The 72089-nt window shown below is 31.7% G+C and overlaps 7 protein-coding genes across 10 annotated transcripts in view; 4 read left to right on the forward strand and 3 right to left on the reverse strand.

Annotated features, from left to right (window-relative positions):
* The first annotated feature begins 14421 nt into the window (after positions 1-14421).
* On the forward strand, positions 14422-16621 carry LOC123197296 (40S ribosomal protein S13-like). The gene is made up of 5 exons (XM_044611519.1): positions 14422-14564; positions 14653-14725; positions 14817-14955; positions 15313-15499; positions 16368-16621. Exons 1-5 carry the CDS (start codon positions 14542-14544, stop codon positions 16399-16401), a joined length of 456 nt encoding a protein of 151 aa, XP_044467454.1. The 5' UTR covers positions 14422-14541; the 3' UTR covers positions 16402-16621.
* A 1934-nt stretch (positions 16622-18555) lies between these two features.
* LOC123197254 (chloride conductance regulatory protein ICln) lies at positions 18556-22125 on the forward strand. 2 transcript variants are annotated; one of them, XM_044611459.1, is made up of 7 exons: positions 18556-18810; positions 18960-19083; positions 19172-19292; positions 19424-19483; positions 19610-19669; positions 19769-19863; positions 21631-22125. In XM_044611459.1, exons 1-7 carry the CDS (start codon positions 18644-18646, stop codon positions 21697-21699), a joined length of 696 nt encoding a protein of 231 aa, XP_044467394.1. In that variant the 5' UTR covers positions 18556-18643; the 3' UTR covers positions 21700-22125. The 2 variants fall into 2 exon arrangements, with proteins under 2 accessions (XP_044467394.1, XP_044467395.1); XM_044611460.1 differs by having other exon boundaries at positions 19772-19863.
* Positions 22126-36243: 14118 nt separating this feature from the next.
* On the reverse strand, positions 36244-38046 carry LOC123197281 (40S ribosomal protein S20-2-like). Its single transcript, XM_044611502.1, has 4 exons — positions 37906-38046; positions 37561-37697; positions 37197-37310; positions 36244-36658 (listed from the first exon to the last, which is right to left on the reverse strand). Exons 2-4 carry the CDS (start codon positions 37670-37672, stop codon positions 36516-36518), a joined length of 369 nt encoding a protein of 122 aa, XP_044467437.1. The 5' UTR covers positions 37673-37697; positions 37906-38046; the 3' UTR covers positions 36244-36515.
* A 1747-nt stretch (positions 38047-39793) lies between these two features.
* LOC123197474 (UDP-glucuronate 4-epimerase 2-like) lies at positions 39794-41595 on the reverse strand. Its single transcript, XM_044611795.1, has one exon. The coding sequence runs from the start codon at positions 41402-41404 to the stop codon at positions 40166-40168; it is 1239 nt and encodes a 412-aa protein (XP_044467730.1). The 5' UTR covers positions 41405-41595; the 3' UTR covers positions 39794-40165.
* A 17195-nt stretch (positions 41596-58790) lies between these two features.
* On the forward strand, positions 58791-60111 carry LOC123197245 (protein EXORDIUM-like 3). The gene has a single exon (XM_044611446.1). It carries the CDS (start codon positions 58899-58901, stop codon positions 59913-59915), a length of 1017 nt encoding a protein of 338 aa, XP_044467381.1. The 5' UTR covers positions 58791-58898; the 3' UTR covers positions 59916-60111.
* A 4651-nt stretch (positions 60112-64762) lies between these two features.
* LOC123198238 (protein LPA2) lies at positions 64763-66709 on the reverse strand. Its single transcript, XM_044612907.1, has 2 exons — positions 66209-66709; positions 64763-65113 (listed from the first exon to the last, which is right to left on the reverse strand). Exons 1-2 carry the CDS (start codon positions 66630-66632, stop codon positions 64968-64970), a joined length of 570 nt encoding a protein of 189 aa, XP_044468842.1. The 5' UTR covers positions 66633-66709; the 3' UTR covers positions 64763-64967.
* A 2794-nt stretch (positions 66710-69503) lies between these two features.
* LOC123197778 overlaps positions 69504-72089 on the forward strand; it is a 9358-nt gene continuing 6772 nt past the window's right edge. For 2 of the 3 annotated variants that reach the window (XM_044612163.1, XM_044612162.1), the window contains exons 1-5: positions 69504-69897; positions 70319-70452; positions 70556-70705; positions 70793-70904; positions 71060-71360. In XM_044612163.1, the coding sequence (XP_044468098.1) occupies positions 69657-69897; positions 70319-70452; positions 70556-70705; positions 70793-70904; positions 71060-71360 (938 nt within the window). In that variant the 5' untranslated portion in view covers positions 69504-69656. The remainder of the gene's footprint in view (positions 69898-70318; positions 70453-70555; positions 70706-70792; positions 70905-71059; positions 71361-72089) is intronic. The other variant, XM_044612161.1, reaches the window with a different exon arrangement.

The following is a 72089-nucleotide window of genomic DNA, read 5'->3' on the forward strand; positions in this document are numbered from 1 at the left end:
ATTTACATATAGTTTCATAGATTTGACTAACATCAACTAAAACCAAAGAGAATTTCTATTTGACTCTGAATGACAAAGTGAATACTATAATAAAACCTTAAGATTGATTTAAGTATTTCACGTTATAATAATACAAGGATAGGGAAAATTTGATACCATGATCATGACATTTTTTCTATCCCATTAATCTATAATTGAATTTTGTGTTAATCTATTTTGGGATTAACAATGCTACAGGACAGTGCCATTATTGGATCACTAAAATTATGTGTACAAACAAAAATATATTATCAGATGATTAAGTATTATTTTATTTTTAATTTAAAATTATTCAATCACATAATAATAAAAAAAGTTATATATATAACATTATTTTTATTTTATTTTGGCCATCGTAACGGAAAAATTGATACCAAGTTTACAAGCTTCTAAAAACTTGCAAATAATTTGCCTGTCTTTTTCCTGGGCAGAAGAACATATTCCTCTACTAAGACAAAGTTGAGCTTAGCAGCAATATTGAGCTTCGAATATCTGGGGTTGCTCAACAAGTTTGTTGTAACCCCTAACCTATTTGTGAAAATGCCTTATTTTAACTTTAACCGTCATTGGGTTTAGCTAAAACAGCCTGAATGGCCCAAAAAGAAGGCTTACTGCAACATAAAATCTTGGGCAGTGCTGCTTTTTAGGTACAAATAGATGTCGGTTCTGCTAATGCTGTCCATTGTAGTGGTAGACCTGAGTCGGTCAGTGGCCTCCTCTGACCAGCAGCGATGCCAACAAAGTGGTAATCGATATGAGATTATCTTTTTATATCTGAAGTGCTTTGAAGAATCTGTTCTCTGCTTTGCATGCCTCAAACCTTTTTTTCGAACTTTTCTCAGTTCCTTTGCAGATAGACAAGGCATCTGTTTTGAGAAAATTCCATCACCTTCCTTTCAATACATTCTACTTTGTCAATAAACTGTACCAAACAAGTAAACCCTGAGATACAGTAACTAAATCATTACCCAGGGTTTTACTAGTTAATGAATTAATGCATGTTGAACTAAATCACTTTTGCTAACTTTTGAGATTCTTTTTATTTATTTCTGTTTTACAAATCTAGACTCATTGCTTTCTGATATATATGCATAACTGGATTAATTTCAAGAGTTTAGGTTGGTCTGTTTTTGGCGGTTAGTAGGATAGTTTTTTGTTTCTCTTGGAAGTGCTTGAGCTCCTTTACGAAGTATGGGTTAACATCGAATGGAAGAGCATCTCTTTTGTTAAAAAAGAGAGAGAGAGAGAGAGAGAATATAAGAAATAAGAAAGGTTATAAAGAAGATAATGGGTGGCTAGAATGAATGGTAATATGTTAGCTAAAAAGGAAAAAGGAATTGATAAAAGGGGGGTTCTTAGAGCATAAAGTTGTCAATGATGGATGGATGGCACTGGGAAAAACTATGTACAAAGACCATATATATGTGTTGTGCCCACTCTCTATTGGGACTTGTTTACTTTATTTCACTTCACTCACCAATTTATTGTTTTTCCAGTGTGATCTTGATTTTGATTAGACAATTACTATTTATATGATTAAGTGGTGTACGTAATTCGAAGTTTTATATAAATTACGCTACAAAGATAATGCTGAAATTCGATAATGAACCTAATATTTACCACAAGATAAAATAAATAACATGAAAAAAATAGTAATAAAATTATGCATATTCACTTTGAGTACATATATATGATATGTTACTTAGCTAATATTACAATAAAGAATATTATGAAAAGGTAGTGAATAGAGTATTCATGTGTCTACTTGTCTATGTATACGTTTGTGTGCCTCTTTCCCTTTTTTTCTTTAATGGTTTTTTATATTTATAAGATAACATGAAAAAGTTATATTAAAATAAGAATATATGAGAATTCCTATTCAAACATAAATAAGAAGATTTATTTTTATTCAACTCAAACTAAAACAGAATATTGATAACAATAACATTGCTTGATCGGGAAGGAAGATATAACTTTCTATTTTTGACATGGAAGGAATCAAATAAGAAAATTCTTTTGAGGACATTTACTGTTTACTAAGATATAATTTCTAGCAGATGAATCGTTTAATTTGTCTTGATGACGACGAAAATAAGGTCTTTGTTATTATCCAAATTTAGACGAATGGTGAAGGTGTTGTCATCGTTTGATTCTACTGCTTTCACCATTAGCAGTGGAGATCTAGATAAATTGTGGAGGATTTTGAAACCCTAGAGAAGAAAAGTAAATTTTTTTAAACTTAATCATTGAAGAAAATTCTTAGTTTTCCAAATTAATTGGGGAAAATGATATCAATTTTTAGGATTTAGTGATAAAATAACAATTTTACCTTTATTTTTAATAGAAAACTATAACAGTAATTAGCTCATGGGTGGATGTTTAAGTTTTTAAAATCTCACAGGTGTGTATTTATTTTTGCATTAAAACTTGGATGGAAAATAATTCTTTGGCCATTTTAGAAAGTAATAACATGTTTAATTATGAAAACCATTGATGCCTGATTTCTACTAAGGATGCATTTAGATTAGGTAATGTTTGATTATCAAAATTAAAAAATTACTATATGATATTCTGTGTTTAGTTAAAAGTAATAAAAAAAATACTAGTATATTATTTTACTGAAATGCTCTTGAATATAATTATTTTAAAATATTTTTTATATTACTTATTATATTGATTGACAATAAAGTTATTTTTCTTTTAAAAATTAATAAATAAAAATATAATTATAATAAAATCAAGATTATCTTGGTAATATTATAATATCTAAGGTAGAGGAGATAATCAGATTATCTCTTATATTATTTATCACATCACTATTGATAATAAAAAATTATCAAAATATTTTATTACCTTATAACAAAATAAAATAATATCAGTAATAAAAGATAGATTAGTAAAATAATTTTTTTTATATATTGAAACAAAACAGAGAAGTAGGAGAATTAAGTAGAAAAATTTCTTGAGAATAAAGCTGAAAATTTTCAATACCTCCTATTAAACCAACATGATATCATGAAAAAAAATTAGGTAAAGGTTGAATTTTTTCACACAAAATTTAGTTTGAATCAAATTAATATAATTTGAAATTAAATCAAATTGTATTCGATTGGATTCCAAATTTATTTAAATGTTATTATTGTAAAATTGGTTAGAGGCAAATTGAAATGTTAAAAAATAAGTATCAATAATAGCTAAAATCTTTATATGTGTGTATATAGCGGGATCTTCATATAATTGTAGTTATTTTTATTATTTTTAAAGTCTTATTTATGTTTTATTAGTGAGAATGAGATTTTGTTATGAAAATTATCGATTGTGTTTTAAAGTATTATAAGATTTTAATACGATTTCAATTTAGATTAAATTAAAGTTAAGAATATCGAACCTAAAATTTGAAGTGATATGATGAAAATATGATCTAATAATATAAACAATAAACTACATAAGCATTTTCACGACTTAGTCGACCGATACAGATGTAGGGAGAGGTTTAACGAGAAAATAACCACTTTTATTTCGTTGCCCTATTTTATTATATAAATTTAATGGCATTTCTAATATTTAACTTAAAAGTAATACTATTTGTATTTATTTTGAATATACAAATATATACATATTTGTATATGTCTTCGTATGATTGAATATTATTTTATTTTAAATTTAAAATTATCTAATAATATAATAACATATATGAATATGTACATATTTATGTATAGAAAATTAGTACATAAAACGTATTGTCGTCTTGGGCTGCTTATTCTAGAAGTGGCCCAATGGTGGTGGCCTAAGGGAATTGGACACATTAAATTGAACAAGGACCAGACCCATTAAATTGAATCGGGATTCTTAGTCACGGCCTTCTCTGAATTTTTTTTCTGCAGGCAAGGCATAAGTTACATGCATGGATCAGAAAAAAGAAAGGCAGCCGAAATTTGAGTTTGTGCGTGTAGAGGATGCTTGTGACTGACATGAGTTTGAGTCTGCATGTCATGACTTATCTTCATATATACGGGACACAAGTTTATTTATTTCGTGAGTTCTGCACAGGCCAAGCGAGAGCTTGGGCTGTTGCGATGGTTTTTACGATGGCAGGTAGATGTTGGATCAAGGTTTCCATAATATTAGTTATGTTACCTATCATTGTATCCAAATGTCTATTAGCTTGTGATGTATCGGCTGATTTTCGACTTTATGTTCACCATCATCTGTCTATAAAGGTTGCTCATAGGAGAGAGCAACTTGGGGGCAAGCGATAGCAACTATTTCAGTGTGAACAATAGTTACATCAGTATGGTTGATTGTCGTGTTTCGCTCACTTAACTTGAGCAGATGGAATTTTTTTGAAAGCATTTCTAGTGTGATCCATAAGAAAATGCTTGCTGTGAAAACAAATTTGGAGTCGATTTTATTGAAAATTGAAGAGAGTTTTTCTGGGGTTCTCCTTCAAGTGCCAAAACTGTTGATGTGGGATCTTGATGGATTATCAAAAGACTTTTGAAAAAAAATTGAGAATATCTTTTGTTTTTAGCCGACGAAGATCTTACGAGAATGATATAACCAGAAATCTCGTAATAAGAGCAAAAAAATCTCTTTGTTATGTTTTCTCTTTGGTTTATTTACCTAAGAGGAGAGGATGGAGTCATCATCAAGGGGCACTTGGTGCCTACAAATTTTACTAAGCTTGGATCTCCATTTGATTAAGAAAAATTCTGAACCTTTATGATCATTACATAGTGAAAGAGGTTGGGTGTACTACAATGGAAAGTATTTGATTATTACTCTAATTTTAATTTTCATATCTCACCCTCTTTCAGTCCTCGACTGAAAGCTCTTCTTCTTTAAACACAGCAATCTAGTCAACCACTGGTTCATGCTTTGAAGGTGACTGCAAAAACCTTATTAATGTGATATTTCAAGTAAATCTTTATAAAGAACATTATTATTTTCTCCTCATATAGACTTCCTTTCAATGAGCAAGAGAGAATTCAAATATCACAATCGTTAAAAAAATTAAGCCTCTAAAAGATAGTTTAAATGATAAAAGATATCGAACCCTCAAGAGTGACAGAAGATATCAAATCTCCAATTGTAACCACAAGAGTTTCAAACTTATAAAAGGTATATTAAGATCAAAATCTTAACTTATCTAATACAATTATTGTGGAGTAAATCGATCACTAAATTTGAGATTTTACGTATTTAATGTGGTTCAACTTACGTAAACTTTCCTCCTTGTCAAACAAAATTTAAATAAGCATACGGGAATGCACTCTGATTAATTAGTAGCACGTTTATAAACTTCTATCATTTATTGAAACAGATGAAGATGTCCATGTATAAATTTATCTCCCTGTGATCAACTGTATATACTTGTTTTGTTATTTATTAGAGAAATTCAAAAAATACAAAGCAAAGATAAATCAAATACCTGCAGCTGTGAGGAAAATAACTACCTAATATGCCACAAACGGAATGGTCTTCAACCCTGAAAAATGTGTACTCTTTGCTAGTGATCGTTAGCCCATTTGCTCATACAATCCACTTTAAGCCAAAGCAGTCACAGGGCAGCTCTCCTTTGGCAAATCAATGGGTACTGAAACGCGTTTTGAACCTTTTTAAATTTCTGAAATGGCTCCAAAACGTTTTGTATCCGTTTCGGGGCATTTCAATTTCCGAAATGTTTTGGAAACACATAAACGCACCCCATGGAGCGTTTAAGTGCTTCCTTGTTGGCTAGACTACAACAAGAATTTGAGCCAATAGACACCACTGCTTGCCAAGTTAGAGGTGCCCTGAGACTGGTTTGCTTATCAAACCGCACTTCCTTGCACTGCTTTATGCAATTTTGAGTTTTTCTTGAGCTTCATGGTTCGCCCCTGGACGACCTAAGCTTTATACGCACTTGATCAACACTGGAGCTGCATCAGGCAGACAGAATAAACCATTCAAGAAATGGCATATGCTTGAGGGTTATCATATGCCAGGGATATCCCTAGAAGCTGCTTTTTATATGGGCTGTCTTTTTGGGTCTACTTTCATGCTCTTGCTGTACATACATCACCTCTTTATCTTCCCTATACTAAAATGCAGAAAAATCTTTCCATGCATTGAAGATTCTCCACTTTAGAGGTGTGATAGATGCAGAAAAAAAGTTGGTTGAGACGAGATGCCTCCTCAATATTTCTACATGGCAGCCTTACAAATAACTACAAAACTATATGCACAACTTTCTGTACAATCAATAACATGTTATTATATGATTAAGTATTGTTTTATCTTTAATTTTAAATTATCCAATCATATGATAACATGTCATTAGTTATGTACAAAATTATATAAGTTATTGGTGCATACAGGACTCTACATATAATTATATATTAACATATTTTTCAAGCCATATCTCATATTCCTTCCTCCTTTCTTTTTTTATTTTATGTTGAACTTTTTTCTTTTTCATGTTGAACTTGACTTTGCTGGGATACTTTGTCTGATTTTTATGTACAGAAAAATCTCTCTTTAAAAATAAAAAACAGTCATGGGTAATATAGGTTTTCAATCTCTTCCACTAGTTTCGGCTTTTTAGCTTTGAAAATTTATACTTCATTAGCATAAGATTAAAAATAAAATAAAAAAAGGTGCTTTGCAATTTATAGACTTTTCCTTGGCAAGATACACTAAGATTGTACTTAGACAAAATCTACCTATAACATAAGTGAAAAACTAGTTAGATAGATTGACTCAAAGTTTGGTTAAGAGTTCGGTTCAAAAACAACAAGGATCGATGAATCTTAATAGTTTCATGATTTGCTCAATGACATCCCATCTCTATTTTCAATTTCAATGGGATAGCAATCATCTTCAATTTTTCTAGGTAGCTCATACAATCAACAAACTTTCTTGGAAACATACTTCATTAGACATTTAGGATTTAGATGTATCTTCTTATTAATTCTACAATTATCTCTACCATTTTCACCTAGAAATATAAAACTATATAGGAACAAATAGATAACATCTTTGTATCTCATAGTGTTGCTTTGATGAATTTTTTTGATAACAGTAATAACATAACAATAGATGTAGGTTTTCAAGTAGAAAGCCAAATTATTTTGAAATCTTCATTGTGTTTTTTATTGCTTGCATAGAATTATACCTCTAATTCTATATATTTCTCGTTAATTGAATTTTTACCATTAACAATTCGATGCTAGAATAAGGGGTCTCGAAAAGCTCAACTTAATTTTTTAGCAATCACATTTCGTTTTTTCAAATCTCTATCAAAGCATACTTCCCATGACTCCTTGTGAAAGAAGATTAGAGATTGTCTTAAGTGGTCAAACTATTGAAGTTAGTTAGATTGTTCTTCCTGAAGAACACACCACACTTGTTGTTTAGAACCAATATGTCCCAACAGTTGAAGTACAACCAGTGGCATTTGATATGGAGGCAAGATTGAATGATATCATTGGAGGCTTTACATGTTTCCCAACAATACCACCAAGGACTTAAGTCCTTACCCAATAGTCAATTGGTATAAGATTTTAAATTTATCATAATGTGACATCTTCTTTTTATCAACAAAGACAATAATTAGGTGCTTCTTAATAGAGGAGTCAAAACCCTTTCCAATGCACATCACGTTTTGGACTTGCTGCTCTCATTCATAACATTACCTTGACAACACTATTAGGGACTCAGGTCCTTACCCCACGACTAACTGCTATGAGGTTGCAAACTCCTAATGTTGTTATCTCCTGTCTCTGCCAATAGAGATAAAATTTTGTCTTGAAAAATCTATCAGAGACTCAAGTTTCCACCCAATGACCAATTGTTATGAGGTAGCAATCTCCTAGCATTGCCACCTCCCATCTTAGCCAACAAAGATATCATATTGCCTTGGCAACACTATTAAAGGCCTAGATCGCCCCTTAGTGACCAACCGCTACAAAGTTGCAATTTCCCAGCTAACACTGCTACCTCTTGTCTTCACCAATACAGACATAATGTTTTCTTGACAACACTATTAAGAATCCATGTTCCTTCATAACAACTAACTATTATGAGAACACAACTTCTCACATGAATACTTCTTATTTTTGTCAGTAGAGACAACAGTAGGATGCTTTCGCATGAGAACCTAAAATCCTTTATTTACTCTGGGCATTATATCTGATATTGATGGAAGAAGAACATTATATGCATATATTTTTTAGTATACAACTAGATACACAAATAATATATCATTATATGATTAAGTGTTATCTTATCTTTTGTTTAAAATAATTCAATTATATGATATTATATCATCTGTGTATAGTACACGGACGTGCACAAACATTTGGGTACTTTAATACATCATTTATGTACAGTACACATACGTGCATAAATATAGTGTACTTAATTATATATTCAAAAATATATATATATATATAATTTGATCGTTGATGTAAATATATAATAAAATTATATGCACAAATATTTGGGGACTTTAATATATGTATTGATTTAATGTAGCTTTGAAATGGTGGGCTAAATTTCACTTTTAGCATAACCAGTCTAAGAGTGGGATCTTCAAATTTGCCCATTAATTTTTTACATGAAATTTAATTTGAATCAAATTAATATAACTTGAAATTAAATCAAATTGTGTTCGATTGGATTCCAAATTTATTTAAATGTTTAGATAAATGTTATTATTGTAAAATTAGTTAGAGGCAAATTGAAGAAATGTTAAAAAATTAGTATCAATAATAACTAAAATCTTTATATGTGTGTATATAGTGGGATCTCCATATAATTGTAGCTATTTTTATTATTTTTTAATTTTTTTAAAGTCTTATTTATGTTTTATTTGTGAGAATGAGATTTTGTTATGAAAATTATCGATTGTGTTTTAAAGTGTTATAAGATTTTAATACGATTTCAATTTAGGTTAAATTAAAGTTGAGAATATCCAACCTAAAATTTGAAGTGATACGATGAAAATACGATCCAATAATATAAACAATAAACTACGTAAGCATTTCCATGACTTAGTCGACTGATCAAGATGTAGGGAGAGGTTTAACGAGAAAATAATTGCTTTTATTTCATTGTCGTATTTTATTATATAAATTTAATGGCATTTCTAATATTTAACTTAAAGTAATACTATTTGTATTTATTTTGAATATACAAATATGTACATATTTGTATATGTCTTTGATGATTGAATGTTATTTTATTTTAAATTTTAAATGATCTAATCATATAATAATATATATAAATATATATATATTTATGTATATAAAATAGGTGCATAAAACGTATTGTCGCATTGGGCTGCTTATTCTAGAAGTGGCCCAATGGTGGTGGCTTAGGGGAATTGGACACAAATGTTTATTAAAAACCAGTAATGGACATGGACCAGACCCATTAAATTGAATCGGGATTCTTAGTCACGGCCTTCTCTGAATTTTTTTTCTGCAGGCAAGGCATAAGTTACATGCATGGATCAGAAAAAAGAAAGGCAGCCGAAATTTGAGTTTGTGCGTGTAGAGGATGCTTGTGACTGACATGAGTTTGAGTCTGCATGTCGATGGGGGCATGAGTTATCTTCATATACGTGACACAAGTTTTGACATGAGCTATTTACATGTTATTTGTTTGGTGAGTTCTGCACAGGCCAAGCGAGAGCTTGGGCTGTTGCGATGGGTTTTAGGATGGCAGGTAGATGTTGGATCAAGGTTTCCATAATATTAGTTATGTTACCTATCATTGCATCCAAATGTCTATTAGCTTGTGATGTATCGGCTGATTTTCAACTTCATGTTCACCATCATCTGTCTATAAAGGTTGCTCATTGGAGAGAGCAACTTGGGGGCAAGCGATAGCAACTATTTCAGTGTGAACAATAGTTACATCAGTATGGTTGATTGTCCTGTTTCGCTTAACTTGAGCAGATGGAATGTTTTTGAAAGCATTTCTAGTGTGATCCATAAGAAAATGCTTGCTGTGAAAACAAATTTGGAGTCGATTTTATTGAAAATTGAAGAGAGCTTTTCCGGGGTTCTCCTTCAAGTACCAAAACTGTTGATGTGGGATCTTGATGGATTATCAAAAGACTTTTGAAAAAAAATTGAGAATATCTTTTGTTTTTAGCTGACGAAGATCTTACGAGAATGATATAACAAGAAATCTCGCAATAAAAGCAAAAAAATCTCTTTGTTATGTTTTCTCTTTGGTTTATATACCTAAGAGGAGAGGATGGAGTCATCATCAAGGGGCACATGGTGCCTACAAATTTTACTAAGCTTGGATCTCCATTTGATTAAGAAAAATTCTGAACCTTTATGATCATTACATAGTGAAAGAGGTTGGGTGTACTACAATGGAAAGTATTTGATCATTACTCTAATTTTAATTTTCATATTTCACCCTCTTTCAGTCCTCGACTGAAAGCTCTTCTTCTTTAAACACAGCAATCTAGTCAACCATTGGTTCATGCTTCGAAGGTGACTGCAAAAACCTTGTTAATGTGATATTTCAAGTAAATCTTTATAAAGAACACTATTATTTTCTCCTCATAGACTGTACTTTCAATGAGCAAGAGAGAATTCCAATATCATAATTGCTAAGAAAATTAAGTTTTAAAAAAGTAGTTTGAGTGACAAAAGATATCAAATCTCCAATTGTGATAACATGAGTTTTAGACCTATAAAAAATATATTAAGATCAAACTTTTAACTTACCTAGTACAATAATTATGAAATTAATCGATCATTAGATCTGAGATTTTATATGTTTAATGTGGTTCAACTTAAGTAAACTTTCTTCTTTGTCAAACAAAATTTAAATAAGCATATGGGAATGCACTCTCATTAATTAGTAGCACATCTATAAACTTCCATATGCAATTATATATGTACCATTTATTGAAACAGATGAAGATGACCATGTATAAATTTATGTCCCTGTGATCAAGTGTATATACTTGTTTTGTTATTTATTAGAGAAATTTGAAAAATACAAAGCAAAGATAAATCAAATACCTGCAGCTGTGAGGAAAATAACTACCTAATATGCCACAAACGGAATGGTCTTCAACCTTGAAAAATATGTACTCTTTGCCAGTGATTGTTAGCCCATTTGCTCATACAATCTACTTTAAGCCAAAGCAGTCAGAGGGCAACTCTCCTTTGGCAAATCTATGGGTACTGAAACTCGTTTTGAACTTTTTTTAAATTTCCGAAATGGCTCCGAAACGTTTTGTACCCATTTCGGGGCATTTCAATTTCCGAAATGTTTTGGAAACACATAAACGCACCCCATGGAGCGTTTATGTGCTTCCTTGTTGGCTAGACTACAACAAGAATTTGAGCCAACAGACACCACTGCTTGCCAAGTTAGAGGTGCCCTGAGACTGGTTTGCTTATCAAACCGCACTTCCTTGCACTGATTTATGCAATTTTGAGTTTTTCTTGAGCTTCATGGTTCGCCCCTGGACGACCTAAGCCTTTTAAGCACTTGATCAGCACTAGAGCTGCATCAGGCAGACAGAATAAACCATTCAAGAAATGGCATATGCTTGAGGGTCATCATATGCCAGGGATATCCTTCGAAGCTGCTTTTTATATAGGCTGTCTTTTGGGTCTACTTTCATGCTCTTGCTATACGTACATCACCTCTTTATCTTCCCTATACTAAAATGCAGACAAATCTTTCCATGCATTGAAGATTCTCTCACTTTAGAGGTGTGACAGATGCAGAAAAAGTTGGTTGAGACGAGATGCCTTTTCAATATTTCTAAATGCAGCCTTACAAATAACTACAAAAGTATGTGCACAACTTTCTGTACAATCAAAATATGTCATTATATGATTGGATATTATTTTATCTTTAATTTTAAACTATTCAATCATATGGTGACATGTCATTAGTTGTGCACAAAATTGTATAAGTTGTTGGTACATATAGGATTACACTACATATAATTATATATTAACATATTTTTCAAGCCATATCTCATATTCCTTCCTCCTTTCTTTTTTTATTTTATGTTGAACTTGACTTTGCTGGGATACTTTGTCTGATTTTTATGTACAGAAAAATCTCTCTTTAAAAATAAAAAGCAGTCATGGCTAATATAGGTTTTCAATCTCTTCCACTAGTTTTGGCTTTTTAGCTTTGAAAATTCATACTTTGTTAGCATAAGATTAAAAAATAAGAAAAAAAAAAGGGTGCTTTGCAATTAATAGACTTTTCCTTGGCAAGATACACGAGGATTGTACTCAAAAAGCATCTACCTATTATACTCAGAAAACATCTATCTATAACATAAGTGAAAAACTAGCCAGATAGGTTGACTCAAAGTTTGGTTAAGAGTTCGGTTGAGAAATAACAAGAAGGATCGATGAATCTTAATAGTTTCATGATTTGCTCAATGACATCCCATCTCTATTTTTAATTTCAATGGGATAGCAATCATCTTCAATTTTTCTAGGTAGCTCATACAATCAACAAATTTTCTTGGAAACATATTTCATTAGACATATAAGGTTTAGGTGTATCTTCTTATTAATTTTACAATTACCTCTTCCATTTTCACCTAGAAATACAAAACTATATAGAAACAAATGGATAGCATTTTTGTATCTCATAGTGTTGCTTTGCCGAATTTTTTTTAGAATAGTAATAACATAATAATAGATGCAAGTTTTCGAATAGTAAGCCAAATCACCTTGAAATTTTCACTGAGTTTTTTATTACTTGCATAAGATTATACCTTTAATTCTACATATTTCTCGTTAATTGAATTTTTACTATTAACAATTTGATGCTAGAATAAGAGGTCTCGAAAAACTCGAGTTAATTTTTTAGCAATCACATTTCATTTTTTCAAATCTCTATCAAAGCACACTTCCCATGACTCCTTGTGAAAAAAGATTAGAGATTGTCTTAAGTGGTCAAGCTATTGAAGTTAGTTAGATTGTTCTTCTCAAAGAACACACCACACTTGTTGTTTAGAACCAATATGTCCCAACAGTTGAAGTACAACCGGTGGCATTTGATATGGAGGCACGATTGAATGATATTATTGAAGGCTTTACATGTTTCCCAACAATACCACCAAAGACTTAAGTCCTTACCCAATAGTGAATCGGTATAAGATTTTAAATTTATCATAATGTGACATTTCCTTTTTACCAGAAATACATCAATTAGGTGCTTTTTAATAGAGGAGTCCTAACCCTTTCCAATGCACATCACGTTCTGGACTTGCTGCTCTCATTCATAACATTACCCTGACAACACTATTAGGGACTCATGTCCTTACCCCACAACTAGTTGCTATGAGGTTGCAAACTCCTAACGTTGCTATCTCTTATCTCTGCTAGTAGAGATATAATGTCGTCTTGAAAAATCTATCAGAGACTCAAGTTTCCACCCAATGACCAATTGCTATGAGGTAGCAATCTCCTAGCATTGCCACCTCCCATCTTAGCCAACAAAGATACCATATTACCTTGACAACACTATTAAAGGCCTAGGTCGCCCCCTAGTGACCAACCGCTACAAAGTTGTAATTTCCCAACTAACACTGCTACCTCTTGTCTTCACCAATACAAACATAATGTTTTCTTGACAACACTATTAAGAACCCATGTCCCTTCATAACAACTAACTATTATGAGATCACAGCTTCTCACATGAATACTTTTTATTTTTGTCAGTAGAGACAATAGTAGGATGTTTTCGCATGAGAACCTGAAATCTTTTATTTACTCTTGGCATTATATCTGATATTGATGGAAGAAGAATATTATGTGCCTATACTTTTGAGTATACAACTAGATACACAAATAATATGTCATTATATAGTTAAATGTTATCTTATCTTTTGTTTAAAATCATTCAATCACATGATAATATATCATCTGTATACAGTACACAGACGTGCACAAATATTTGGGTACTTTAATACATCATTTATGTACAGTACACATACGTGCATAAACATAGTATACATAAAGTTGATGTAAATCTTATTTCAATATATAATAAAATTATATACACAAATAATTTACACAAATTTATACAGAGACGAACACAAATATTTGGGTACTTTAATATATTGATTGATTTAATGTAGCTTTGAAATGGTGGGCTAAATTTCACTTTTAGCATATCCAGTCTAAGAGTGGGATCTTGCTTCAGAATAACTGGCCTTATGGCCCAAGATGTAATGGATCTTATTAAAGCTGCCAAGGCTTTGTTCGGGAATTTGAATGACGGAGGAAGGAAGAATTGGGCTTTGATAAGTGTCCCTGTAGCCCATATTAGCGAGGACATGTTTGTCATTTAAAGAATTGAAAAGGGGTAAACCGCATATTCAAGTGTCAAGCACTATATAAACCCTAATTATATCATCACCAAAAGGACGCTAGGGTTTGCTGCGGCTTGTGAACAGGGGTATAATACACAACACAGAGCTCCAGTTTCACCTCCGTCTCCGTCACCATGGGTCGTATGCACAGTCGCGGGTATGCCGCTTCCTCTTATCTGTCTATGATCTTGTGAATGTGTGCGTTTGTTGATTTTCACACTGGTTCTCTGTGTTTTTGGTTGCAGTAAGGGTATTTCATCCTCAGCTTTGCCTTACAAGAGAACTCCACCAAGTTGGCTGAAGATTTCTGGCCAAGATGTGAGTCAAATAATATAATACGCATGTAGTTACTCTGTTTTTTGTTTTGTCTGGAAAAATTTTAAAAAAATGTTGGGATTTTGTGCGTTAGGTGGAGGATAACATTTGCAAATTTGCAAAGAAGGGTCTGACTCCTTCTCAGATCGGTGTCATTCTTCGGGACTCTCATGGTATTGCTCAAGTCAAGAGCGTGACTGGAAGCAAGATTTTGCGTATCCTTAAGGCTCATGGTAAGTTAAAGTTCATTCAATCGTGATTATTAGTATTTGGTTATACGTATGATTGAGTCTTGAGGTACTTAAAGATTCGAGGCTAGATTTTAGAGAGTCAGGCTACGTAATGTTTCTGTTTCTAGAGATTGAAACGCCATCTTAAGTGAGGTGTCAGCTGCTATATATAGGCTAGCTTATCATTTTTCTCCCTGATGGAATTAAAGGAAATGTTTAGGTTTAACGGTTGGTGTGATTGATCAATGATGCTTGATTGTATTTTTGTCTAATGTTCTTTTTGCACTTTTCCACAATTTGATACATCACTTGAATACTCTGTATTTTTTACTGATTGTACTGTTGATCTTTGTTTTGTAGGACTTGCCCCTGAAATTCCTGAGGATCTGTACCATCTTATTAAGACGGCTGTTGCAATTAGGAAGCATTTGGAGAGGAACAGGAAGGACAAGGATTCCAAGTTCCGTTTGATTCTTGTTGAGAGCAGGATCCACAGGCTTGCACGATACTACAAGAAAACAAAGAAGCTTCCTCCTGTCTGGAAATAGTAAGCTTTTCACCACTGTTTATTTTAAACTTATGTGAATTAATATGATTTGGAAGAATATGATTCTTTGTGTTATACTAGTGTCAGTTATTGTTTTTGCTTATGTGAGAATAAATCTGTAATACGTCAAATTGGGTTCTTTAACCGTGTTAGAAAATTATAGAAATTGACAGTTTCAACAATTTTATTTTGCCACAACTTTTCTATTCTGAAATTTGATTAAGATTTGGTTGATGTTCATCCTTGCAAAAATTTAGGCAGCAGTAGGTTTACGGTTTTGAAGTGCTATGCTATTTATTTTGAAGTCCATTGGAGTATTTTAGAAGGTTTAGTGCGAGCTGTGTTAACTGTTTTTGGTATAATTTGATTAAATCTTAATTACACCTACTCATGTAACCATTTGCATGATATGTGACATTTCCCATTGGATATACTGAATCATGTACTCATGTAAGCATGGAGTTTAAAAATTGAAGGTTAAAAGATTGATTTTAGATGCCAGAAATTCTAACAGAAAATGTTAAAATTTTCTTTCCCTATAAGTGGCTTTCTTGAGTGCTGAAGTTTGAACTGTCACATGGAAGTTTTTTAGATTTGTTTCTAAGATTTAGTCTTAACTTGGTGGTGGTTCATCTATATAGTTAAAATTTTTCTTAATAAAAAATGAAATTGTCTGCTTACATTGATGAATTAGTGCTGTCTACTGTGGCATGATGAAGAAAGCGGCCTACTCTAATACGATGAGTTTTGGCAGTATCTGCATTTAACAGTGGCGTGTACTCTGTTTAGTTTTCTTAAAATGCTGCACTGCATTCCTATTTGTTTGTTTTTAAAATCTATTATTACCGATTCACCTTGTTTTTTACAGCGAGTCTACCACCGCCAGCACCCTTGTGGCTTAAAGCAAGGTTTTGCCTCACAGTAGTATTCAGGGTTATCTTGTGGTGGCAGCAATACTCTTATGAGCAAGAATGTTTTCATTGTCTAGAATATTTCAGACCTAAGACCTTTATTCATAGGTTTTAAATGATTTTGTTTTGTTTGCGAGAACTTGGAAGAGAAATTTAAAACTTGTTATGTTGCTGAATATTTGCTTGTTCTTTGAGCATTTTTATTTTGGATGAACCTTTTGCACAGAGAATCCTTTGATTTTGAACCATATTGTTTATATCGTTAATCGCCCGTTTCATAAAAGTTGTATGGAAAAAAAAGTGAACTTCTTAAGATTAATGGGATCACTTCTGCGATGGCTGAAAATCTTGCACAGAGAGCCCAACGGGTTGAGCTGCGGATGAGAACTGTGGAAGCTGATTTTGTGAGAAAGTATGCTACAGAAGTGTGTTTTTTTTTTTGGCTCACACTTATTCCTCACTGCCGCTCGATAATTGGTAGGCTTGAAACCGGTTCAAATCGAGCTCTCGTACTCTGGAGTTGGCTTTATAAATCTAACACCATCACCACTGGAACTAACTCAACACCACTGCTAGAAGCACCATCTCTACCATGCCAAGAAACTGCCAAATCGCACCCAAAATTAGTCACACCCCTCTCAACAATTACATAGTCTCAATGTCACCTCGACCAATCCAACACCAACGCTAAAAGCATCACCACCATCACCAAGACTAACATTAAAAGCATCACCATCATCACCATGGCTGGTTTCAATAAGCATTTTTACGATAAGTGAGCCCACCTTTCAATAGCAGACAAGTAGTCATCGAAACATACTGCAATGACTGATAGTGATGTCTTATGCGAATATAAGGTGTTATGATTGAGCACTATAATCGTGTGAGCATGTTGGAAACTTAAAGACCATCGTCGCAACAAAGATTCATCTCAATATCTTTGATGACCATCTTCCAAGTATGCAAGTGGAAGTTCAATCGTTGACAACTAGAAAAACATAGATACAAAAAAAAAAAAAAAATTAAAGTAATTTTGTCATTTTAATTTTATTATAAGGGATAAAAATAATTACACATTGATTTTTAAATTTTAAAAGTTGATATTAAATTTTTTTTCTTTTGTTTTAAAATGTCACGAAATTTAATAATAAAATTTAACAGAATATAATAATTTATAATTTTTTTTATTTTAAAGGTGAAAACATGTCCATAACATATAATTAATTGGGGTGTAAAATAGTGGTGTCTAATTCTCAACAAAGATAGAAAATCTAATTGCAACGAATATGATATTTTTGTGGACGTTCCATTTTAAAAAATAAATTATCGAAAATATAAAAAATGAAAAATTCAAATAAATATTTCAAATTAATTAAAGCTCTTTTGAAAATATTGTCGTGGGAATTTTGCAAACACATCTAAAGGTGACGTAATTTTTTCATTATTTTTTTATAGCTAGAAAACATATTCCCACCCATGGTTTATTATAACTCAAACTAGTATCCGTTGACTATTAAAAACTAAAACTCTCTCCTATATGATATTGAAAATAATAAACACAGTTAGTTTTAAAAGTAAAATCATCATTTAATTAATAATAAATTAAAAATAATAAAATATTATTTATTTTTTCTATAGATTTAGAAAACTAACAATCTCATCAAAAAAAATTGAAAAATCACATTTTTTCTCTACTAAATTTTATATTTTCTAGCAAGTTTCTTTGGTGATCGACTCTCCCTTCTCATATATCTCTGAAGTCTTTATCTCTGGCAAAAACTCCAAGGAAGGGAGAGAAAGACAAAACAGTCATTAGAGAGAGATAAGATTAGAGAAAACTTGTTAGAAAATATAAAACCTAACAAAAAAAATATGATTGTTTAAAGTTTAATTTAAAAAAAAATTGTTAATTTTTTGAATCTGTGAGAGAAATAGATATTATTTTATTATTTTTAATATATTACTAATTAAATAATAATTTTACTTTTAAAATTAACTATTTTTGTTAATTTTAATATTTTATAAGTGATTATTTAGATTTTAATAACTTACGGATGTCACTTTGAATTTGTAACAAACCTTGGGTGGGCTCTGTCTGCCGGGCTTTTTCAGAGGTAGGCAAAGTCACAATTTGAGTTGATATAATATTTTTTTTTCAGTTTAGGAAAGAAAAACCTAAAAAGGCTGAAGCCTGAGGGCAAACACAACTGAAGTGACACGAGGATTTTACAGAATGGTTTTAGGGCTTAGACAATTCATCCAGAGAACCGGCGACGGTGCTGGACAGCCAATTCTCGACACCGACAATGGCGAGGAACTTATGCACGTCCAGCCTTCCGTCTCCATCGTCCTGGGAAATCGCCCTCCCGACTCGCCTGGCAGTCTCTACATCACCTCTAAGTACTCTCTCTATCTCCTCTTGCTTACTTAATCTTAAATTACATTTAAATTACTACGTTCAGTTCTTTTTTTTCAAAGCAATTAATTTAGAAATTTCTATATTTTTCCAAATTTTTACTTATGATTGGTTGGTTGTGGGGGTTCTGTAGGCAAGTTATATGGTTGAGTGATGTTGATAAGACAAAAGGTTATGCTGTTGATTTCTTGTCTCTGTCTCTTCACGCCGTTTCCAGGGATCCAGAGGCCTATACCTCTCCTTGTATTTACACTCAGGTTGGGACTGTTCAACTGCCTCTATTAAATATTTTACATCAAATTATTTCGTTCTATGTATTTGATAAATGTTGTTATTTGTTCTAAGATTGAAACTGAAGCTGTTGTTGAAGAAGAGGATGAGGAGGGGTCAGATTCAGAATCTGGTGAAGTCTTAGACTTATGCAAAGTCACGGAGATGAGACTTGTTCCTTCCGATGCTAGCTTATGTAATTATTTGATCTTTTTGATGAAAGATTAATTCTCTCTATGCTCTTCTTGCTGTTATTTTTATATTTTCTGGTTGGCTGCCTTTGGTTTGATTGTAAATACTGACATTTCTCTGACTAAATGTGTGTAGTGGATACCCTGTTTGAGATCTTCTGTGAGTGTGCTGAGCTCAATCCCGAACCTATTGAAGGTGAGTTTTTTTTTTAAACATGTATATTTGAATAGATTAATGTAAATTTAGCTACTTGATGCTGTATTCTCATGCCTGCATTTTAGTTTAATATTGATTCTCTTTATTCTCATATGCCTTCATTAGATGAAGCAGAAGGGCACAATTGGATTTTTAGTGCCGATCAGCTGGAAAATGAGGCTTCAGGTATGGAATGGAGCAGCGTTTATGTCCTCTGAAAAATTATGTCCTTTATGTGTATAGCTGTGGTCATTTTGTCCTTAAAAAAAAACTTGTTATGTCCAGTAGGAGAAGATTCTGGATGGCATTTTTTTCAGGATCCAACAAACTCAATTGGTCATTCAAATGGAGATCATGACCTAGCTAACACAGTGCTTCAGGTATGGCTGTGCATGTCCATATCACAAGCTGCTTTCTGCTTAGAGTTCTTAAATCTAATTTCTTACATTGTTTGCTTTGAATTTTGATTTATCATTTTTTTTTTTACCAGTCTATCTATAAGGTGAGTATCAACAACAAAAAATTACCTGAACATTTAGTTTGCCTGCTTATAATTTGATGTGTTCATAAAAATAATTAGATTAAAAATAAGAAGGCTGAAGAAAAGATAACTGAAAAAAAAAATTTTCCTCTTAGAATGTGATGTAATTTGTGCTGTAGTGACAGACCAGGAATTTTAGAGCTGTCTTATGCTCAAAACTTTATATGAAATAAATGAGTGGTTTAAGATAGGTGAAGAGTGAAGAAATGTTTTTTATTTGGAAATATTTTATGCACTATCGTTTCAGAGGATCAACAGGTTTTAAGGTAGATTGAATTTTTAGAAGTGGGAATTCTGTTCTAGTTGATGACTCTGAGCTTCCCTCATTAGGTCTTGAAAAAGAAGAAGAAATTAAAGGTTACTAGAGAAGTGGAGCAGTGATTTGCTTGTTAGTAAAAGTTGACACCAAATCCGGAGAGCATATTAGGATATTAAGGTAGGAGAAGATTTATAAGTGACTTGAAGATCCCTTAATGTTCTTAGGAGTTAGAAGGAAAGCCCTAAATCCATAGAATTTAAAAAAAAAAAATTGGTACTAATTATCTTCATTAAAAGATCAAGTTTAATAAAATATAATTTTAAGTATAATAAAAGTGATTATTGTTTTTATGTAAATAATACAAGATCTTTTATTTAACATTTTCTGCGTAATTGTTTGACTTGCAATAGTCTCATATTGGATGATTAGGGGGAGAGAGAATTTATTACGATCTCAAGTATAAAGTATAAGATTTGTAATCTACATCAAAAATTATGGATTTTTGGTGTAAGGTTTATATAGTTTTAGACTTTTCAATCTAAATATCTAACTTTTGAGGTGTGATTTTTTTAAAGCTCGTATCGTTTGGTATCTGAAAGACCATCATGTATCTTTGTTGCAACCGTGTGATGTGGGTGATGATACCAATATTACAGTATTCACCCAAGGTTAGTAAAAAGCTAGTGCATAACCGGTCCACATGGGTATCGAGGTTGTGGAGTTTGGTGATATATTACGATCTTCAGTATAAGATATGAGATTTGAATCCCAAATCAGAAAGTATGAGTATTTAGTGTGGGGTTATATAAGTTTAGACTATCTAATGTCAACAGTTACTTTTTAGGGTTTGGTTCTTCCAAGTTTTTATTCGAATTCTTCTCAAGGATGGGGTCAATTCATCTAATATCCTACTATTTTTCATTGAATATCTGGGGTTCTTTTACAATGGTGTCCATGTCTTGGACTTAAGCATGTGTATGAGAAGTATGGTGTCGCCATAGACCAGTGAGAGCCTTGTTTGAAGGTGGACTTGTCGAGTACCAAGATTCTCACCTTGGATTATTTATTAGGGGGTAGGGGAGCAGAGATGTTGGGCTTTAAAAGGAGGATTGGGTCACTCAATTGAGCCTCACATATTTAAATATTTTTGTGTGCACTATGATCTTCAAATCATATTTGGATGATTATTGATTAGATTTATTGTTTACAATCAACACAAAATTTTCTTTTTGTTCGAAAATTGTTTTAAACCTCTAAAATGTCTAGTGCTCAGTTGAAGTTTGTATTGGCTTCTTTTACACCTTGAATAACTTGTTCCCTCGGTTTTCACTTTGATATGCGTTGCAGCTTCAAATTAATGATCACCGCTTTGAGGATGCAGAGGAGATGGAACATGAGAGTGATGGCAGCCATTAGTGAGCCTTATACCTGTCTGTCAATTCGTAGTATGGCAGAGGTTAGCCAGGCGTTCTCTTTCTAGCCCATGTCAATTGGTATGCACTGCATAGAGATTATCACTGTACATGTGTGTAGACAATTCTAATGTCACTTAAATGAGTAGCGTGTTTAGGGCATTGGAGTCCATTTTTCATGTGATTTGCCTTTTAACCTTATTTTAACAAACAATTAATGTAGAAGTACCAAAGATATGGATGAATGTGATATCAGAGGTTAACAAAACTGATAAAGCATCAGAACTTTTAGAGATAAGTCTTAGGTTTGAATTTCTATCACGCTTGTGAAACTTTAATTTGAATTACTTACGAAACTTGTTCTGGATTTGTATGCACCTTTAGAGGATGATTGTTAATGGAAGGAGGATCATTCTATGTCGAACTAAAATGATTATTTTGCCCTCTGCGTCTCATTCTGGTGGTGGGCTGTTGTGTTCTCACTCATCTTCACAGCTTTACTCAAGGCGGGAGATTCTTTTTTCTTTTTTCCTTTTTTAATTTCTTTTAGTGAACCGCAGGGGAGGCATGAAATAATTCACTCAAAAATAAATTAACCAATTGGTTCCCACTATAGTTATTAATACCCTATAATATGATACGATATAGGTAAAAAATGATACATATTATATGTATCGAATTAATACAACATGATATATATTATTAATATGAATTGATATAGTTTAAAAAAAAATGATGATATAATAAGGATATATATGAAAAATTTTAAATTTTTAAGAACATTTGTGATATTTTTTAAAATAATAATATATCGATTAAGTTTTTTTATTATTTTATTTTTTAAAAATTGAATTATATGATACGATGCAATATTTTATATATTATTTAAAAAATTAAATTTTTAATACATGATATGTTTTACATAAGTTGATAATAGGGTTTTTATCTTAGTTTTGGTTAAAAAACACTTTTATTTGTTGATTGTTATAAATATAATAAAATAAATGGCAAAGTGATTGATTTGCCAAATGAAAATTATGATTTTATTAAGTCAAACCTACGGCAAAAAGAAGAAAGAAGCAAGAGGAAAACAAGGAAGTGTGAAGAAACGTGTGTCTATTACATAAAGAGAGGGGGGTATTTATAGGAGAATTGCCGCCTTTTCAGCCAGTAAAAATAACTTTCTTCCAAGCTAAGTTTCTAAAGCCATTAATGCATTCCCATTGCCAAAGTCAAAACATGTGGTGGAAAAATCCACCATGTATAATACTCCTCCTTGGATTTTCACCACTTACAGATAATTATATTAACCTTGCTAAGGAAAAACCTAGTGGGATAAAAACCAAAACAAAGGAATATAATTATTAAATGTCCTGTAAGTTGGCGTTGGACGTGCTTAAACTGCCTTATTAAAAACCTTACTAGGAAAACTCAGTGGGACAAAACTTAGTGAAGGAAAAAAGAGTACAGTGCACCTTTTGTCCAATATTTGATAAACTTCATACTTTTGCGTGATGAATGCTCCCTCTTTATAGTATGATTAACTTGATTGCTTGTTGAGCCGTCGCATATCGATATTATATACTAACTTCTTAAAGGTCAATGTCGACAGTGTCTTAGTGAATAAATCTGCAAGATTCTCATTGGATCTTATTTGCTTGACATTAATTTTTTTGCTCTGCTGGAGCTTATGAGTGTAAAAGAACTTTGGTGAGATGTGTTTAGTTCTGTCTCCTTTGATGTATCCACTTCTAATTTGAGCTATACATGCTGCATTGTCTTCATATAATATGGAAGGAGTGTCTATTGTAGAAAGAAGACTACATATATTTCAGATATGATGGATGACAGATCGTAACCATATACATTCTCGACTGGCTTCATGGAGAGTTAAAATCTCTAAATGATTTGAAGAAGTTGCAATCAAAGTCTGCTTGGTAGAGCGTCGTGATATAGTTGTGTCATTATAAATGAAAACATATCCCGTTTGTGAACAGACCTTATGGAGGTCAGAAAAATAACCAGCATCTGCATATCCAACCAAACTAGGATTTTTAGGGGATTTAACAGAATAGAATAATCTTAAATCTCTAGTTCCATATAGGTAACGAAATATATATTTAATTCCGTTCTAGTGGTGACGGGTTGGTGCAGAGCTAAATCAGGCAATAAATTAACTATGAATGATATATCCAGTCTCGTGCATTAGGCTAAATATAATAAGGCTCCAATGACATTAAGATATGGTACTTCAAGACCAAATATCTTTTCATCTTCATCTTTATGACGAAATTGATCATTTTTTGGATCAAGAGATCGAACAACCATTGGGTGCTCAAGAATAAGCGTTATCCATATTAAAGTGTTTTTATAATTTTTCAATATACGTTGATTGATGAATAAGTATTCCGTTTGAATTGTGTTCGATCTGCAGGCCGAGATAATATTTTGTTTTCCCTAAATCCTTTATTTCAAATTCTTTTTTCAGATATTCAACAATTTTTTAGAGCTCTTCAAGAGTCCTAATTAAATTAATATCATCAACATAAACTGCTATAATGAAAAATCTCAATTATGACCTTTTGATAAAGACACATGGGTATATAGGATCATTCACATAGTCATCTTTTTTTAAATATTCACTAAGACGATTGTACCACATACGTTCGGATTGTTTTAATTCGTACAATGATCGTTGCAATTTAATTGAGTATAAACCTCTTGAATTGACTCTTTTTGGTTCAGGCAATTTGTATCGTTCAAGGAGTTTCATGTAAATTTCAGTGTCCAAATTTCTATACAAATAAGTAGTAATTACGTCCATTAGACGCATATCCGGTCCTTCAGAGACTGTTAAACTGCTTAAATATCTGAATGTGATTATATCCATCATAGGTGCATATGTTTCATCAAAGTCTATAAAGGGCCATTATGAAAAGTCTTGGGCTACAAACCTGACTTTATCTCTAGTAATTTCATTTTTCTCATTTTTTTTCTCACAAATACTCATTTATATCCAACGGGTTATACGTCTTGAGGTGTTGGAACTACAGTCTCAAACACTTGACGTTTTACTAGAGAAGTTAATTCTGTTTGAATTGCTTCTTCCCATGTAAGTTAATCATGTCTTTGTTTGCACTCAGCCACAGTACGTGATTCAAAATCATCATCATTCAGAATTTCAGTAGCTACTGCAAATGAAAATATATCATCAACTATAATTGTTTCACGATTCCACATTTCTCGTATATGAACATAATTTAAAGATATTTCAATATTCTCATTTTCCTGTTCTTCAAGATTTTGTATCATTTCAGGGGATTGTGTCACTTCAAGGACTTGTGTCACTTCAGGGGCTTGAGTCTCTTCAGGGACTATAACCTCTTCTAGAGGAATATTAGATAGTGGATTTTTCAATTATCTTAGGATCATCATGAGTAATATTTGTTTGATTATTTGCCTTTCTTTTTCGAGGGACAGTGACCTTCGATCGAACAAGTCTATCACGCTTCTGGCGTGTAATAGATTGATCAGTCACGGTTCGAATGAACTGTTCAACAATCACATTGATTCTTGCTGGTGCATTAGCAGTTGTAACATATTATCTTATCACTTTTGTCATATCTATAAATGCATCAGACATTTGATTGACAATAATTTGTAATCGCACTATTCTTTGTATTTCAGTGTCATTTTGGGATGTACGAGGATCTAAATGAGACATGGTAATTATATATCAAGTAAGTTTATGTCTAGCTTCAAGACGCATTTTCTTTTCCCCTAAAGATAGAAAAATTGTCTCATTAAAGTAACAATTTGTAAATCGTGTAGTAAAAAGATCACTTGTTAATAGTTTCAGATACTTGATAATGGATGGTGAATTATATCCAACATATATTCTCAAACGACGTTGGGGTCCTATTTTTGTGCGTTGAGAAAACGCAATAGGGACATATATTATACAACCAAATATTCTCAAATGAAATACATCAGGTTGGTGACCAATGACCGATTGTAGGGAAAAATATTGATAATAAGAAGAAGATCGCAAGCAAATTAACGCTGCAGCATGTAATATAGCATGTCCCCACATAAAAATAGGTAATTGACTTTTTAGTAATAAAGTGCGTGCAATTACCTGAAGTCGTTTGATAAGAGACTCAGCTAATTCATTCTGTGTGTGGACATGCGGGACTGAATGCTCAACCTCAATCCCTATATACATGCAATAATCATCAAATATTTTGGATGTAAATTCATCAGCATTATCTAGCTGTATTCACTTGATCGAATAATTTGTGAAATGTGTCTTTAATTTGATAATTTATGTTAACAATTTAGCAAATGCAACATTTCGAGTAGACAATAAACAAACATGAAACCATCGTACAGATGCATCAATTAAGACCATAAAAAAACGAAATGACCCACTTGATGGATGAATGGGTCCACATATATCCCATTGAATCCTTTGCAGGAATGATGAGGATTCACCTCCAATTTTAGAGGGAGATACTCTTATTACCAATTTGTCTTGAGAACAGACAGTGCAGAATTGTTCACTGGACAATAAAATTTTATGATTCTATAATGTATGTACATGTGAATTTTCAATAATTCTATGCATCATTGTAGATCCTAGGTGGCCTAAACGATCATGTCAAAGCATAAATATTTTTGGATGAACAAACTTCTGGTTTGATACTGCGTAGATTTCAATTGTCTTTATGATTGTATAATACAATCCAGGTGATAAAGCAGACAATTTTTCTAGTATAAGCCTTCTTCTGGAGGCATTACTAGTTATATAAATGAATTCTGTATCATTCTCACTCATGGTTTCAAGATGATAACCATTTTTTCTTATATCTTTAAAACTCAGTAGATTTCTTCTGGATCTACTTGAATATAATGTATCATCGATGTTTAATCTGGTCTTATTGTGTCACATAATTGTGGCTTTTTCGTAGCCTTCTATCAGATTAATTGATCCTTATATAGTATTTACTTTAGTTTCAATTAATGCTAAAGTTAAGAAAAATTTCTTTTCTTTGAGAATTGTGTGCGTTGTTGTACTGTCCATCAAACACGTCTCCCATATCAGCTTTTGAAGTCAACGCTTCAATTTTGGAGTTCATTTCCTTTCATTTAAAAATTACGTTAGTTATAATGTACACAAAATATTGAAAGGAAGAAAACATGATATTGAAAGACAAAATAATATTTACGACTCCAAAATATATATGATGAACTTATAACAATTTTGGGCATATTTGTCACTATACTAATGGATTTATTATTATATCCATATTTCGGTTTGCAATCCTTTTGAGATATGACGCCGAAGAATAATAGTCTTGTATTTGTCATTCTGGGTCATTTTATTTAGTTAGTTTTTCAAGACTCATAAATTTTATAGTTGGAGACTCATGCAAAAAACTCATTTAATATTATCCATCCAATTTTAGAAACTTCAGGTTCAATTATTGTTATATTTACAAAACTTCTGGTTTTATAGACAATATATATGAGTTAATCTTTGATACTTCAGGTTCAAATATTATCTCATATTTACAAAATAGCTGATTTTGTAGAAGAAATATTGAGACTAATTTTGGAGGTTTCAGGTCCATATATTATCCCATATCTACAAAACTTTTGGTTTTGTAATTAATATTTATAATAGTATTTTGATTATATTTTGAACTTCAAGTCTGTATTTTTCACACTTTATGCAAACTTCAGGTTGTAAAGGTGATATTATTATTATAAAATAAAGACTTTGATGAAACTTGAGACTTTTGATCCATATATATGTATTCTTATGATTTTACAAACTTCAAATTGTAAATCGTAAAACTTGAGACTTCAGGCCCATATATACATTCTCATGATTTTACAAATTTCAGGTTGTAAATCGGATATAAATAAAAATAAAGATTCAAATAAATAAAAATACAAATAACTAAAGATGCAAATAAATAAATATTCGAATAAATGAAATACAATAAAAATAAATATTTAAATAATATCAGGACTTCTGGTCCAGATTCTTGATTTTTGTAAACTTCAGGTTACAAATGAGATTTATGACTTCAGGTCTAAATTTATAATTTTGTAAACTTCGGGTTACGAAGGACATTCAGGATTTCAAATTCAGATTCATGATATTCAGGATTTCAAGTCTAGATTCATAATTTTGTAATATTTAGGTTACAAATAATATTCAGGACTTTGGGTCTAGATTTATGATATTTCAGACTTCAGGTCTAGATTCAAGGGTTTCAGGACTTCAGGTCCAGATTTATAATTTTGTAAACTTCGGGTTACAAATAGAGTATAATTATAATAAAAAATTAAATAGAAAGATATAATATACCTAAGTTATGGTGCTGATAACATGTTATAAATATAATAAAATAAATGGCAAAGTGATTGACTTGCCAAATGAAAATTATGATTTTATTAAGCCAAACCCACGACAAAAGGAAGAAAGAAGCAAGAGGAAAACAAGGAAGTGTGAAGAAACGTGTGTCTATTACATGAAGAGAAGGGAGGTATTTATAGGGGAATTACCGCCTCTCCAGCGAGTAAAAATAACTTTCTTCCAAGCTAAGTTTTAAAGCTATTAATGCATTCCCATTGCCAAAGTCAAAACATGTGGTGGAAAAATCCACCATGTATAATATTGATGTTATTATTCGCATTTTTTCGATCAAATTAAACTCAATGTACAGTAAAAAGGTGATATAGTTAATTTCAATATCCTAAAATTTGAAAAAAATAAAAATGAAAGAAAAGTTGGCCAAATCATTTTCATTTCTGCCTATTGAAAGCCTATTCAATATTTTGATTAACTGCTTCACCAAACCCGCTACATCACAGAACCCTTCTTTCTATTCGATTAAAGTTCAATGAAAAGCTAATGAGAAGGTGATGGATAATGAGTTGAATCCTTCGAATGAAAGCAAGAGCAACGTTTTAAATAAGATCCCACTTGAGAATTTGATGTGGCGCCTTGGAAGATTCATATTGGCTTACCTTATCCCTTCTCTTTTTGTGTCACTTGATGACTCGTTAGAAGAAGAGAAAGGCATGGAGGTCCCCCTGTTGAGAATAAAAACTTGAATTCCACCATTGATCAATAACATTGGCTAATAAATAGCCTTACAATAACTAACTGAGAAAAAATAGCCCATGTTTTATATTAACGTGGTAAAGAGCAGAGAATGAGTCAAAGCTAGAAACTACCCTACGTAATAGGAATTATTAAAACAGAAAACAATCTAAACAATAAGAAAGCCCAAATCCTGACACCCTCCCTTAAACTAATTACTAACATTAATTAGTTTACTATGAAAAACACCCATCAAGAAATGTGTCAAGCTTAATAGTAATTAGTTTACATCTGGAACTTCACGAACACCCATCAATTCTCTCAACTTCAAAAACGTGTCAAGTTTGAGAGGCTTGGTCATCATATCTGCAATCTGGTCTTATGTGCCACAATGAACTAACTCCACTACGCTTGTCGTAGTAAGATCATGCAGAAAATGAAAGTGAACATCTATGTGTTTGCTTCGTCCATGCATCACTGGATTCTTTGATAATTTAATTGTTGAACTATTATCACAAAACACAGTAGTACATTTACCTTGTATATAACTGAGCTTCTCCAAGATTCTCCTCATCCAAACGGCTTGACATGCACAAGATGTTGCGGCTATGAACTCAGCTTCAGTTGTGGAGAGTGAAACAACAGGTTGTTTTTTAGAAGACCAAGACACAACACCAGAACTCAACATGAACACATACCTTGATGTGCTTTTCCTATCTTCCAAATCACCAGCATAGTCACTATCAGTAAAAACAATTAATTTATTATTCCCTCCCTTCTTGTAAAGGATCCCAAGATTTGTTGTGCCTCTCAAATATCTTAACACCCTCTTTGCTGCTTGTAAGTGAAGCTCAGTTGGTTGCCTTATGTATATATTAATTAAACTCACTACAAACATTAAGTCAGGTCGAGTTGCTGTTAAATACATAAGACTTCCTACCACTTGCTTGAAGAATGTTGCATTAACCTTGACTCCATTTTCATCTTTGAAGACTTTAAAACCTAGAACAATCGGACTATGAACAGAATTGCTCTCCTCCACCCCAAATTTTTTTAACACATCTAAGGCATATTTCTTTTGACTGATGTAAATACCATCAGTTTCTTGTAACACTTCAACTCCAAGAAAGTACCTCATCTTTCCCAAATCGGTCATATCAAACTCATGCAACATAGACCTCTTGAACTCATAAAACATCAATTCATCATTTCCAGTAAAAAGAAGGTTATCAACATATACACTTACAATTAAAATTTTACCTCCTTTGCTTGTTTTGACAAACAAAGTATGTTCACTGTGGCACTTCTCAAAGCCTTCATTCACAAAATGTGCTTCTATACGACTAAACCAAGCTCGTGGAGCTTATTTGAGTCTGTATAACGCTTTCTTCAATTTGTACACGTTGTACGGATTGTCTTTCTGCTCATAGCCTTGCGGTTGCTCAACAAACACCTCTTCACTTAGCTTTCCATGGAGAAAGGCTGATTTCACATCTAGTTGGTAAATCGTCCAACTCTTTTGAGCTGCAAGAGCAATAATCATTCGAATTGTATCCATCCTTGCCACTGGTGCAAAAACCTCTGTGTAATCAATTCCATGTTGTTGCGTATAGCGTTTTGCTACAAGACGTGCTTTGTATTTGTCTACCTCTCCATGCTCGTTAAGCTTTGTTTTGTAAATCCATTTAACACCAATCTTCTTTGCACCTGCAGGTAAGTCAGTTAGCACCCAAGTATCATTCTTTTCTATGGATTTTATTTTTGAATCCATAGCAACTTTCCATTTTGCACTTTTCACAGCCTTTTCAAAAGAAATGGGATCTGCAGACGTAAAAAATGTTAAATTAGTCTCATTTTCTTCTTCAGATAGACCTTCACCCGTTTCATAATCTTTCATCCATATCGGTGGCCTTTTTACTCTTCCTTCATTCGAACTAGGTAAACTTTCTTCATCTACTGGATTTGGGGAAACAATAGCAACGTCTTCTATACTATTTTCATCTTCATTCTCGACCTCACCTTCATTATTTGCAGCAATATTTCCTTCATCATCTCCCCATTCCAACACAGCTACCACCTGTTCTTCATAGCTTTTATCCCAATCCCAAGATTTGTCCTCTTCAAAAACTACATCCCTGCTAATTATGATCTTCTTGGCTTTTGGATCATAGAGCTTGTAAGCTTTAGATTCTTCACTAACTCCTAACAACACACAAGTAAGACTTTTGTCTTCCAACTTAGTTCTCTTAACATCTGGTACATGAACATGTGAGATACAACCAAACATTCGAAAATGTCCAACCGACGGCTTGACTCCACTCTAAGCTTCCTCCGGAGTTATGTTCTTTACTGCTAGAGTAGGACTTCGGTTTAGAATATGCACTATCTAATTCACAGCTTCTGGACAAAAAGTCTTTGGAATCTTTCTCTCTGAAAGCATACTTCGAACCATATTCATGATGGTTCGATTCTTCCTCTCTACAACTCTATTCTGTTGTGGAGTGTAAGCTGCTGTCAACTGCCTCTTGATGCCATTTTCTTTACAAAATTCATTAAACTCTTGTGAAGTGAACTCACCCCCTCAATCAGTATGCAAACATTTAATATAGGAACCTGTTTCTTTCTCAACACAACTCTTATATTGTTTGAAGATAACTAAAGCTTCAGATTTTTCAACCAAAAGGTAAATCCATACCTTTCGACTAAAATCATCAATGAAGCTAATTAGATACCTTTTTTTGCTATTTGAGACTGGTGTGATAAGGCCACATATGTCAGCATGAATGAGTTGAAGTTTCGAAGATGCTCTCTAAGTGCTCTTATTTGGAATTGGGTCTCTATGTTGCTTACCAACCATGCAATCAGTGCATACAGTTTTTAAAGCTTCAAATTGTGGTAGTCCATTCACCATCTTCTTGTTTTGAAGAGTCCTCAATCCTTTGTGACTTAAGTGTCCATATCGGCAATGCTAGAGATGAGATAAGCCTTGTGTAGTTGTGTGAAAACAAGCTAGTTTCTTTGGTTCAGCTAACAAGATAAACATTCTATTGGCAGTCATCTCTGCTTGACTGATCAAGCCCTTCTCAAGATGATAGATTTTACACGTGTCATGTTGAATAAGAATCGCTAAACCTTTCTTCTGTAGCTGGCCAATGCTCAATAAATTATTTTTCAATTTAGGTATATAAAATACCTCAGCGACTATATGAATGAATCCATTCACTTTTAACCTTATATTACCCTTCCCCATCACTATCAATTTTGAGTTGTTTCCTAGCTTCACTGTTTGCCTGAAGCTTTCATTGAGGTCATAGAAGAGAGCTTTATCTCCACACATATGGTTGTTGCAGCCCGAATTTAAGAACCAAACACCTTCCTTTTTAGCTTCATTTATCTCAACATAAGACATCAGCAACATCGCTTCTTCTTCAAGTTCAGCATAATTGGCCTCTTTGTCATATCTTGGGCACTCATATCGAAAGTGTCCAAGTTGGTGACAATTGTAGCATTCTACGGTAGCTTTGTTGAAGAATTGTCGTCCTCTGCCTCCGCCTCTTCCTTGAGAGGATCTGCAACCACGATTTCTTCCTCCTGTACTTTCCTCATGAGTTGTCTTCAATGCCTGCTCTTCTCCTTTATGCCTATGAAATTTCTGCTCGTGAACAATTAACGAACTTTGCAATTCATCGATTGACAGGTGATCAATGTCCTTTGATTCTTCAATTGAGCAAACAATATAATTGAACTGGTCGCTTAATGATCGCAGTATCTTTTCTACTATTGTAACATCGCTCACTTGTTCACCATAAACTCTCATCTTGTTGACAACAGACATCACTCTTGAGAAATAATCAGAGACACCTTCACCGGATTTCATCTCAAGAGTTTCAGACTCTTTGCGAAGAGCTTGAAGAATGGATCATTTTACCCTTGCATTGCCCTCATACTTCTTTTTCATGGAATCCTATATCTGTTTAGATGTGTTCTTCTGTAAGATGGTTTCTAAAATAGTTCGATCGATAGCCTGAAATAGATAATTTTTCACCTTCAAGTCTTTCAGCTTCATCTCATCAAGTTTCTTCTGTTGTGCCTCTGTCAACACTACTTCGCTTTCTGGCTCGACATAACCAGTCTCCACAAGACTCCAATACTCCTTGGATCTTAAAATGTTTTCCATCAACATGCTCCAATGATCGTAATGACCATCAAAGCGAGGAATAGTAGGTTGCACAAAATTCCCTTCAATCGTCATCTCCCTTGCTGTTGCAAATCACAAAAGTTGCTGCTTTGTTTCTTCAAGCCCAGTGGGGGCTCTGATACCAGAATGTTGAGAATAAAAACTTGAATTCCACCATTGATCAACAACATTGGCTAATAAATAGCCGTACAATAACTAACTGAGAAAAAACAGCCAACGTTTTATATTAACGTGGTAAAGAGCAGAGAATGAGTCAAAGCTAGAAACTACCCTACGTAATAGGGATTATTAAAACAGAAAACAATCTAAACAATAAGAAAACCCAAATCCTGACACCCCTCCGCTAATGGATTTCCCTAGCTGCAAAGAAAACATTGTAGAATATAGGTGCATTCAAGTCAAGAGATCACTTAACTCTATGGGTTGGTTTAAGTTGATGAGCTGTGAAATCCTCAAATGAATGATTGGATTTGGGATCTGGCAATAGCATACCAAACCAAACCTGGTTGTAGGTCCAAACCTTTCCCCTGCACTTGTACAAGCAATTGAAGAAAAACTACTCTAAACATTAACAGGTTGACGACCATAAAAGAATAAGCTGCAAAAGTCTACCATGATGCCTTCTTGATGCCCACCAAAAGACATTGAGATGCTAACTCTGAAAAACAATGCAAGACATTTGCAATTTTTCATACACATCACGAGGCCGACCAGTGAATATGCATCGATTTCTTACTCATGTGAAGGAACTATTCCTTAAGTACCGATGCAATATTCAACATGTTCATGGTGGAAATGATAATGATTCTAGTATAGCTCTAGAGAGAGTTTTTGAAGTATTTAAAGTGGTTGAAAATTTTATAGATAGAGATTAAATTAAGGTAGACATCAGGGTCATTGTGGGGGAGACACAATTACCGAGGCATCAATGGTACAATTATGAGTGTTAAAATCAAGATCAAGGTTGACGACTGTTGCAAGTACAAAAGTCTTAATGGAGACCAAAGAAAAAAAAGAAAAAGAGAAAAGGAGGTTAGTATGGTAATTTCATGATAAATGAAATAATAATAATAAATAATATAGTAATTTTATTAATTCAGAGTTATAACAGGGTTTTCTTTCTTTTTTTTTTTCCATTAAGAGAATTTGATTTGGGATAGAAAAATGTCATCAAAACTTTTGAAAACCGAAGTGATCAACCAGTTCTTATGTTTGTTTTCCCTCAAACCTAAAAAACCAACTTGATATAATTTTATTATGGAAGTACAAGTAAGTTGGCTATTACTTGATATAATTTTCGCACTTCACAACACCCAACATTTATGATGTTTTCCCTCTCCTTGCTCGGTTCGATTAACAAAGTACTTACTTCGTTCAAGATTGAAGAAGATAATGGAATGGTTCGATAGAATGTTCTAGTTGATAATTGAAAATAGGTGAAAGTAAATAATCTAGAGAGTGAAAAGGACGACGTGAAGGCAGAAGCAAAGAGGATTTTCTGCAACTGGACCTACTAAAGCAGTGTTAAGTATTGAAGACAAAACGGTGCGTTTTGTTTTAAAATGCAAAACGCACAAAAGAGTGGCTTTTTTCATTCTCTCTATAGCTTCTTGAGGCGAAACTTCAACCGAAATCAGTCAGTCAATCAAACAGCTAAAATGAATTCCTGATTTTGTTATTTTTCTATTTTTATTAATGCACGGTGGAGATGGATTCAGTTAGTTACAACTAAAGTTCTATAAATTAATTGCTTTGTTTTCTGTAAAATCAGTGATTAATAATAAGAAAGGTTGAGGTATTTCCAGTAATCCTCTCCTCTTGCAGTTTCTTGCATTTTTTGCCAAAGTTAATTACAAACTTTCAAACAGGAAGTAGATAATGAATCATCCTCATCAACCAACCGAATCAAGGCTTTGTTTGTTTATGCTAAATATTTTGATTAGGAACTTTTCTTCTTTTACTTTACATTTTTGTTTTACGATATGTTGTGGATGGTAGATTAATGTATTTACTGGTCATGGAGTGTTGTTCACCACTGCTTCATCCAGAGATTATGAGAAAAGCCTGTAAGGAGTTGGAGGAAGTTGTAGGGAATGACAAGATTGTGGAAGAACTTCATCTTCCCAAACTGCATTATTCAAAGCAACACTAAAGCAGAGCTTACCCTAAATAAATTAGATTTTGAAAATAAGTTTCTTTGGCTCCAAGACTAACAAAACTAGGAAGATATAGGTTAACACTTGTGAAACCTTGAAACAATGATTGTAGGTCTAGTTACTTGTTCCAAGTTTATTGTCTAACGAATACAGATGGGATCTCTCATTACCAAGAAAAAAAAAACACCACCACGACTAAAGCAGACACTGTGATTGCACTGCACTCCTTGTCCGGCTAAGTCCAATGTAACTTGCACTCTGTTCCTAAATGGTTCAAGATTTTCCCTTGACGTGCGGGCTATACAGAGAGACCCTGACCAGCCAGAAAACCCATTGAAGTTTTAGCCTGACAGCTTCCTCAAAGATGCTAAAGAAATTGAATAACGAGGAAACAAGTTCAACTTGTACTGTTTGGGCCTGGGAAGAGGATATGTATTGGAATTTCTCCAGCAGAATCAGTAGTACTGACTGCGTTGGCTGACTTGTTGCACTGTCTTGAGTGGAATTTGCTATATACGGTATTAAAAATAGACTCACATGATATTACTCAATTGTTAATCCCATAGTTATCACATGCGTCAAAGCCGATGTCGGATGATAGATTCAAAAACTCCGATAACAACTTTTCCCACTTACACTTGATGAAAATTGATCAGCTTCATCATCACCTAGGCATGAAGCACACCTTTGATAAGGCTACTCCATATCTGAAAATATCTTATCTATTATTAATTTATCATTAACAAGTTCTAGAGTTAGATCTTTGTACACACTTATACTATGTATTACAAGTGCCTCACCATATTAAAAATTATCGTGTAAACAGTGAGCCATCCAAAAATGACACCCATCCAAAACAATCAGATAAAGCCATGAATTGATGACTTGCACTTTATTTCTTAAGCTCAGTTGATCTTGGTCCAAAAAGATGGAAATCAAGTCAACACCGACTGGCCAGATTAGCAACACCAGAGGGCAAACAAGAACAAACTGGCAGATTATAAAAATCCATTATAAATGTCAAACCATGAGCCGCTGCATGTTGAGTCAATTATCTTAATACAATTTTGCATGAGATGATGAAATAATACTTTATATCAAAATTAAACATCCAAAATATCAACTTAAAGAAAGAAAACTGCATGCAAACAAAATCCCTCTCCACAAAACATAGAGCATACCGTTAACGTTAAAAATAAAATGGCAAAAACAAGCTAAAGTTTTCACCTACAACAACCATTAAAAACATTAAATCTTAACAATTATATTTTAAGCAGAATATGACATGAAGGGATGATTGAATCTGATTCACTAAAACTAAACAGTGCCAGAAAGGAAGTTGACAAAATTTAAGAATCGGCAATAGTAACTTCCACCTCAACACCAGGTTCAATTGTAATGGAAGTGATCTGCTTCACCACATCAGGGGAGCTGAAGAGGTCAATAACTCTCTTGTGAACACGAAGCTCAAATCTATCCCAAGTGTTGGTTCCTGAAAATAACATGGCCATATTGTTACCTTTACAGACAAAAGCATGAAAGCCACTCTTAATTTAATAGTGCTTGCTATGTCAATTTCACAATATCATAAAACGGTATTGCATAATATAGAAATAAGGACCATCACAGCCCCTGAAGGGCCTATAAACCTTTTGGGTGACAACTCGTAGTAGGTCATTTATACATTAATAGTCAGAACAGAATCATATGATGTACTACAACGATGCATATGAAAACTCTTGAAAAGACTGAAATGGTCTCCAAATCAAAAATTATTCACCAACTCTTTTTTTAATGATACTCAGCTAAAAAGCATCGTGGAACATGTCAAATTCTTTCAGGTTCACATATTTCTTCAATTAATAATATTAATGTTACAAATATTAAAAAGAGGCTAACAGAAGATCTCCCCAAGGAGACGATCCCTTGTATGCATTTTAAAGAACTATCAATGGCAGAACAAAATTAACAGAAGAAACCCAAGCAACTAATTGGATTCAAATATACTTAAATGGCCTTGAGATCTATACCTTCACCACAAGGAGACTTCCTAGTGGTAATGTGAAGAACCTTGGTTGGCATTCTCACAGGTCCCTTAACCCTCAACCTCTTATCCTTGGCACCACGAACTAAATCCGCACAGACTAATATAACCAAAAAATTAAAGCGATAAGAATAAATAATGAAATTCCTAACATTACATAAAGTTGCTAGTCTACTTCAAATCCATATACATAAAAAAAATCATAGAGCAGTGATAACAAAGATCACTATCCAATCAAAACTATTACAACAACGGCTATAATCTGATAATAAAGCATCATAAATGTGAAATACATATTTTATCACATGGGTCTGATTGAATTGTAAAATAAAGACAAAAAAAAAAAATACCTTTCTCCAGATTTTTCACATTCTTGGAGGAGAGAGTGATTCTAATCTTGTGAATCTGTTCTTGCGGCTCCTCCAAACCCGGCTTAGTTGGTTTCATTCCGTAGGCCGCCATTGTTTGCAGAAAATTCTAGGGTTTACTGAAAAAATCGTAACCAAATGAATTCAATCAAAATATGTAATTAACAAGTGGGTTTCAATAATATAAACCAATTAATTTAATCTGCAGATTGACATCAACCTTCGAGTGTTGAAACACGAAAGAACAATACATAACACAAGCCACATAAACAAAACAAAGTTAAGATTATGTAAAACATAGATGTAGAAGAAGAGGGAGAGAGATACCTAGACTGTGAGAGAGAAAGGAGCTGCAGCAGCTAAACAATGGCAGGTTCCATTAAAATTTTGTGACGGTTATATATGGGTAGCGCATTGGTAGGGTTAGGGTTTTTGTTTCGATCTCAATCTCTTTGGATAGGTAATGGGCCGCCCAGTTATTTTATTGGAGTTTCGACTCGGCCCAAGTTCTAAACCTTACCTTCTGTTTTTTTGAATATAAATTATAATTATATTTGGATAAAGATAATAAAATAATATTAACAAATTATTTTACTTAAATGTCTTTAGATATAATTATTTTAAAATAATTTATATGTTATTTGTTATACTAATTAAAAATGAAATTATTATCATCGTAGTTTTATTCTCATCATGATTATATATTACAAAATTATGATTGACTGCATATTCAAAGTAAATAATATTTTAACAGTGAGTCGAGTTATTGAATAAAAAATGCTACAATAGTATCAGAGCAGCTCTGTTTGTTCTCTTAAGTAATGGTGAAGCAAACCTCAGTGATGACACTAAAACAAATCTCACATCAATAAAATATAAAAGAGATATTAGACATGTGTGCATCTCACATTAGTTAGAGATGAAAATATTTGACTAGTTAAATAATTTATGAGTTTTTTAAATTGTCAAAACGTATTTTGAGTTGTAAAACTTAAAAGCAAAACTGTGATAAAATATATATTCAAAATGAATAATATCTTGATAATAGATCAAGTTATTGGCCCAGAATGTTATAAAGTTGAACCTTATTTCTAGTCTACTCTTAGTGGTGTGTGTGATCCAATTTAACATGATTTAGAAAAATTTTCAAACAAAATGGAAAAAAATTTTGGAAAAATCTTATATCGAAATATTTTATACTTTAAATCAGGTAAAACCAAACAGAGAAATTATAATTTGGTTTGATTTAATTTATTGTTTAAACATATTAAAAATAAAATACAACATTGTTAACAAATGATCTAAAATTATTATCTCTGGTACAGTATTTAAATATTGGTTTCACTTAAAGTTTCAGCTTATAAATAAAAAAAGTTAATGCTATTGCAATTGCCAATATATTTATATTGTTGGCGCCTATATAAGCACCTTAACTTCTTAAAAAGAAAACTGTCTTTATTTTGCAATTTATTTTTAGTGTATTCTTAATGTATGTTCGTTGTTTGAACTAACAATTTGTCTCCACACAAATCATTTGTCTTTTAGACAACAAATTCCTAACATTGAAAAAAATGATGAGAAAAGAGAGATTGGGTGGAAAGGGTTAGAAAGAGAAGATGGGTGAAAAGGGAAACTGTAACCAAAATGGGAAAGTTGGAGTTGAGGGGAAAGCTGGAAATGAAGATACACCATCCACCACAGTATCCAGAGATTGCAGTAATAAGAATCTTCCACCCAAAATCTATCCAAAGCAGGCAAATTGTTCAGGCTAAAAATAAAATCCAGTAACAATAAACAACTATCATACATGAAGCACAAAATAAATCAAGCATTCCTTCATTTGAAACAAAATTCAGAGCTATTTGTCCAACTTCCTAATTTCAGTCCTGCACAATGAGAGATGAGTACGCCAAGGCATGCACAAGTTAGAACCTTTGATTTTTGGTGCACTCCAATATCCACCTATGCGTGTTCAATCTCCTATAGTCTAGTGTATAAGCTCTCAAAACTAGGTGCATCTTTATATGGTAGTATTTGATTGAGTGACTTTGAAATGAGAAAAAAAAGTAAACAATCACATCATGATTGTGCTCATAGTTCTTTTCATAAGAAAAATACAAAGTCACCCAATAGTAGAGCCAAATGATCCACTCCTTGGTGTAACTCTACATTAATGCAACCATTATATTAAATCAATACTTAGATGGCCAAAAACTGAGAGAAAACTTCCATTTTCATATTGCTATTGCTGAAAAAACAACACCCAAAAGATAATTAAGCATACATTCTTTACAGCAACATGTAGAAGACAATGATTTCACAGGAAAGCCCAAGCCAGGGGCATGCTATTATTGAAACTACGAAGTCCAAATGATGATTATAGAAATTTTCAGATAGTCACATGTCCCAAATTAACAGGTCATGACTGTGATGACTAAACTACAAATCATAGGCAAAAAAATACATATATACTTGGAATATAAGAGAGATGCTTCTGGTTAGAATGCACATCAACCATGAAATGTCACTATAGTGGTTCAAGTATCAAGAATCAGATCAAATACCACAGATCCACAAAAGAACTCATTTACACAGCACTCTTCTTCCTTGATGGAGAATAGTAGTCTAAATACCATCTCACAAACTTCTTCAACCCAGTCTGCAAATCTGTCGTGGGCTTATACCCAAGCTCCTTCTGTGCCAAACTAACATTAGCATGAGTAAACAACACATCCCCATTTGCGGGCATTGGTAACACAATCTTCTTCGCCTTCACCTTCAACAACCTCTCCAATGTGCTAACAAGCTTACCAACAGGCTCAGGCGTCGTATTCCCAAGATTAAACACTCTCAATTGCGCTGGCCCCCTCTTCTTCCCACCACTCCCTGTACTCTTCATCGCAGTATCCAGAGCAGCCAAGCAACCCTTCACAATATCATCAATGTAGGTGAAATCCCTGGCCACAGTACTGTGATTAGGACCTTCAAATATCACCACATTCTTTCTTTTCAAAATATTCCTAGTGAAAAAGAAATACGCCATATCTGGCCTACCCCACGGACCATACACAGTGAAAAATCTCAAACCAGTAATTGACAAACCATAAATGTGATTATAAGTATGTGCAATTGCTTCACCTGCCTTCTTAGTAGCAGCATATAAACTCGATGGCTGATCCGTCCGGTCTTTCTCCGAAAAGGGTGTTTTAGAATTAAGTCCATAAACTGAACTGGAAGAAGCCCATATAATTGCAGGCTGAGGATTGGCATTTTTACAAACTTCAAGCACGCTAATAAACCCAGCAATGTTACTGTTGACATAAGAACTTGGATTCTTCATCGCATAACGAACACCGGCCTGAGCCGCTAAATGCATAACATGGCTAAATTTAACTAACCCAAAAAGCCTTTTCAACAACAAAGAATCATTAATATCACCTTCAACAATAAACACACCTGCGCGTTCAAGAAGCGAAGCGCGTCCACGTTTCAGTGACGAGTCATAGTAGTCATTAAAATTGTCGAGGCCAACAACGCCGTCTCCGCGTCTGCGCAATGCGGCGGACACGTGGGTGCCGATAAAGCCAGCGGCCCCAGTGACAAGAACCACGCGACCGCCGGCGCGCGAGCGGGGGCGGGCAGAGTGGAGCACGCGATACTCCCAATCGGCGCCGCCCCATAGCCGGCGGCGAGAAGAGTCGACGGAAGAAGATGGAGGGTGGTAGAAGAAGAAGTAAACAAGGGAAACAGAAAGCAAAGACCAAAAGAGAACTTTGGTGATGGAAAAATGGTAACGAAAACGATGAACATAAAGGGGTTTGTCCATTTTTTCTCGAGAAAGTAATAGGAAAATCACAAAATGCAAAATTTCAGAGAATCATAATTTTGTTATTAGGGTTTTTGATTACAATGTGACTGAGAATCTTCTACAATTTCGAAAATATTTTGGTTGGTGCTGTTGTTTATCAAGAGGAGTTGGAGTTTGGTTAGGTTGTGTCTAGGAAGTTACAGTTTGTGATTGTGAGTGGAAAAGAGATGATTATGAAGTTAATTAAGTTTAATGGTAGTTTAAACCCAACAGTTATCCTGCCACGTGTCGCAATCTGTGAGTTCCAATCACAATTTGGGATACGAGTTTGGTGTTAATAACGGAGAAAGTTAGAAAATAAATAGATAAATAAATTTGAAGAATTGAAATCTAGCGGGCTGAGAGAAATTAGGAAATTTATATAATTTTTTAAAAATTAAAAAAATATATATCTTATCAATTTCTTATATTTTTAACCAAACTTATATATATATATATTCTGTATTAGTTAGACAAATAAATGATCAAACCTATAATTAAATTACTTTTAAGATATAATAAATAGACTCACAATCGAACTGTTATATCAAGTAAGTTAGAATTTCATAAATATGATAAAAGATTAAACTTAAACATTTCTAAAAAAATTTAGTGTTTAATCAATTTTGTTAATTTTTTTTGTCCAAAATTGGTATATTTTAATAATTGATTAAGACGAGTGTTATGAATAATAAAGATAAATCTATGAAAATATATGTACAAATAAATTTGGGCTCTTAAATTCTTAGTTAATGTGATTTTTCAAATCATCCTATTGAAAATCCTCAGTGCATAATTGACACAGATGGACCGAACCGATGTTGTAATTGGGTTCATCCAAGACATGGCAATGAGCCCACAAGAAGCCCATTATAGAATTATCAGGATTTTGTATTACAATACAATGAAATTATGTGTATATATTTTTTTAGTATATAATTGAAAATACAGATTATATATTCTTATATAATTCAGTGATTTAAATTAAAGATAAAATAATACTTAATTATACGATAACATACTATTTATATATTCTATTACGTGTATATATAGCACTGATAATTACAGTACGTGGTTTCAAATTAAAAGATTTTACATTCAAAAAAAAAAAAAAACAAATGTGAACAAAAACAACCATTATCACAATTAGATTTTAAGAAATGAAAAATGTTTGGACATGTTGTGGTTTTACATTTTTAGAATCATCAAATGACAAGGATGTTCAAGCAATAGAGATAGCAATTTTAATCTGAATTTAAGGTCTCGGTTTTATCCTGACCCTAAAGGAAAGGAGATTCTCTAATAGAAATGAGGAAGAGAGCATGAACGAAAAATATTCCTATAATCAGAGATGAGTCAGAGATAGGAATACATATATCCTCTCCTTGGCTTCCTTATTGCCATCACCATCCTTGTCTTATCCTTGTCCTTTTACATTATTATATATGCTTAAAGTATTAACATATTTTTATAGTTTTAAATTATTCACGTTTTTTTAAATTTATTTATATTTTTTGTTATATATATTAAGATGATTAATACATGTTATTTGTGGTATTTAAAATAGTGAGTTAGTGTTATTTTTAGTTGACTACCAAAGGGCAGTTAATGGTGGTTAATAATTGACAGTTGAACTCTTATATGAAGTCTTAATTGTCTTCCCAAAAAGAACACACGCCATTTTTGCAAAGGGAAGAATTCTCCACCCAACACAAATGCACAGATCTTGTCTCCCTGATGAAAATCAATACATAGGCAAATGATGTCGTGGAAATAGACTAACGTCAACACTTCGTGCAGTACATGAAGACGCTTCATCGAAAATTGAAATGGGTACACAAAATCCTTGTTTATATAATTCACAGAATTTAATCTGACATATTTAATTATTTCTAACATTGATATCAGAGTCTAGGATATGTATTTGTTATGTTTTCTGTGAATCGTATTGTGTATATTATGCAAATTAGAATTTGTATATTGAATTTTGTTTAAAATTTTGTTTTTGGGCACGAATTTAAGTTGGCCAAAATTGCATGAAATTGGTGTTAGGAAAGATGTTGGATGAATGATTGGAATGATATTACATGTTTTAAATTAAAAAATGACTCGAATTAATGTCGAAATTGATCTAAAATTGCGACCTAACGTGTGTTATTCCTCATTGTCATTTTGACAGATTCTGGCACCATCGACATCGAAAATTGGAACGATAGGACTTACCGTTGACTGGGCTACAAAAGCCCTATAGTTTCATCGTCGAAAAGTAGCCAGAAGTCTGCTAATTGAACGAATAAAAATATAGGGTTCATCACACAGAATCGGGTTGCAATCGGATTGAGAAAACCTAATTACCCGACTCGGAGGTCAACGGGTCAACCCGTTGAGTCAACCTGGTCAACCATTGAGTCAACTGGGTCACCTAAACCGATCAATGATCCATTGGGTCAGTTGATCGATCAAAAGGTTGACTATATCATTGACCAACGCGTGGAGGCGCAAGACGACTTATTCTGGTGCATGGAAGTACGTGACTTATATTATTTGACATGTGATGACATGTTCAACTCATTCCTGGCACGTGGAGGCGCGTTGCAGACTCTTACAACATGTGGAGACACGTGCGACGTTGACTCGACACGTGAAGGAGTGTTTATGCTTATTTTGGCACGTGATAGCGCGTGAACACCTATTTTCAGCGCGTATTGGCATGTGAAACCTGTTTTCTGGTCCTTGAAAGTTGTGTTATACTCAGATCTAAATATGAGATGTGTTTCATGGGTCTTACAATGCATAATGACATGTAATATCTTATTCCGACTCTCGAAAACACATATTAGTGTTTCGAAATACATGTTTCTACTTCATGCAAGTTTGTTGACTAGGAACCACCTTATTGTATATCAAAACTATCAATATTCTATTGAATTCTCTTACTTGGAAAAGAGATAATATTCATACGTGAATATGAGCCCCGCAATCAATAATCTTATTCGGGACAAGAATTGAAACTTTTGGGACTGAGTGGATTCATTACAACTTGCTATAGAACAACGCTTAATAATGTAAGAGAGAATATCTATTACTTTAATGATATTCCTAAAACTAACATAATGCGAGATATTTGACCTAATGCAAATGTAATAGACTTTATTATGAATAAAGTGACTCAAAAATCAATACAGGTTGATGAAATGATCCTAGTCAAAATAGATGATGCATTCGTTGTATCATATATATTAGTTAAATATGAGAATTCTGAGATTAGTAGAATTTAATGAAATTCTCATCTAGAATTAATATTGACACAATTAGATTAAAGTTTAAAATGTCAAGCATTTGTGTGTCATGGAGGATGATTGAGAACATAATAAACTTTTGATTATGTGCCTTATGTGAGATATTTTAAAATTTTAATGCGTAATTGCGACAATTGATATGTATTTGATTGCATTGATAGTGTTGTGTCTGATACATAGTCTCTGTGATCTAGTTAACCATAACATCTTAAAAAATGATAATTGATTTAAATGAGAATGATACTGAATAGAGATAACTAAACCATGTGGCATTTCAAATGCACAATATCTTAATTGAGCAAAAGGTCATGGATCAAGTTAAGATAGAGTTGTGGTTGATTAAGGGATAGAAACCCAATAAATGTCTTACACAAACTTGTTGTGGACGCACATACGCATGTAAAAAGCAAGACTCATTTAATGTGATATCTTGATTAGTTTCATGAATAACGATCTAGTATATGAGTACTTGTAATGTTCAATTACATATGTGATAAGTATGATTTTAATTGAAAAAGTTTGGAGGAACTGTAGTCCTCAAATAAAGACAGTTAATTTTTGAATTTGATTGAATGTCAAATCTGATTATAAAACTAAAGTTAACTACAAGTAACTTGATACATGAACAATAGGTTCATTTAAAAAAACAATCATTTCTTGATAGTGGGAGCGTATAAAGGTACATATGACCCACAATGAGAAAAGAATAACTTTTGTTAGTTGTTCTAGCCACATAGAACAAGAGAACAAGCGCCCTTAAGGCAGTTGAACTTAGTACTCGTGCATATGGTGCAAAATTAAGTTTTAAAAGTGAGTGGCTCAAGTCTTAACACAAGAAGGAGATCGTTTAATGCTCAAAGAATAAGAACAAGGAATCGAAATAGGAGAGTGGCAAAAGTACTAATAGAAGAGATGGAAACAAGATAAATAGTTGCAATAGAAGCAACAAGAATTATATCGCCTGTGAATGAATGGAGCTAAAAATGACAATCTTGTTCAACATAAAATGATGAAACTTTGTTTTTTAATACTATGATATTAATTGAGTATTATCTTATGTGGATTATGGATTCAGAAGCCACCGACCAAATAACTCATGATAGAAGATCTTTAGTAGATTTATATCGAATTCTGAATAAAGTGAATTGGATGTATGTAGACAACAACACAAAGGTTGTAGTAAGAGAAATATACATGAACAAATAAGTTTTATAGGTGGTCGAATCTTATACCTATACAAAATTCAATATGCTCCAAATATTCAACAAATCTTAGTTGAAGTACTTGTTCTTCATAAACTAGGATATAATTTGAATTTCTCTGGGTATTTTATTGAAATGCGATAGAATTAATTTCTATAAATTTGGTTTATTAGTTGAATAGTTGTATGGTGTTTGTTACCTTACATTCTGATAATGTTAAGTTTTTCATTATTTGTTTCTCCTATATGTATAGATATGAATGTAAATATATGACATGCTACATTAGGACATGTTGGCCTAGATGGGTTGAATAAATTGACCTATGAAAGTTTATTAGAAACTTTCACATAAATAGAATTGTCTACATGTGAGCATTGTCTAACTAGAAAAACTTTTAAAAAACCATTCGACAAAGCTATAAGAGTTTGACTTTCTTTACAATCTATATACTTAGGTATATGTTTTTCTATGAATGTAAAGTTTGAGAATGTATCTCATATTTCATTACTAGTGATGATAATAATGCTCAATTCAGTCTTGTCTACTTGATCTTTCATATGTTAGAAGCAGTAGACTGCTTTAGACACTATATAATTGAGGTTGAGAATAAATTAGACAAAATAGATAAGAGTTTTATGAACTTATCGAGATATTGAGCATTTGTCTAAAAAATAACTTCAAGAAACTGAGTAATAAAAAAGAAATGGTATGGTAAATAGTAATTTCAAAACTTCGTAACAAACTAGTGTAGCGGAAAAAAGTAATTGAACTCCATTGGAAATGGTAAAGTCAATGAAGGCGCAAGGAGAATGTCAAGTCACTTTGTGATGATATGATGTTTATTGCTGCTTGTATACTTAACCGATTGCTTACTAATTTAGTTGCTTCCACTCCCTATGAGTTATGATCAGATAAAAAAATCTGAGTTAATTAATTGCAACCTTAGTGGTTAGCAATATTTATCCATAGCTTTTCCCATAAATTTGAACAATTGGGACTGAGAAGAAATGAATGTATCTTTATTAGATACACTGAACACTCCAAAATTATGTGTTCATTAGGGAGGATTCCATTAGAAGATTAACTGAACTTGTATTAGAGATATTACATTCATAGTGGATATTTTTTTTAAATAGGGATGATGTTGATAAAAAGTTTCATCTGAATAAAATGATAAAAAAACGAGAATGGATATATCTTAACAACCATTAGTTGAGTCCTAAGATATAAGACCTATATTTATTCTAAATGATAAAAGCAAATGCAATTGAGCTTTAATTTATTTCGGATAATGGGAGTAATGATCTTCAATTGCTTGTTTCATTCATCTCACCCTAATAAGAGCATTGAGATTAAACTTTAATCTATTTCGGATAGTAGGAGCATTAATTCTTAATTGAATTGGAGTGAACGTCCAAAAGTATTCAAGTCACATTTTAAAGTGAAAATGAGTTTTTCATAATCACTCCCCAAGATGATGAAGAACCTGAAATAATTGTCTCATCTCTTGATAGAAAAATTTTAAAATGCATTGAAAGAAGAGATGAAATACAAAGAAAACAAACCAATTCTAGGTTTTGGTTGACTTACCACTGGATTGAAAATTCATTGAGAATGAATGGGTGTCTTGAATCAGTCGTAAAACGGATGACTCAATAAATAAATATAATTTCGTTTAATAGCAAAAACCTATACCCAATAAGAAGATATAGATTGTGTAAAAAGATATTTTTGTTATTTATAATATGTATTTTAATATGTTTGATTCTAGATGTAGTAACACATTGGAATTTACAATTATACCAGAATAATGTCAAGACAATTTTTCTTAGTGGAAAACTTGACAAGAAAATTTGCATAAAACAAGATATAGCTCTCGTTGTTATAGGTCTAAAATGCAGAGTGTGTAAGTTTCAAAGACGTTGAATGACCTAAAACTATCATCCAGATACTGGTACTTGAAATTTCATAAGTGTTAATACCTTATGACTTTGAAATGATTAATCAAGATCATCATGTCTATGTGACAAAGTCTGATGACAAATTTGTAATTCTATCAATGTGTGTGATAATGTATAGATAGTTAGAAATGATTTGAAGTGATAATCATCAAAGCATAGTTGTCCATATTTTTTACTTGCAGGATATGAGAAAACAGATTACATATTGTGAATTTAAATCTAGAGGAATTGTTCAAAAAAACTTTTGACTCTGTCATAAGAGCATAATATTCAAAAGATTCTAGAACAATCTAATATGGTATACTGTAAACCCGTTGATATTCCTATGTTAAATAATGAATTATTGAGCTAGAAGAGATGTCTCAAAACTTAAATAAAAGGAGAGAAATGTCAAAAATTACCTATTCAGATGTCATCAGATTTTTATGTATGCTATGGTGCGTACATGCCTAGATATTTATTTTTGTTATTGAGCTGGTTAGTCGATATAAGTAAATGTTAAAAGAGCATTGGAATGTTGTATATAGAATTTTGATATTTAAAAGGCTCTATAGATGATTGATTATGTGATTAAGGATCGAACTAACGCAAATTAAATTATGGCTAAGTTTTCTTACTCCAAAAGGGCCTATAGCTTGGAGTGATAAGAAACAAAGATGCATAGTCGTATCCATATTGGAAGCCTAGTATATAATCTGTTCAATAAATGTGCAAGAAACTGTTTGGTTAAGAAGATTCTTTGTGAATCTGAGTAAACAAGACGATATTATCGAAACAATAGTTGTCTATTGAAATGAAAGATCCTAAATTTTTATAAAATAGCCAAACGTATCGACACTAGACACAACGTAATAAGAGACTCCATTTCCAAGAGAGAAATTAATGTACAATATAATTCTATGTATTGTATGATCACTGATCTTTTGACCGAGATTCTTTCAAGAAAAATATTTTTTGTACATGTTAAACTTCTTTGATTGCGTAGACTATGATTAATAAGTGTTGAGAGTTTATATATTGTACTGGTGACACAACGTCGAAAACCATGAATTTAAGTTCATTTTATGTTTTGAACTTGTGTCCCGAAATTCTTGGGTTTTCACTGCATACATATTGTTTTTAGCTCAACAAGATAGTAATGTCACACAAGTTAGAGATTAGCTCACTCATACGAGCAATCACCTTTGGCGCTGAGAGAGTGAGCAAAGATGAGACATTATTCTTGAGAAATGTGATGCTGAGAGAACATATGAGTGAGAGACAAAATTCTCAAGAAAAGATTTATCAAAGTTTAAAATGTCACCTTGATGATTGATCAAGATGAGGTCATGAATATATACATTTGAAAATGATCAATTTGGATTCCTCACGTCCAAATAACTTGTGAATGTCAGATGTGAGTTCTTAATATAGATATGTATCTACAAGTATGAAGATGATTAAAAACTCATGCTAGGCACTGGGTGTAGCGACTGAACTAAGATTTATATAGTGTTGTGAATGACATTTGAGAAAATATATACTATAGCATATGATTCATACTATGTGTGCATAAGTAAGACGACCAGTTAAAGTAGTGAGGGGATGAATCTCTGCTCCCTCATTATATGAGACTTTATGAGAATTATCTCTTATTGGTACCTTTTGACTCTTTACTATTGTTCGATATTTACTCTTAGTGTTACTATCTTAGCTTAGAACCTATGCCCATGCATGATTCGGTCTATGGAACATGATTAGAAAAATAGTTAAGTTTAAATCGAGAATTTCGAGTAGAAGAGGAAGACTTACGTGTTATGTATGTCCATTGGTTGGTCAATCATGTTACTCATATGGAGATTGGACTTGATCATTGATACATAAGAAAATAACACAATGATAAATGAAGGATTAAAAGGCTCTAGTGTTATCGAATAAGTTTGGGGTGCTACGAGCCTAACGCTTTATTTTTGTTTTATTCGGATTGAAGCGGCTATGTTATTCCTAACAGATGTATAGTATTTAGCTCCCAAGTATAGGTTGCTCGCGAGGTCGCACGATATATTTACAAGTATAAAGCGTACTGTTGTATGGGATTTCTGTGGCTAAGTATTTGATTCGAGTTTTCCGTCATGTGTGAGTAGAAGATATTGGATACGAGTCCACCCATGATGAGTCGACCCGATCTGGTTTTGTTAATTGCCAAAAGGCAGTTACTAGTGGTTAATAATTGACAGTTGGACTCTTATATAAAGTCTTAACTGTCTTCCCAAAAAGAACACACGCCATTTTTGCAAAGGGAAGAATTCTCCACCCAACACAAATGCAAAGATCCTGTCTCTCTAATGAAAATCAGTACATGAGCAAATGATGTCGTGGAAATAGACTAACGTCAACCCCTCACGTAGTATATGAAGACGCTTTGTTGAAAATTGAAATGGGTACGCAAAATCATTGTTTATATAATTAACAGAATTTGATCCTTGTATGTTTAATTATTTCCAATAATATGTTTATGTTGTATATAAATGATACGAGAAAGAAGATTTTTTCTCATGAGTATAGGGGATTCCAATCCCCTACACATAGAAAAAAAATTTCTCTTTATCCCCTTCTCTTTTTATCCCTATGACAGAAACATAAATTATTGATATCCTTTATAGAGGTAGGGATGAAAAATAGGTTATTTGTCTCCTCCACTCTTCATTGCCATCTCTATCAAACAATAGAGTATTGATTCAAAACCTATTAACAATATATCAAATTTTATCTCTTAATTTATTTAATATAATAAAAGTGGGTTAATTCAAGAGATCCGATAAATTTAAGATATTTTCTTGATGTTTACTAAAAGATGAATCTAACCCATAAATCCAAATTATTGCCAAAATAAGAAGGACAATGTTAATTAGAGAGAAAGTAAAGTTAAATGACCCATGATTTTTCAATCACAGGACATCAAAATTATTGGGGTTCTGTCTGTTTGTTTTTGTTTTCGATGAGTCTATTCAGTTGTGAAAAAACAAAGTAGCTCATCAAATCAGCATAATTTTCCTGCAATAATGCTGAATTTTCCTGGGATTTCTGCAATCATTCATGTCTCAAAACATTATTAGATTAGATTGATAAGATTTATGTGTATTTATCCATTTCATTTATGCCTTCTTTCGGCTCTTTTTAGGCTCACTCAACCAAATTTGTCTCTTCAGTGCTTTATTTAATCATGCATCCCAACAAACTACAATTACCCCCCCTTCTTTTTTCTCATGTCATGAAGATTTAATAAAATTATGATATCATTTTAAACATATATATATATATATATATATATATATATATATATATAAAATTAGATAATTTTTAATTAAGTATAAAATAATAGAGTAATATTATGTATATCTATTTTAAATATATAAATATATATATATATATTTATATGTGTCATTATATGATTAAATATTATTTTATTGTTAATTTAAAATTAATCAGTCATATGATGACACATACATAGTTTTATTAAAAATAATATTCAATCACATAATAACACACATAAATATATACTCATATTGAGTTTTAGTCAACAACAAAATTTATCTAATATATTTTAAATATAATAAAAGTTTTAAATAATAGTATAACAGTAAAACAATAATTTTACTATCTATTAATTTTGAAAAATAAAAAACAATAATTTTTTACCAGATCCAAACGTTTTAAACAAGACAATTTAACTCTTAAAAGCTCGGTTGCATTATGTTAAATTATTTGAGGATGTAAATATCATTTTTGAAACTAATTGGAATAAACATATTTTAAAAATTTTCAAAAGATCCTCAAATCTTTTCAAATTTTCAGTAAGCCCCTAACAATTTTCATAAAGATCCTCAATATTTTCAAAAATTATAGCTTATTCTCTAATATACAGTTATACAATAAAAAACTTCTATATATAAGAAGTGACAAAAAAAGAAAAAAGAGAGTAAAAGTAAAATAAAATAAGATATATTTTTATATAATTTAGATATTCAAAGTGTTATTTTTAATTTGTGTAAATTTAAGATTATCTGATAATTTTTAAAAATGAAATAGTAAAAATAAAATGATAATTTTACTTTTAATTGTATTATTTATTAAATATTATTTATTCCAATTATAGGTAAAATTTTTTCTAAAACTTCTAAACCTTGGAAATGATATTCACTTCACTTTTATAGGTTGTTTGGTTTATAGTAAAGAAAGATTACTTTATTATTATCTCTATTTTAGATATTAAAAAATTATCAAGATGATTTTGATTTTATTATAATTATATTTTTATTTATTAATTTTTTAAGATAAAAATAATTTCAACTTCATTTAATATAACAAGTAACATAAAAAATATTTTAAAATAATGTATTTATATCTACCAAATTTCTTGAATATAATAATCATTTATATCTAGTAATAATCTTGATAATAATATTTCGATTCGGCACCCTTTATAAATACTTGGCCAAAGGACTATTTTTTACCTAAAGTATCATCTAATCTCAAGTTCCCACCCTATAACTTTGAAAATCTCATTCACCCACCTATGACCGATTAAAATTAATAGAACTCTAACATTTTAAAATTTTATCTCTTCCCCCACCCCTCCTCCCCCAAAAAAAACTTCTAACAACTAACCATTTCTCCCATAGATCAAATTTTAAAAAATGATATTTCTCCCCCTAGGTTTAGTCTTCAACACTTCATTTGACATTAATTGGACGTCCAGTTGAGTGAAGAGAGATCATCGGATAGACAGAATGCTTCAGGGGGGAGAGATTGTTGGAAATGGTGTCGAAGTTTGAAAACTAAACCCAAAGAGAGAAATGTCATTTTTTAAAACTTGACCTATAGAGAAAATGATTAGTTTTTAAAGTTTTGTGAGAGAAAAAATAGATTAAATTTTAATTTATTTTTAATATTATGGATAAAATGATAATTTTACCTATAAAATTAATAGACTTAAACCTTCTATAGATGAATACTTGATATTTTTATGACGAAGAGATAAAAACTTGAGATTAAAAATTACTTTGGGTGGGAATAAGTCAATTTTAGCTTTTCCCTGGCGTGATTCTCCATGAAAATCATTATGTTTTTTGCACAAAATTATAAATAATCTCTGTTAAAATTGTGGTTCATCTTTAACAAATCCCCAGAAATTTAAAGAGAAAAATTGACCTCTTTGTACGCAAAACAGGGATTCTGAACATAATTTCATGCAAGAAACCAAGCATTAAAATTCATTAATTAGGATGGTGAGTCCTTTACTTTTCTGTGGCCCAATTGCCCATAATTGAATTTACCCTTCAAAACAGTGCTAAAAAATGATCACAATAAAACCACCCAATTCCTTTCACACACAAGGCACTGAGCATTCTACTACATTCAATGTTCACCTTAAAAATTCATGACCAAATTAAAAAATTTCAACCACCATGCATTAAGCTACATTTACTGTTGCTTTCCCTTGATGACAAGTCGTTTACATAATCTATTTTCAAATTTTTCATGGAAAATCTTGTTCTGGATTTGATTTTCTTTCAGACTAAATGTCGACATCAAAGTTGTTTTCGCTCACAATGTTTGTTATTTTATGCCCAAAAGTGATGAATCCTCTCTCTAAATTACATCACCGAGATATTTGATATATTTTGCAACTTCCGCTTGACTGAAGGAACAAAACAAATGCCGAGAAACTTAAGGTTTAAGCATAATTTACAGGATTCAGTGGACTAAAGGTGAGATTTGCGCAGAGTTTTTTCATAGTTTGAAGCAGCAACTTCAGAAGATACTAAATTAACCCAAAAACATTAACATTAATAACTTTTCTATAAAGTAACAAAAGCCACCGAATTCTGACTATTAAAGTCATTGAATGCACTAAGTGGGACGCAAATAACCTAATTTCTGTTTTTGTCTTTGCCCCATCTTAGATACAAGGATAATGGAAATCCACATTCCCTTCTTGTAAAGAAATATTCTCTCTTGTTCCCTCTCAACCCGGAGGAAAATTTTCCCAACCCTTTCTCTTCTAAAAAAATAATGGTAGATTTATCAAGTGTGACAGTATATTAATTAAATTTTTTTAAGTTTTGGTGGATATATAAATGAGGAGATGGACTGGAGAATGAATGAGCACAAGGATACGTCAAAAATATATTTATTTTTATCCTTGCTTCATCTTCAATTATATAAATATATCTATCTTTATCTTTGATTCGTCACTAATTATAAAAATATATTTATCTTCGTTTCCAATTATAGATTTTAATCATTCTAATCACTATCCCCATTTAAAATAGAATATTCCCTCTCCTTTCAAGAAAAGATGAATGGAAGATCTTGTTTAGAGAATTGAATTGTCATTTCTACCCTTATAGTAATGGTCATTTAAGTAAATAGTTATTGTTCATTGTTTCGAAATATAATAGATATATATATTTATTTTGAATATATAAATATATATATATTTATATATAATATTATATGATTAAATGTTATTTTATTTTTAATTTAAATTTATTTAATTATATAATAATATATATTATATATATATATTTATTTATTTATTAAATATAATAATATTGAGTTGTCGGACGGGTCCTTCTCGAAGGTCTGTTTATGGCAGAAATATGGCTATCACGAAACTTGTTCTTCTTTAATTATCAGGATGATCTGCAAAATTGGAGTACTTTTTTTCCCATTAGCTTGCATGGAGCAGGCATTTTGCAGAGAGTAAATAATTGTGAGTTATAAATGTGAACTGGGTGGAGATAAGTTAGATCCAGTTAATGATTGTGAAGATATGATATGAAAGTGAGAAAATCTGTTGCCCTACAATTATTTACTTCACCTTTACTCTGTTGGCCCATCCACCATTCATTTTTCCCTTTTCTAAACAACTACCGTTTAATTTTCTTCTTTATTCTCACCATACCCATTTATTATTTATATATATTGTTACGTAATTAAATAATTTTAAATTTAAAATAAATTAATATTTAATTATATAATAACACAAATAAATATATAGCTATTTATATATTTAAAAAAAATATATAATATTATTCTTTTTTAATAATAAAATTATACATATCTATTTTAAATATATAAATATATATATTTGATATATATTATTATATAGTTAAAAGACTTTGAATTAAAGATAAATTAATATTCAATCACGTAAAAATATATAAATATGTACTTATCTATATATTTAAAATAAATACGTATAATATTACTCTTAACAATAAAACATGATTGAAATAGATTTTAATTTTATCTACGTAAAGATCAATTCTAAATCCAATTAAAAAAATCAAGTTTGAAAGATCAATTAATTATGGTTTAAGTTTTTCTTGAAGAGAGAGAGAGCTCTCAAAATAGAGATAATTTTGTCTCTTCAAGGTAAATTTTGAGGGTTCTCTTTTATAAAAGAAAAGAAGGCCAACTCACTATTTACGACCTAATGTTTGGTGAAACGATTTTTCACTTTATCGATCACTTTTGGTTAGTGTACCATGTTATGTAAAAGGAGGAAAAAATTATTTAAACAAAAACTAAAAACAACAATTAAACCTTTCAGATTAATAAAATTGATAAAGTATTAAAATTTAAAAGAAAAATTTTGAGTTTAAATCTTCGTAACATTTGTAAAACTCTGATGCAATGATTGTAAGACATAAACTTACGTAATATAGTGATTGCATGTTTAATTATTATATCCCGAGATTTATTTATTCAATAAATCTGATAAGGTCTCTCAATTAACAAAAAAAAAAACCCAAAAATGATTTAAGATATATAATTTTCTCTTATATATGATATTTAAATATTTATTCTATTTTATTTTCTCATTTTTTTCATTACTATTTTTTCATCGTCTTTTCTCACTAATTTCTTTTCAATATCAACTCTACTTTTTTTCTTTTCCTATTTATTTCTTTTCAATAAAACAATCTATCAATTCCTCTTCTTTCCCTCTAAATATCAATACATTTCTTATTTTTCATTTTCCATGCATTTCTTAAATGTAAACATAAGGTTATTAAGATTTATTCCAATAAAATTAATAAAAATGAAAAAAAATGGTGGTGAAGATTATTAGAAAAGAAGGATAATCAGTAATAAATTTGACTAAAGAAGAAGAACAGTCGAAGGTAATATTGTTAGTGAAGATGATGGGAGAACAAAGAGAATAATTAGTGATTGATGATGAAGATGATTGGTGTTGTTAACAAAGATGAATAGAGTAAAAAGGATTTATGGTTGGTTGTGAGTAATTAAAAATGACAAGGGGAGATAGAATAAAAAAGAGAAAATGAGTAAATTATTTTAGAAAAACAAAAATTAATAAATTATAATTATTTGAGGAAAAATTGTAAAATTAAATTCATTGGAATAAAAATGGGTTAATTAAAATTTTAATTTGATAGGGGTGCTTTTATAATTTTAGTAAAATTAGAGTCTTATTGATAATTAAAATTTGTATGAAATGGTGATGACATTTTTGTTATTGTATTAATAAATGATAAAATAATAATTTATACTAAAATAAACAATAATTTATTATCGAAAATTGATGATATATGAAAATTTAAAATTTTAAACTAAAAGGATAAAAATTGTTATTCATCAATACTTTGGTGGTAAAATTTTTCCATATATAATTGCAAAATTAAAGTTACCCGAAGAAGCAAGAGCATGTAGGTCCCCGCTTCAACTAAACCTCCGAGGACAGTGAGTGAACACTAAAGTTCTGTATACGCGCCAATCCCGAGAGTACGCTATTCATCAACCAGGCTGATATATCCTATCCCAAAATTCGCGCGGCGATGTTTCACCAAAGAATTCATACGCGCGTGAGACAACCAGACAAACATGTCAGGGGATGCACGCGTGTATTATGCAAATTCGTCGTTCCCATTCCTCTGTGAACGCAAAGAGGAAAAGCAACCTCACATTCAACAGGGTGGGGGCCACGATCAAAGTTTGTTGATAGTTAAATGGTGATTGAATGGGCAAGGACCCACGTGATTCCTTTGTAGCTGAGCTGTAAGATTACTATTGGATCTTCGTTCTATCTTTCATGATTAGCAGCCGCGCAATTTTCTCCGTGATTAGGAACACCCACACTCTATCCCTCCTACTTGGCTTTAGCTCCTGCTCTCTCATGGGTTGGATATAAACATTGTTGCATCGAGCTCAAAAACCAGTTTATTTCAAATTTAAATTAAATCGAATTAAAAAATTTATTTTTTTAAAATCAAATTAAATTTAAATTAAAAATTTTAGTTTGATTTGATTCAATAATTAAATAAATAATTTAATTTAGTTTAAATTTATTTTTTAATTTAATTTAAATTAGATTAATTAATTATTAAATTATATTATTTTATCAATAAATCATAAATTTAAATTATAAATTTGAATTGAATTATTTTTATTAAAATTAAATTTAAACTATTTTAAATATTAATTTAATAAATTTAAATAAAATTATTTTTTATTTAAACCTAAATAAAATTCAAACAAAAGAGTGTTGAAACTCTGAGTGGGTTGATATCGACCCTTGTTTCCATCCACTTGGCCCATCCTGATGATATGATGCTTCTCGTCCTGATCTTATGACCAAATATCGACGGTCAGATTACGGGCAATGTTGGGCGCATGACACATCATACAAATGAAAAGTGTTGCGGCAAATATCTTGGATACTGTATGTGTTTTCCTTTTTCCTTTTTATTTTTTAAAAGTAAACCGGAATGAGAGAGATAAATAAATTAAATTGTGAAAATTCAACAATGCCCCCGTATCAAGGATTGTTCTTCTTTAAGAGGACAAGAAAAGGGTCCCATTCTTGTCACGATCTCCATTTTGCAGGTGCAGGAAAAGCCAAAAATTAGGTCACTGTTGTAAATTAAATAAAAAACACTATCCTTCTTCTGTGGACCGAAGGGAAAGGGCTGGCTGGACTTATCTGCTGTGAATTGTCCTTTTATACGATAATAATACTCTGTATAAAATTAAAATATAAATCATTGCCAAATATAGATGAATGGATGAATACTGGTTTGAATATTTAATAGGGTAATTTTTATGGTTGGATTTGAATTGAATTTATTTAAATTTAAATTTGAATATAAGAATTTAATATTTTTTTAATTTAAGTTTAAAAGATGTTTGATTAATAAAATTGGTAATATTAAAAATTTTGATACGAATTAATTAAAATAATATTATTTTGATTGATATATATCAAAATAATATTATTTTAATATTAAATCAAATTTAAAGCTCGATTTCTTTTAAATTAGTCAAATTCAAACACTTTTAACTCTATTAAAATTAAACTGAGTTTAAATTTAATTTAATTTAAATTTAAATTTAATTATTTTCATCTTTGATTAAGGCTAATTGAAGCGGAGCCTATCCTAAATATAAGCGGATTAGAGTATGAGGGGAATCTAAAAATTGATAATACAAATAAAATTTAACTGTGGTCAAAACCACACCGTATAATGTAAATTAAAGGCCAATTAATACTGTATATAGAAATTTACGGTGATCATATAAGTACATAAGAAAACTCCCAAAAAGGGCAGCGTGGTCGATTGAAGAGAAATGGACATGTAATTACAAAAGTGGAATTCCGAAATTATCCCTTCCAACATTTTCCCGCGCATCAGAAACATATAAAGTCTGATGAGATCAAATCAGATCAGATGACGACGACCATCAAGATGATGATGCCCCTGACTTCCTCTCTGACTTGTAGACCCCACCCCCTCCCCCTCCTCGCCTCTGCACTTTATTTATCTATCTGTCCTCCACAACCCGCAAATCAATGCCCCTCAAATATATATATATATATTTAAAATTTCAAAAATATTAATATATTTTAATCCGCACTCTGTATATATATAGCCCCATGACCGCGCACAAACACGAGACTTTTATTTCTTAACCATTTCAAACAAACTAAACACTCACCGATATGCGACCGCTTACGGAGGTCCTCACCCTCACCGTATTTACTTTACTCTTAGCCATCTCTCACTCCGCCGCCTGGCGCCCATGGCCGCACGCTAAATACAACACCTCCGATTTCATCTACGGTAGCTCGAAAAAATATGAGGGCTCGTCGGAGTTCGTACACATGAAATACCACATGGGCCCCGTCCTCACTGCCAATATCACCGTATACCCTATATGGTACGGCACGTGGCAGAAGAGTCAGAAGAAGATCATCCGCGAGTTCATCAACTCAATCTCCGCCGTTAACGCCAAGCACCCGTCGGTTGCCGGCTGGTGGAAGACCGTGCAGCTTTACACGGATCAAACCCAGAATAATATCTCCAGTACGGTGCGTTTAGGCCGGGAGAAAAACGATCGTTTTTACTCCCACGGCAAGAGACTCACGCGCTTGTCCCTTCAGTCCGTGATTAAAAGCCACGTCACGGCTAAGTCAAAGCCGCTACCTACAAACCCCAAGAGTGGGCTCTACCTTTTGCTCACATCGGATGACGTGTACGTCCAGGATTTCTGCGGGCAAGTGTGTGGGTTCCACTACTTCACTTTCCCGTCAATAGTGGGGTACACGTTACCGTACGCGTGGGTGGGGAACTCCGCGAAGTTCTGTCCAGGAGTGTGCGCCTACCCCTTCGCCGTACCAAATTATATCCCCGGATTAAAGCCAGTGAAGTCACCGAACGGCGACGTAGGAGTGGACGGAATGATAAGCGTGATCGCTCACGAGATTGCCGAGCTGGCAACAAACCCTTTAGTTAACGCTTGGTACGCAGGACCAGACCCGGTTGCCCCGGTGGAAATTGGTGATTTGTGTGAGGGTATTTATGGAACTGGGGGGGGTGGGTCGTACACGGGACAGTTATTGGACGGTGAAGATGGTGCTACGTATAATATGAATGGGATCAGACGGAGATACTTAGTTCAGTGGGTTTGGAACCACGTGGTGAATTACTGTACTGGACCTAATGCGCTTGATCAGTAAATTAAAAGTTTTTGGTGGCGGTTTGTGGTAATTTGGTAATTTTGATATTTTTTTTTGAAATTTTGTTTGTTGGGACTTGATAATGTATGGTTGGATTGGATGATGGATGCTGTTGATGCATGATTAGTTTGAAGGTAGTCGAAAAGTTTGTTAAATATGTAATAATAATTATTTGCAAACAATTTATATGCCGTTATTTCCCGCCTTATTTGAACCAAGTTAAGATATTTTCATGATATTTTGAAGAGATTAATCGTTTCAACTGAAATTCTAACAGCTAAAAAGGCGTTAACATGGAGGAAAGGGAAGTGTCAAATTTCAGACAAGCTGCGGACTCGTAAGTATAAATTGTTTGTACTAGCCATTGCTTCTTTTTTTATGTTGCCTTCTCAACAAAGACCTTTATTGGGATCCCAACTTCAAGGCCTACAATGTACTCTTCCACTCCGTTTTTTTCTTTTTCTTTTTCCCTTCTGCTTGTTTAAAGTGGGCCAAGAGACTTATTTCCAACCTAAGGAATAGATAAAACCTAAATTTTTAACCTCTCATTTTTTTTTAACTCAAATATTTATTTATTTATGACTCAAAGTTAATTAAATTTTTCTTTTAAAATTACTAATAAAATCATTACTTTATCATTAATATTAAAAAGTATAATTTTATCTTATTTTCTTTTTTAATTTTTGAAAAAAAATAGCTTTATTATTATTTATAAATTTCAAAATTTTAAAAATAATTCCTATTTTCCCCTCACTTAGGTTTTCTTTTCTCCCCTTTTGGCTAGCACTCCATTATTGATGCTTTCTTCTTTCAGCCTTCACCATTGAAATCTTTCAAAAGGGTATCGTGAGAGGCCATCTGACGAAGAGACAACGAAAGGACAAAGAGGTTCTTCTCTTCGTCATCTCTTTGTTACATGAGCTTTCAAGATGATCGGTCGAAAGATTTTGACAATGACGATAGGAAAAGGAAGTTGTCTATGATAGTGGTGGTCGAAGAGGGGAGACAAAAAAAACCTAAGTGGGGGGTGGAGGGGGGAATAATTACTTTTTAATACTTGAAATATTTAGGTAGTGATGAAGTTGTTAGTTTTCAAATTTTAAAAAATTAAAATGAGATAAAATTATAATTTTTTTAATATTACTAATAAAATAATGATTTTGTCTTGAACTCTCTTTAAAAATGAGAAGTTGTAGTGATAAAAGAGAGGATTTGAAATATTAGAAAATAAAGATGGTGAATAGTTTAAATGATAAAAGAGAGGATTACAAATAGTAAAATATAAAGAAGAGTGACATAAAAGGGATTCTAAATATTAGAAAGCAATGTTTTAAAAATTGGATTGGTGATCGAACCAGTACATTAATCGATTTAATTGGACAATTAATTTGTTGACAAATTATTATGTATTTTTTAAATAATATTAAACATTTATCACATTTTTGAAATATATAACTTATGAAACATATAAAACATAATTGTAAATATGTTAATTAAACAACTGATATTTTATTACATAAATAAACAAAAAAACTAATTACAAATTTTATCATTAATTCAATTAAATCCTACAAATTATAATTCTTTTAAATTTTGAAAAGATAAAAATTATGTAATATTATGTAAATTTGATTTTCTTATTCTTAAATTTTTTTTCTGATTCAAAAGATTTATAGAATTTGATCAAATTTTAAATAAGTTAATATTTATATATATATATATTAAAACAGATTATAAAATCAGACTAAGTAATAGATTAATTCAAAATTTAACTAATCACATTGGATAATTTGGTCCAATTTAAAAAACACGGTTAGAAGGTAAAGATTCTTTCTTGGTCTTATTAATTAAACATAAAATATATTAATTAAATGATTGATATTTTCTTAGATAGATAAAGAAAAAATATCTAATAATTGATTTTAAATATTGTTTTGGTTTAATAGATTTATTGAATTTGATTAAATTTTAAATAAGACAATAATTATATATAAATCAAATCAAGTTATAAAATCAAATTAAATTATACACTAATTTATGACTTAATCAATTGCATGAAATAATTGATTTGATTTTAAAAATACTTTTTATACAATAATGCTATATGTATAGAAACTGTACATAAAATTTATAGACAAACTGATGTGGTAGTGATGTAGCAAATCTCATGTGTTAAAACTCCCACATCAGTTTATCTTCTTTTGTGAGAATCAAATTGTGAAGATAAAATATTTCATTTTTATGACATTAATATGACAGTTTTGACACATAACATTTATCACATCACTATCATATCAATTTGTATATAAATTAAACAATACGTAGCGACGGAAAAAGCAGTCGTGTCGACCAAAGCTTTGATTTTGAGTTTTGACTAATAAACAATTCATGTGAATAAACAATAAACCTAATTAGCTAATTCTATACATCTATGCCCATTCGAGAGTCTTTCTTGGACTCCAAGGCAAAAGGCAAATCTTAGTGGGGAGAAAATTATCCTTGTATATAGAGAACTTTAGGTTATTTTAATATTTTATTATTAAAAATAAAAAAATATTTTAAAAAAATATTATTTACAAAATTATTCAGTATAAATTATTGTTATATTTAATTAAAAATAATAAAAAAATATTATTTTATATAAATATTAGTGGGTTTAATTATTTTAAAATATTCTTCTTATTACTATTATATTAATTAAAAATGAAGATATTTTTATTTTAAAAAATTTATAAATAAGAATATAATTATAACAAACTCAAGACTAATTTGATAATAGTGTTAATTACATTACTTCTTATATTATCTGTCATATTACTATTATGAATAAACCAAATAATATAATGTTAGTAATAAAAGATAAATTATTAAGATAATATTTTATTCTAACAAACTAGACGACCCATAATGTGAACGATTTATTTGGTTGAAGTTTTACTAACATGTTGAAAATAGAGTAAATATTTAATGGCATGAGGCATAATTTTGTTGCTAAAAATGCAGGATTTTTGAGATTTATAGATTTGAATTAGCAATATGGGCGATGAAATTGAGTGGGCAACTTCTATTCTAGAAAGCACAAAAACGCACCTCACGATGCCTTTTTTGCGTTTTCAAAACGTTTTCATTTCCAAAATATTCAAAAACTAGTATGAAATGTTTAAAAGGAGTGTTTAAAAAATATAAAAAGAATTCAAAATGTATTTCCGAAAAAGGAACTCGTCTTATTTTTTAATCAAGTAAAAATTAGTTTTATGATTCACTCTCTTTCATAATTTCAAACCTTATATCTGATTTTGTCTCCTCTCCTCTTCGACATATGAAACTTCTCTCTTCTTCAACGTGTTAAAACTTATCTCTTAACTATCCATGAAAATTCGAAAAATTGGTTTTATCATATTTGATATATACTGTTTATTTAGTTGTTAGTTGATAGATCAAATTGTTTGAATGCATATTCTTTTATAGCTAAAAAATTGCTGTATTTTATTTTTTTTTAAGAAATACGGATGATTGTATTTTTCTTTTTATAAAATTTGACATTTATTAAAAACCTTCATAATTTTCATATTTATACATTTTTTCATGCATTTTTGCTTTCATATTTCTGTATTTCCGCATTTCTATTTTCGTGCTACATAGCTTCTAACCAACAAAACTTAAAAGAAAGTCTTTATAATATTGGGAAATTGCTTTGGTTAGACTTAGTGGGGTTCATGGAAACCAAAGAAAAGGCTGGCAGAATTGAAAAACCCAAACCAATGGCAGTGAAAGCTAAGACTAGTTCAGCCTTATTCATGAGTAAATTAATCTCAAAAAGAAGAATATATAGGGATTTAGGTATTGCAACTTCAATGCAAGTTAAGTAACATAAAAAGAAGAAGAGGGGGAGCTTTTGAGTGTCTGCAAGTCTTATAATAATTTTTATACAACTTTTGTAGTCATTGAACTGAATAATTTAGTGGTTCAATGGAAGAAATTGGACTCTCTGATTTCCTCGAGTGGCACCAAAGCTTCGCTTTTGAGACCACAAAGATTTCGAAAATTTCAGGATGTTGGTCGCACCGACCATTGATATTTGAAAAAAAAAATTGAGGAAATTTCTTGAAATCACAGCAGTTTGTCATTGTAATCTCTGCCTACATCACAAGTTTTTGTAAGAGTTTTTGTTCATTCGTCGGTGCAAAGATATCCTAATACAAGGTTTAATGACCTCAAAATGTAAGAGACAAGGATAGTTTAAGTGATAAAAACGAGAGATTTCAAGTATGAGATTAAGAGTTTAAATCTTATACGATAACATTTCAAAATTAAACATTGATTATAGAGTCAATTATTAGAATCGGGGTTTTACTAAACTGAGATTTTCTCCTTGCAACAACAAAAAAAAACCTCCCTGCAAAAGGAGTAAAGGATCCATGTTGCCAAAAACTTTAGGAATGTTTCAGCGTATGAAGTTTGTGCAGTTGAATACAATACATTATGAAGCACTCATATGAGGATTTTAATGTTGCCAGAGCTTTTGAGGAAGACTGCTATAGCAGAAAACAGATAAACAAGTACGTTTCACAGGAAAAAATAATTAAGTAAAACTGTGAAATTCAACATACAGCAGTTGTGTTATATGAACTGTTTCAATGGGGTTTTCGTTTACATCTAGATATGAGAACATGTTCCATGAACAACTTCAAGAGAAGTCGGCTGATCCTTTTTGAGATTTTTTTTACCTGTCAGCAAAATGCAAATAAAGAATGACATAGGTCTGACATTTTCAGCATTCAGTATTTTTCACCATTGTTATGCGGACTAAACTTCCCGGTCAAACTTACATATTCCACACCCAAAAGAAGATTAACTATTACATAGTAACAAACTTTGCTATCAACGAATATGTGTATCGTCATCATACAAGTTAATTTGAGGTGCGTACGAAAGATTTTTTTTTTAATAAAATGTAAGAATAAAGTTGAATTTTAATCACAAAATTATGAGTGGGTAACGTAGAGGTCCTCTGTTCCCTTACAACTGAAACCATCAGCTTTCATCCATGATTCAATTTTGGTCCTTGAGTTTCTCATTTTGCAGGTACTTAAGCACTCCATACGCAACCGTTCCAGCAACAAACAAGAGGACTGTTGGAGTGAAAGTCGGATACAGATACTTCACAAAGAATTTATCCCATTCCTCTGGTAAGAAGCCTGTACAATGAAACAGCTAGGTCACAATGTGAAAGCAACATAACATCATGGTTAAAATGCAAATCCAGATCATTTGTCTGTGCTCCAGTCAATGGTGGAAGTAGCACAAAAATCACACCATTGTGCTATAAAACCCCTATTTTGGGACATTGAATCTTTGGTACCTTGTTAAATGCAAAAGAAGCACATATTCTCTAAAACAAAACCGTGACTTAAGAAGAAATTTAACAAGTGGTTAAAGAGCTGATTGAAGCAGCCAACTTTAAACCATTTCCCCACATTATTGTAGATTTGAGTAAAATACAAGTAGACTCTCTCTAATGCTTTGAAATTTGTCAAAATCTTTCCTAAGATCATCAGAAACTTCCCTTAAACCTTAACATCCTGTGCAAGGTACCTCCACCTATTCTCTAAATTAGATGGCTATGGTTGTAATTAAGCCAAACTTGAGGGAGGTGATAAAATTTACCCCATATGTTGTGGTTAGAAACCATCTGGAAGCATATTGGTTCCTCAATGTTCAACTAGATATATATATATGATGGCTTATCCTCTATGCATTTAGTTAAATTCTTAAAAATGAAACAATGAATGAAAACACAAGGAAAAATGTTAGTCTCTGTTACTTTTCGGAGGATTTGTGAGATTTAGGAAACATCTGGTTTACAAGGTTATCCTCAGGTTTACCACACTAAACTACTGAGCTAAGAAAAATTAGTAAAAATAGTAGTTTTAGTAGAGAATATGCGAGAAAATAGCCATTTACCAGGACTCTCAGCTGTCAGTAAGAAAATGCACAGCTAGAAATGGGAGGCTTAAACTTTTAGAATTTGCAAAAACAGGTTATCCCCCATTCAACAAGGTACACTCTCGCAATTTTTGAGATTGAAAATTCAATCTTCATTCTCTCTTTTTGAACAATCAAACAGAACTATATTAGCAAAGCAAGTTTCCTCCTATCCCCAGAAAATTATAGTTGTGAGGACACAAAGCGCCCATTTTCAGGCGAATTATCAAATTGAATCGAATTAACAAAATTTGAACTAAATGATCAAATCACTCAACCGTAATTTCAACTAGCACTGCTATATATACCTGAAGCAGCAAGAGTAATGCCTTGAAGAAGAATGACCCCACCAATTCCCAACCAAGCAAGGAGAAAAGCACTCTCATTCTTCATGATTTCTTTAGCTTTAGCCTCATCTTCTTGACTTACAAAGGCGGGTTTTTGAACGGGAGCGCTCCTAGTAACCGAGGCCCTCTCTCTTTTACTCTTGGATTTCTTTTTCTTGGTGACAGAAGTGGCAGTAGGTTTCCCAGAAGTAGAAGAGGAGGAGCCAAAGCCTTGGCCAGGAGAAAGGGGGTTGGGTTTCTTAGGAGAGTCTTGAGTAGACTCAGTGTCGGTTGGGGTGTTCTGAGATTTAATGAATAGGAATTTAGATTTGGTTGTGGAAAGAAGTTGACTGTAGGGTTCGTTGGTGAAAGATAATGGTGACTGTATTTGGAGTTGCAGCGCCATTTTCAGTTAAGTTGGTTATGTTGTGTGTCAGTTTATCTCTTGCTCTGTGTGTCCATTGCTCAAGATATTATTACACACAAATCAACTGCCTAATTATTCTGAACAGCTATTATAAACATGGCCTAGCCCAGCCTAACCGGGCCTGGCTCGGCCCATTGAGAAACATTCACAATCTTCTTGCACGAAATACCCCATCTAGGGTTGGATACGAACAAAGTCAAGATTGAATACCTCTTGACTTGAGTTTGATTCAAATGAAGAATAGCTAAATTCGAATTTGTTGAACGAACATTATGGGTGATTCAAATTTGGTTTGAATAAAAATGATTCGTTTGAGTTCGATTTGAATTTATAATTCAAATGTATGACTTGAATATGTGACTTATATTTATGGTTTGAATTCGTGATTTATTAAAAAAATAATATCATTTAATAATTACTTAACATAATTCAAATCGAGTCATTTATCCAACTTGTGAGCTGAACTAAACTGAACTTTTTCTAGTTTGAGTTTGGGGTGGTTTCAAATCAAACCGAATCTTTTAACTTAAATTTGGTTTAAATTAAAATTAAACAAATTTAAACCAAATTAAACTGGATTTTGAGCCTGAACTAACTTAATTCCTATCCAACCCTAGCCCCATCTTAGGGTAAATAAGCAATGGTAAATATTTCAATGAAATATAGAAATTTTTTAACATATAAAATATGCTTAATTTCAAAATCATGGATAAAAAAAAGTCCAACCATCAAAATAAATTTTTCAGTGAACAATACAAAACATTAACTTATTTTTAGATTTATTTTAAAATAATAAAACAATAATTAATTAAAATCTCCATTTTTCAAGTGGGTTATAAAAAAATTAATAATATTTCATATATTAACAATAAGTATAAATATTAATATATCATCATGTAATTATACGATTTTAAAATAGAGATAAAACAATACTCAATCATATAATAAAATATCAGTATTTATATTCATTGTTTGTTCATATATTGCTACTTTATAAAAAGATAAACCTCAATCGAAAGATTATAAAATTATTTTGGCTCAATTTGACCATCTTTAATCTTGCATACACCAACACATATTGAGTAGTCATTGAACATACCATATTTTCACCATTGACCTTGAGCATTTTGTCTATTGTTCACATTGAAAATGAGAAAAAGGTTAACAAACCGTTCATATTCAATTTTCATTGTTTTGGGTGTGCGATTTATTTGTGTTTGCACTGAAACTGAATGATGCAAAAGATGTAAAGATAGAAACCTTTTTAGTGTAAGTGTTTGTTATGACTGATGTATTAGTAACGTGTAACGTGTTTATGTTAATTAATTATCTTTAACATTGTTTTATTTTATATAATTAGACAAATATATTAAGATGGTAAAATTGTGATAAAGAAATTAATACATGATATTGATTGTGAGGACCCTATATGTACATATGGTAAACATTATAGAAATGTTCATAGTCTCGGTATGACTTTATATTGGATACAAGTGATATAATTAGAATTATCATAGTGTTTAATAACCTTACTAAAATGTATTAAGTATTAACAAATTACACGTATCAAGATTGTTCGTTGATAACTTGCTGAAACACATAAGTGCATTCAAATAAATATGTTCACCAAACTGATCTAATAAGAGGAATTTATATCGATGATAACCCTAGTGTCTATATAACACTTCCTTTAACAAATAGTGGTTCATGTAATTATTTGATTTGAGGTCATTGGACTATCTTGTACATAAATTTTGTTAAGTGAAAGGGTGAGAAGGTTATTTTGTACCGAATTTCTATTATATCGCTCCTTTTCAATATGACAAATGTTTTAGGGGTGAATTATAAATTTTGGAAATTGTTTAAAAATTTTAGAGGTTTTTGGAATTTTGATAAAATTTTAAAGATGTTTTTGAAAATTTTAAAATTTCAATATGTTTTTTTAGTAATTTAAAAAATGATAGTTATATTTTTAAATAACTAAATAAAAAGGTTTGAAGTGTTTTGATATTTTTAAAAGTCTATAATGAATTTTTTTAACTATTAAAGATATATAAATAATTTGATATTAGTATTTAGTATTAATAACTATTTAATAATTTTAATAAAAGGTAGAACAATTATTTATATAAAAACTAAATAAATTCACTAAAATAAGTGGATAATGGGTGAAAATTTGATTTTGTTAAACTTAAAGGGTACAAAGTCATTCATCAAACCTTGTGTGGGATATGGTAATTTCACTTTTTCCTTTAATTTTGGGTTCTCATGGTTTCCACACAACCCCGAAGTGGTGATTAATTCTGCATACACCCCCTTCAAATAGGCTGTTTTAAAATTTCTCTAACAAAAATATCATAAACCTTTTAGGCCAAAAGACTTTTTCTCATCCACAAAGTTTTAAAATTTCAAATATCTACTCTTTTGTTAAAATTTTCGGTTAATGTTAAAGATAAAAATATTAAAAAAACTAAAATTTTATCATATTTTTTCATTTAATTTAAAAATTTAATAATTTTTTCTATCAAAAATTTAAAAAATGATAATTTTCCTTTTAAAATTTTTTCTATCACGTGTTCTTTCTTCCTCTTGGTCACTTACTTTATCTCCTCCATTGGCTTCTCTCTCTAAGGGGAGGAACGTAATAAAATTTTATTTTTTTAATATTTTTAGTTAAACAATAATTTTATCTTTAATTATAATTAAAAATTTTAAAATGAAAGTAGATATTTGAGTTTTTAAAATTTTATAAATGGAATAAGTCTTTTGGCCAACTTTTTAAATAAAAACTTTTTATATGATTGGAGTAAATATGATTAAGCTAAACTTTGGGATAGAAATATTTCTTTTAGATTGTACGCTTAAAATGGAGGGAGTGCCGTAGTCCATTTTCCTCGTCATCAAATTTGTCAACATTTCTCCTCCACAATTCGTATTTTGTCTGATGAACTTAATGGAAGGCACAATTTTTTTACACCCCAAACTGACCAATTGTTTTTGTTCATGGCTGTTATCGCTTTCCCAAACATTCTTTCTCAATTCTTGGAGCCAAATCACCACTCTCTCCGACGAAGCAAATGCACTTGTTGCGCCTCTCCAGCGGCGAGAGAAACCAGAAGGAAAGGATCGGCGATTGTGTGGTTCAAACAAGATCTTCGCGTGGACGATCACCTCGGTCTCATCGCTGCCTCTAACTACCAAGCTGTCCTTCCTCTTTACGTTTTTGATCATAGGATTCTTTCTTGTAAGTGTTTTAGCTTTCTCTCTCTCTTTTCTTTTTTTCTGCCTTGGAATTTATTTTATGATAGTTGAATATGCTTTGTGCGTTCTTTAATTTTGTGTCAGAATCACTGTTTTATTTACAGCTAGAAGCTTAGGCTACTATAGCCAGTCCATGTTTTATCAAGGGGCTGGTCACTTGAATCAACAATCAATGCAGATGTACATAGTAATTTAAATACTGTTATAATTTGTTCAAACTGGTTTGACTAATTAATTACTTCATTTAAAAGGTTTAACTCACATGTAATACCTGATCATATTATTTTGGCAATGATGTTTAATGCATGAAAATGAGCATCTGTATTCTTGTTATGGTGTTGATGAAATGTGGCAGTTTGTGGCTATTTCATTGTATGTACTGATGCAAGCGATAATTTGTGTAGGTTATTCTGATGAAATGCTAGAACTGGTTCTTTTTGCTTTGGAAGACCTGAGAAAGTCATTAAAGGGACAGGGCTCTGATGTGATGATCAGATTTGGAAAAGTAGAAAATGTCATCAAGGAACTTGTAGACGAGGTTGTTATTTGTTATATTTGCTTAGTGTGCTGATCTTTTAAGGGGGGCCTTTCAAGTAAATTGTCCACTCATGTTTGTTAAATTTGTCATAAGGTTGCAACAGGTGAAAGCTACCAGTATATTTGCTCAAGAGGAGGTTGAGTACCATCTTCGCATGATCATGGGCATTGTGGATGAAACCTTGGCAACAACAAACTTTGAAGATGGAAAGCCAAACATGTGTCTGTGGCAGACACCATTTTATGATATTAAGGTGGTTTTTCTGCCTTTTATTGGTGTATGAAATTTAGCCATGTCAGTAGTTATGTGTAATTTGCTCAATTATATTCATGTCATGTAGAATCTGAATGACCTGCCTGACTCACACAATGACTTTTTGAAACTTCAACTGCCCGTGACTTTGCCTACTCAGCCCCCTGCATTACTGGGTTCAAAATTGGAAGTGGATTGGGGTAAATTTTAATTTCGGTAAAACTTTACATTGTAATTCTCTTTGCCTAATATTTTCATGTTAAGATTCAAATTTTATCGATTTTAGTGTATGAAAAGCTTTTGATATGCAATTTTGGTTAACCCTAGTGACAATGATGGTTAAACTGTGAATCAGGTCTTTTGCCCACATTTGATGATTTGAAGAAATTTATGACTGAGAATCCATGGAAATTGAAAGAGAGTTGGGGTTTAATCAAGAATATTTCAGCTGAAACTATATTACTTGAGAAATCAAAATCAGGGGAAAGAAGAAAAAGAAATATGAATGTCAATCATGCTCCTGTGAAGAAGCCAGATACATCCATTTTTGTCACACAGAAGGGTAATATTGTCAGAGGTGGAACAAGTGCTATATTGAATGCATTGGCAGCATATTTTAGATATTTGGAGGGAACAGCCGGCAATGATTGGCTAGAGTATGTGGTGATTATATATGTTGATTTATCTTGATTATGCAATGGAATACTTAAGTTCTTGTGCATGACTTCTTACCTGAGTAATACAATATGGCTTAATCTAATGTTTGCAGTGTAATTGATGCCTGACTTAATACTCTTGTTGATAAATTTTGTGGCATACTAGTTACACTGTACGGAGCATTAAGTTAACATGGATAAAAACTATATTATTTTGTATCCTGCTAACTTTTAAATTCTACTTTCTTATCTATGAGTTTATATTTAAAGTGTAAGATTTTGTCTTCTCTAACCTTTGTCTTATGCTATGCATCTTATTGGACTTTTGACATGATTGAAGAAAATATTATTTGGGAGTGTTATCTTTTCCTAATTCCTTTTTGTTTTGGATCATAGAATGTTTCACAAAAGCTTTCCTGTTAGTGGTGCCTGTGTTTTAGGGGATGCTAGAAATTTTAGAGGTTTGGGCATTGGCCATTTGTATTTGGTAGATGTTGGCTAATGGCTAGTCATTCTGTTGATTTCACTTGCTTCATAGATTTCATGGTAATCATTTAATTACTCTTCACAGTTGCTGAAGCATTACATTGGAACTTTGCTAGTACACTTTGATGTTGATCATGGTTATGAAATTTCCAAGAAGAGCTCATCAGATTCCATTGAAATTTCATATACACTTTTGATGTTGATCGTGGTGTTGGGTTTAATAGTCTTCTTGTCTTGATCTTG

The sequence above is a fragment of the Mangifera indica genome, chromosome 15, assembly GCF_011075055.1.
Source record: "Mangifera indica cultivar Alphonso chromosome 15, CATAS_Mindica_2.1, whole genome shotgun sequence".
In the NCBI taxonomy this organism is placed as follows: domain Eukaryota; kingdom Viridiplantae; phylum Streptophyta; class Magnoliopsida; order Sapindales; family Anacardiaceae; genus Mangifera; species Mangifera indica.

Coding starts and splice junctions, on each gene's coding strand:
- LOC123197296 (XM_044611519.1), top strand. CDS start 14,542: ATGGGTCGTATGCACAGTCGCGG. Junction 14,565..14,652: donor GGTCGTATGCACAGTCGCGG/GTATGCCGCTTC, acceptor TTTTGGTTGCAG/TAAGGGTATTTCATCCTCAG. Junction 14,956..15,312: donor GCGTATCCTTAAGGCTCATG/GTAAGTTAAAGT, acceptor TTTGTTTTGTAG/GACTTGCCCCTGAAATTCCT.
- LOC123197254 (XM_044611459.1), top strand. CDS start 18,644: ATGGTTTTAGGGCTTAGACAATTCATCCAGAGAACCGGCGACGGTGCT. Junction 19,293..19,423: donor TCCTTCCGATGCTAGCTTAT/GTAATTATTTGA, acceptor AAATGTGTGTAG/TGGATACCCTGTTTGAGATC. Junction 19,670..19,768: donor GCTGGAAAATGAGGCTTCAG/GTATGGAATGGA, acceptor TGTTATGTCCAG/TAGGAGAAGATTCTGGATGG.
- LOC123197281 (XM_044611502.1), bottom strand. CDS start 37,672: ATGGCGGCCTACGGAATGAAACCAACTAAGCCGGGTTTGGAGGAGCCG. Junction 37,311..37,560: donor TGTGAAAAATCTGGAGAAAG/GTATTTTTTTTT, acceptor TGGTTATATTAG/TCTGTGCGGATTTAGTTCGT. Junction 36,659..37,196: donor GAAGTCTCCTTGTGGTGAAG/GTATAGATCTCA, acceptor TGTTATTTTCAG/GAACCAACACTTGGGATAGA.
- LOC123197474 (XM_044611795.1), bottom strand. CDS start 41,404: ATGGACAAACCCCTTTATGTTCATCGTTTTCGTTACCATTTTTCCATC.
- LOC123197245 (XM_044611446.1), top strand. CDS start 58,899: ATGCGACCGCTTACGGAGGTCCTCACCCTCACCGTATTTACTTTACTC.
- LOC123198238 (XM_044612907.1), bottom strand. CDS start 66,632: ATGGCGCTGCAACTCCAAATACAGTCACCATTATCTTTCACCAACGAA. Junction 65,114..66,208: donor CATTACTCTTGCTGCTTCAG/GTATATATAGCA, acceptor TTCATTGTACAG/GCTTCTTACCAGAGGAATGG.